Below are 72,089 nucleotides of genomic sequence, written 5' to 3'. Positions count from 1 at the left end.
TGTTCTCGGGTGAGGATTAAATAAATAAATAAATAAATAAATAAATAAATAAAATAAAAAGCAGAATTGTCTATGACATTAAATTTAAGTCATATTTCTTTTGAGTGCTATCCTAAATAGAAGTACAAATACAAATAATGTGACTATTTCTTTCATTACTTAAAAAAAAAAAACCACAAAAATCATCAGTGGTACGTAACAAAAATTTAGCATTAGTGGTCAAACTATTATTAGCTCTGTGATCAAGAGAACCAAGTTATCAAAATTAAAACATGGCATTAGAGGCCGAAGTAATTAACACATTCTTTCTACTATCTACATCTGTTGTGAGAAATAAAGATATATATAAAATCTCTATCAGTTACTATCCTCTGTCTATAGTGTTGGCTTTATTTCTTTGAAAATCTGTGTTTGGTGGAAAATTCTAGAGTTAAACATAGAGCAAGGTTTAGGTTTTATTATTCTGTTGAAATTGAAAACCATAGGAAGAGACCAGCAGAGTAGCTGATGGAATTAATACTTATGCAGTTCAGTGTTGCTTAGTGACAAATTGTGTGTGTGAGCCTTTCGCCTTCTGGAAACTATTTTCAAGGTTGGTATAAGTCTGTGGAATGTTTTATGAAATCACTAAATAGTTTTCTAGACCTATAACGAGTACTTCAAAATACCTACAATTATATTTTCTGGTTGTTAAAAATGATTAATAGTTTACAAAAATAAAATGCCAAATTATATCTTCTTTATAAAAACAGTTTGTTATTTTTTTTCTCAATTTTCTCAGAAGTTCTCCCAAGCCCTTGTACAAACAAGGAGTCTTTTTTGTAACATCCTGGCTTTCTTGATATGCAGAATATTTGAAAATAACTAAATGTTATTAAAGATATAAAGCCAATAATAAAAGTCGGCTGAATGTAATGTTCTCAATCTTACATTTTTCTCTGCTCCTAAAGCAATAGGATTTTGAGAACCTCAGCTTCTACATTAAATAGCCTTAGGGAAGAAAATACTTTCATTTTCATATATATAATTCTTTTATTTGTATTAACTGAAATATGTTCGTATGATTTCTTTAAAATGATTTTGGAGGAAATTTACAAAAGTTTCAAAATCATTCATCGTCACAAAAGGCATTCTAATGGTCAATGATTTCCTTTATGTGGGTATTGGTTTTGGTTCCTGGTTTCCTGAGACATAGCAAAGTCTTTTCTCATGTGGAAATAATGCCTGGGAAAGAACTATACTGTCCATGTGAGCAATGAGGTAATAACAGTCTAGAAAGGGTTTGGCTATAGTATCTGGGAGTCTTCCTGGTGCCAAATTTAACACAGCCCAGGAAGATCAGGTCTCCATTTACTACCATGCACACCCTCAGAATGAACTGAAGGGGGCAATATTTACCAAGAAAATTCAGCAGGGCAGTCCTTTGGAAATGAACATGGGAAGCTTGTAACATTTAAAACACAAATAGTTTTTATTTGCCAGCAGCCACTACCATTACATAAACATAGATATGCACACACACAATGCACAATGCAGAGCCACTAAAGGGCAAAATTCAAATAGCACAGATTGTATTATGGATTATACTCACAGATTATGTAATAGCAAGTTTGCTTTTGTCCACAAAAGTACACTCTTATCAGGTTTGTCTCAAATTCAGCAAAATGTTTGTGTGTGTGTGTGTGTGTGTGTGTGTGTGTGTGTGTGTGTGTGTTTTATCAAATGCAGTCTTGGAAAGTCCCTCCTATGATGAACTTTGGTTGTCTTCATACACCAAAAATGATTTCTTCTTTCAATTAGGTTAACATGAATAGGTAATATAGACAAATCCAGCTCTGTGGTACCTCTCTGTCCAAGGGCTCTTTTTCTATTTCAGGTTTCTTCTAGCTCTTAATAAGAAATATTTTTTGCAATTAAATCTTAAATTTGTGCTACAAAAAGTGTTCGCCAGTTTATGTCTAAATGGCACTTGATAAGGTTATTAGTTGAGGATAAATATATGTAAGTAAATGTAAATGTGTGTATGCATTTACCTTCATGCATGAAATATTACATCCAATAAAACAGAATAACAAACTAACACCTGCACAGCTAGGAATTTTAGTTATCCTGCCACAAACAATGCATATTATAAGTATGTACGCTCATTTTATAACAGTAGTCACACCAGCCTAGTTTGCTTGTTCCAGAAAGTTTGAGATTCTTTAACCACTCCTCTGTTTCCCCAGACAACTCAATCTTGAGCAAAAATCCCTAGTCTCCAACTTCTACTGCTGAACTATTCATTTTAGGCTCCAATGTAAAAGACAACCCTTGGGAAGATTTGGGTTTGTACTAGAGCACAGATGAGGTATTATTTGAAATACAGTTTAGGAAGATTAATATTTGTTGTGTTTTTTAAGCTGTATGTCATAAACAAATAAAAATCTATATAGACAATTCTATATAATACAATCATACAAACATAAGCTACCACCACTACAAAATAAATGAGATTAACTGCAGGTAACTCTCTCCATAGCTTAATTTCCCTATCCCTAAAATGAGAAGGTTGGACTAAATTTTCATAAACAGACCAACTTCCTCGTCTAATATAATCACTTCAGAGACCAGGAATGAAGACTTGAATGTCCAAGTTTGAAGAGCTAGACAGTCAGGGTCTAGACTAGAACCCAGGTGTGCAGAGAAGCCTGCCCTGTGCTTTCTCCACCAGCAATGCAGTGCATTGCTCCTAGAATTAATGCTGCCCCATGATATTTGCTCTCCATCTGTCAAGCCTGACTGCTCAAGGGGCATATTAATCACAAGGCGGATGCTTACTGCGCCAGACTTCAAATGCCAGTACACATGTAATGAAATGTCCTCTGTCAATCCAGGAGGAATGAAGAAAGTGCAAAGAAGGGGACAAAGCCAAGAAGCATGAGGGGAAGTAGCCTCCATGAAGGACAAGGGAAAATCACAGAGGGGGTGAGGGTGGGGCAAGGAGCTGGGGACAAGGAGCTGGGGACAGGGAGCTGGATCCCTGTATGTTTGGTAAAATCAAAACAAGAAAAGTTTCCTGTAGGTTGCCAGAAACTCACTTGCCTTCTGTCTCCCTTCATTTAATGTATGTTTTTGAGAAACTCTGACTCCCTTCCACCCTTTCTTTCTCTCTTCGTATGCCTGCTCTTCATTTCTTCTCAGCCAAACGTTCATTCATTTTTATTATTTAATTTTGCTCAATTACTAGATGTTAAAAATACATTTATACTTATTTCATATTATTTTTAAATGAGGAAACAGTTTTATAATTGGCATAGTTCTGAGTTGGGTCTGAACTGAAAATGTAAATTGTATTGTATTTTCAAAGAATATACCTTAAAATTAAGGGCCTCCTACAACTACAAATTTAGAGGTGTGTATGACATTCCAGAGACTAATTTTTTTCAACTATTTCTAAACTGACACAGTAGTCACAGTTATATAAACCATCTGCTTGTCAACTACGGGGCCCCAAGTCCAAAACATGTCCTCTCTTTCCAGCATCATTTGCCAATAAATAATTGGCCATGATGAACTTGTTGTGCCCTTGGGGTACTTCAAGTCAATTCAATACTCTTTTCTGTACATAACATATTAAAAGGAATAAAGCTGGTTGCATATTAGCAAAGTTCAAGACTATCAGATTTCTTGCGATTATTTCTATGCACTCAGTTATCAAGCATGTCTTTAATTTGAAAGACAGTGGTAAAGTATTAACCCCAGATTAAATTCAAATCTATGGATATGTGTTGCTTTGGGCTTGGGGACAATCATTTTATGATATTAAAAACAAAAGAAGACTGTCTCTAAGAGAACGCACATGTATATCAAAAAAAGCTGGTGTCCTCCAAACTTGATGCCACTATTTGCATTCATCTTTAGTTAGAGGCCTTTCCCTGCTATGCATTATAGAATTAGTTCTTCGGTTTACTGCTTCCATTGATTTTCACAACTCTAACTCTAAGACCCCTATACAAAGTAGCTTTTCTTCCTTACAGAGTGCTGTATCTGCTGTCAAGGCTGCTCTTTCCACTGCTCTGGTTAGCCAGCCTTCTCTAATTGTGCCATAATAATGAAAATAAGCAGATTTTTCATTTCCCCCCATTCATCACCATGAGTATTAAATTCCCTGTAACTAACTACTCTTTTCCAGAACACATATTGCTTTTGTCAGACATTCAAAAGAGATATTACTGCTGTGAGGTCGTTATTGATTTCTGAAGTGATCAGAAGGAATTTTCTTGATTTATCTTTTTTGTGTATTATTAAATAAGGTTAATGAATTTATGAAGCTTTCCCACAACAGAGCATGTCGGGTTACAATGACCATCTGTGAGCCTTTGGATGCAAAACGTCTATAAATAAATGGCAACCTAACAAAGCAGGCAGAAGGGTACTTTGCTCTGACTACAAAAGAGTGTTGAATAATTGCAGATTATTGTAACTGTAGTTCATGTGGGTATTTTCATGCAATTCCTCCCTGACAAATAATCGTTCTCAATAAAATTATAAACTTCATAAGTAATGACAGTATATCTTTTTCCTTTCATAGAATTCTTTGTATTCCCTTGTGATACATCTTTAAGGAATACAGCAACTATGAAAACCCTATGGAGAGAGGATGATCTAGAAAAAGGGACAGATTAATTCTGAATTAAGTTCATTTTGGTAGGTCTTTGGAAGAAAGGAAAAAAATAGAATTTGTATTTACTGAAATCTGACCACAGTGGACTGGTTGCTTGAAACTGAGTTTTGAATTATTTGTGCTAACAAAGATTTTCTACAAATGTGCCTAATAAGAAAGGGTGGAATAAACAAATTTATGTACTACAGCAGGTACTCAAGTAAGTTCATTTTGTCTATTGTCATTTCATGATAACATTGATGAGATTCCACAGAAACTTGACTCTTGTTTAGCTTGTGGTAAAACTGATTTTGTTATTCATTGTTTTGCTTAAGGTCACAGAACCTATTGACAGTGTTTTTGTTTTGTTTTGTTTTTGTTTTTTTATGTTTTTATTGATTTATTTTAGAGAGAGAGGAAGGAATAGAGAGAGAGAAACATGAATGTGAGAGAGAAACATGAATATGAGAAACACCGACGGGCTGCCTCCTGCACGCCACCTACTGGAGATCGTGCCCCTAACTTGGGCAGTTGCCCTGACTGGTAATTGGACTGTCCATGGGATGGCGCTCAATCCACTGAGACACACCGGCTGGGACCTATGGACAATGTTAAGTGAGGACTGACTTACTGTAGTCTTTAGTCAAAATATATAAATATATTGGTTTTTGTGACCTTGATTCTATCAAAGGCTTTTAAAAAATGGGAGTGTACATAAAGAAAAAGAGCACAAAGTTAAAATAAAACAAGAATTAAATAAGCAGTGCAAGTTCAAGTAGCTGAAATTGGTTCCTGTGAATTGGTACAAGAATATAAACTGTATTAATGTCATTTTCACATTCTATATACAAGTATCTCCTGCTTTCCCAAAGTACATGTCACAGCACTGTGTTTACAGATCTATATTAGTATGGTAAAAGCCTTTTTTTAATAAAGGTGAAAATCCTCTTAAGATTTCTTTTGGTTAGCCAAAAAAAAAAAAAAAAAGGTATTAATGCAAGTGGGAAGTACGCTTTGCTTTATGCCATTTCGGCTCAGGAAAGGTTCCATAGGAATGCTCCACCTTTGCAGACTGGGAGACCTGTATACTGTTGAAGTAAAGGGCAGCACACACAGACTTTAGTGTGTGTGTGTGTGTGTGTGTGTGTGTGTTAGCCAGTTACCTCTAATAAATAGGCCCTGCAGCAGTTACCACTGACTTCTTACATGCCCAGAATGAACCAGGTAAAGCTGGTATTAATATTATTACAAAGAGATTCAATACCTGGCCTATGAGACAACTAAGACCATTTTTAGCAGAATAACTCCCTCAGAAAGGAGTTATTTCCTTTCAGAAAATCTTTTTATTTCTATTGTCTTACCTACATGCATTTCACGGTTCTTAAAGTCATCTTTAAGAAAAATAAAGAATGTATAGGAGTTTCTCTTATTTAATTTGGCTATAAAAACCATTTGACAAAAAAATTTGCCAAATCCTATTCTAGATTGATTCAGAAAGAAAGAGGTAAAACTCCTTCTGTTAACCAATTAACCTGATATTTCTCTTTTATCCTTATTATCATATTCACTAACACACACACACACACACACACACAATTTTGTCTTTTAAATTTTGGAAATTTTATGCAGAAATCAAAAACCTACACAAAACACATCTAGAAATTGCCCAGACTGTCATACCGTCCTGGGTGACTTTTAGACAGCTCTTCTCTGCAACCCACTGAAACGCAACAGACCCCGACATCTTTCCATGTGCATCCCTTGGTCCCAAGCTGGGCCCGAAACCACCCATTCCCAAGGAATGTGTAGCTTCATGTTCTGCTTTATAGTCCCAGAATCTCTCCATCTAACAACAGTGGTTTACACATGAACAAAAAGGATAGTAATAAGCCGTCCATTATGGGATTAGAACTAACTTTTGCCTAAGGATGAAGACTGGGGTACTTATGTGAAAACTAGCTTTCTGAGGACTATAGAGTCTTGCCACTGAACAATGATGTATCTTGTACCATTTAATATAAAGTCAAGCGAAAACATTTTCTGGCCTCAACCATATTGATAATAATAAACTGTGGTTCAAAATGGCCCTCTTAATCTGCTAACATGCAGATTTTTCAGAAAGAAAGAGGTAAATTTTTACTGATTTTTACTTTTCTTGGAGGATATTCAGTCTGAATTTATATTTTATGCAATGCTATGTCCTTCCCTGTCATCAAAACAACTGAAGTTGCCTTTGTACAAATTCCACAGTGACTTAAAACTATGCTCATAGACATCTGCTCCTTTAGTGGGAAAGTGGCCACATTCACACATTTCTGTTGAAATAAAGGTTGTTATGTGACCTGTTGGTGAGTTGTCTGCTCTGAAAGGGAACATATGGAACATATGGACAGTTTGACACAGTGAGCAAGAGTAAGGTTTCATTTACATTGCAGGACTCACGGGAAATTAGCAGTAGGAAAACATGGCTGAGCAAAAGTTTTATTTTGAACATATCCATCATTCGTCCTTTGAATCTTAAAGTCCTTATAATAGTGATAAATATATTTTTGCTTTAAGTTACACACTAGATTAAAAGACAGAAAAGAAAAAAAACAACCACTTCTTTCCTACTGGGTGGTTTTAAGCTAACATATTATGCTGCAGGTTGGAAATACAAAAAGCATCTTATTAAATCACATCATAAATGACCCATGTAGAACAGTTTATTTTTCATTAACAAGGTGAGGAGGTGTGGGGCCAAATAAATCAAAACGAACAAGGCAATAATTGTTCCTCCCATGATATCATCTTAAATGTGGAAGTAATGAAGGAAACACAATTTAAAGAAAGAATGTTTTATTAGTGAATTCATTTTTATATTTAGAAAGAAAAACTTCTTTATGCCGCTGGGAAATAGTGAGCCTATTATTTTATGAGAAAAGTAAAATTTTAAAGAATACAAAGTTAGAGTCATGAAGCAGGTCCAGGAAATACACTATTAATTTACTTAAAATAACAGGAGTGCAAGAAAAATTTTAACTTTCAAAAATAACTTCTTAATAACTTTGTACAGTGACAGATGGTTACTAGACTTACCGTGGTGATCATATCATAAGGTATAGATAAATGTAGAACCACTATGTTGTACACCTGAAACTAATATTGTATGTCAGCTATAATTTAATAAAAAATCCTGGCAGAAAAAAAATATATGGCTTCTGATATGAACCCTAGTGCTTGCAGAATTAACATTCAGAAAGCAACATTGTCTATAATATCTTAGATTTATAATGGTATAGATTTCACAGGAATGTCATGACCATTATTATAGCATATCCTTCAGAATACACATTACTATAAATTGACAACATCTTCACAGTCAGTGAGATTCCCAGAGTTCAGATATCTCTCCCTTAAGTTTGAATAGGTGATCTCACCTAGTTAAATGATGTTGATGATACATTGATTTTTGTAATGCTATAAAGCAAGTAGGTATGAGCCCATGACTTGGCCCTCCAATAAATTTATTTTTCTAAATCTCATATTAAATAATGAGAACATAGGAGAAGCTATTGTTTTCTTGATATTAAGCAAAATGATCAGTGTCAGAACTGTGTTACAAACAGCAACCAACTCTGCCTCTCTTACCATTTGTGTTATGTTCACTTAATGAATAACATACTCTCACTTATTTGGCTTAGTAGGATTTTTTTTTCTCTCCTAGATAACAGCATATATACAAGTAGTGAAAAATTGAGCAGGTTTAAGAAATGTGATGTAGCAAATGAAAAGGGTGTAAACTTTTAAGGAATTTAGACTCAGGATTGATGAGAGCGTACACCTGGGATTACCAAACAATTTTTCCTAGTTAGAGTCAAACTGTTGATTGGCACTTACAGATTGTGTCACACCTTCGAAAGAAACCTTAAGAGTGTCTCTAGATCCTGTCAAGTCCTAATTAGAAATAAAAAAGGTTTGTGTTGGTATGTCTTTAAAGAAAAACTAGACAAAAGTTAAATACTGATAAACAGTGTCAAAGAATAGGATTTTATGCTTGGATCATGGCTCAGGCCACCATTTTGATGAGCTATATGCACAGGGTAAAATATTCCTCAGAAATGAGAAGATTCAATGATACATCTGATAAGGGGTTAATATGCAAAATGTATAAAGAGTTTATAAAACTCAACACCAAAAAAAAAACAAAAACAAACAAAAAATCCAATTTAAAAATGGGCAAAGGACCTGAATAGATAATTCTTCAAAGAAGAAATACAACTGGCTAATAGACATGAAAAGATGCTCAATATCACTACTCATCCAGTAGAGGTCTCCTTTTAGCATTTTAATATGCATGCTCCCCTTCCAAAACTATGTTTTCCTATTTGTTACATATCGTTTTCTTCTTCTTTTTCAAAAAGAAGTCTAGGAATATACATTATTTTGAGTATGTGAATACAGATTTCCATATCTATAAGCATGTGTCCATGTCAATTCATCTGTATCATGCAAAAAGGAAAAGTATATAGCTAAGAATCTGAGAATTGAACCATCTGAAAAGAGCATTGGCTTGATTAAAAAGGTAAAGGACTAGATGGATTATTCCTATGGAATAATACTATAATCTCAGTCAGACTATGCAAATAATGATCTTGTAAAATATTTTAGAAAATAAACACCGAGGCAAAGTCCATTAGAAAAATGTTTACTTTCTGAAAGCATATTTTTGTCTTAATTTGTATAGGGCATGGGTGTGGTCATCACATAGAACAGAGTTTTCAAACAGACCAGCCTATAGTTAAAAAACCCAGTGACCATGTTAACAATGCAGCTTTCCAGCTCCATTGCAAACAAGTGAATCAGAATCTCCGAGCCTGGCTCCATGGCCGATGGAGAAAAGCAGCATGATTAGTTTAATGTTCTGCTATCGCCATCTTGAGATTTTCCTGACTTTTGAGTAATGAGCTTCACACTTTTTTTTTTTTTTTAATCCTTACAGGAGGACATGCTTAGGAAGAGGAAGAGGAAGGGAGGGAGGGAGAAAGAGGGTGGGAGAAAGGGAGGGAGAGAGAAAGAAACATCAATCTCAATCCGCCTACTTCTGTATGTTCTCCGACTTCTGAATGTTCTGACTGGGACCAAACTCACAACCCAGGCATGTGCCCCGACTTGGAATTGAACCAGCAACCCTTCTGAGCACACGACGATGCTCACCAACTGAGCCACTCCTGCCAGATGGGCTTCACATTAGTATTTTGCGCTGTGCCCTACTAATTATATAAATGGTCCTAGGAATAGGCGCTCAAAATTCTGTCTTTTTTTTTTTTAATTTTTTTTTTCATCCTCACTGGAGCGCATGTTTATTGCTTTTTTTTTTTTTAGAGAGAGAGAGGAAGGGGCAGGGAGAGAGAGAGAGAGACAGGCGAGCCGGAGGGGGAGAGAGATCAATTATCTCCAGTATGCACCGTGACCTGGGATTAAACCCTCAGCCTAAGTATGTGCCCTGACCAGCAATCAAACTTGCAGCCTTTTTGCTGTAGGGTATAATGCTCCAACAAAATGAGCCACCTAGTGGTGGCAATTCTATCTGCATTTTAAACATTCACTGCATGGCCTGGCTGGTGTTGCTCAGTGGTTTAGGGTGGACCAATGCACCAAGCGGTCACCAGTTCCATTCCTGGTCAGGGCACATGCCCAGGTTGTGGACCAAATTCCAATGGGGGGGCATGCCAGAGGCAGCCAATTGATGTTCTCTCTCATTGATGTTTCTATCTCTCTCTCGCTCTCCCTTCCTCTCTCTCTCTCTCAAAAAAATCAATGAAGAAAAAAAAATGTTTAAACATTCATTGCAAGTGACTCTGATTCAGACATCTGCATACCACATATAATACACACTAAAGATTGAGAATGATTGACTCTTAAGGTAAAAAAAGCAAAGCAAAGAAATTTTACTCTGGGCTCACTTCTTATCATCTAAGGGCTAAGAAGTTAGAAGCAACAGAGAAACCATGGAAGATAGTAACCATGTCATCTCTGACTTCATAAAAGCCCTGGAGTGAAACTCAAAGACAAACACTACACTTATATTAAAGAACATTTCAAAGTTCTGAGATAGATGGAATTGTACATTTGATCAAAAGTTCTATAAAGGGGCCCTGGCGGGTTTGGCTCAGCGGTTAGAGCGTCGGCCTGCGGTCCTGAGAGACCCGGGTTCAGTTCCCACTAAGGGCATGTACCTCGGTTGCAGTTTGTCCCCGGCCCTGGTTGGTCGTGCAGGTGGCAGCCACTCGATGTGTTCCTTTCACGTCGATGTTTCTCTCTCTCTCTCTGTTCCTCTCTCTCCCTCCCACTCTACCTGAACAAAAAATGGAGGAATGTCTTCGGGTGAGGATAAAAAAAAAAAAATGTAAAAAAAAAAAAAAGTTCTATAAAGGGTATATATAGTCAGAAAAAAGAATCTAAGTTACTATAAACTTAATGTAAATACCTGACCAAATTTATTAATCAGACCAAAGATGAAATCTTCATTGCTGAATGTGTCCTGAACTCAGAAGTTTAAGGTTGACAAGATGCAAAAATACCAATGATGGAGAAAATCTGAAGGAAGTTTACAAAGACCTGGAACACTGTAAAGTTCTCAGGACAAAACAACATGGGCTTTTAAATAAATTAAGTAGAATAAGAAAGAGAATCAAACAAAATCAAAATCCAACACTGAGAATCATGTACAAAAAGCTGATGAAATTATTTATCAATCAATCAATTCTGAAGAATGAAACTTTGCCTCACCCAATCAGGGCCCACAATCTTCCCATGAGAGCACTGAATTCTAGCACAAATTTGGAGACATTCACTATGCAAGAGTAATAGCAGCCATACATTCCCAAGGCCAGATACAGGTGCGTCATAGATTTTATCTAAACTTGGAACTCTGTGCTTGTTAAAACATGAAGATGTTGCCTGGCCAGTTTGGCTCAGTGGATTGAGCATTATCCCATGGACTGAGAGGTCCTGGTTCAATTCCTGGTCAGGGCATGTGCCTGGGTTGGGGGCTTGATCCCCAGTGGGGAGCATGCAAGAGGTGGCCAATCCATGTTCTCTCTCATCAATGATTCTATCTCTCTGTCTCCCTTCCTTTCTCTCTAACATCAATGAAAACATTTTTTTTTTTTTTCAGTTTCAGCTTCATTGGTGATTACCTGGTCTTCATTCCTGATAAGTAGCATTTCTTGGTTATGTTGCAGAAGACATTTGCTCAAAGCAATCCACACCCCTCAAGAAAAGTTTGAAACTTATGACAAAATATATAATGTTAAGCGACAAAGCAAAGAGAGTAAATTATTTGTATTCTGGTTTGTTTCTTTTTCTCCGTCAAGAAAAATAACTTTCAGGCTGGGAAATCTAGAACAAACATCATTAGGAGGAAGCTGAAGTGCACGATAGATGTGAAGATAATAAGAGAGTACGTCACAGCTTTAGATTAAATCGAACCTTCAGGCCCAGATGCGTTATGTCTCAGGGTAACTAAATAACTTGCAGATGTGATAAAATAACTGCTGTGGTTCAAAAACACTGCAGAGAATAAAGAAGGCCCCCAAAGTCTAGAGATGGGCAAACGTTATTCCCCTCTTTTAAAGATGGGTGTGTGGGTGAACAGGAAAGGAAATAAATTCTAAAAATTATAAACTTAATGAAAGCCCTTGGTCAAATTCCTAAACAATGACTCAGCAACCTGCAAGTAGCGCCCTTGAATGTAAAGAACCTGTCTGAATTGTTCAACATTGAATTCCCAAGGCCCTTAACAGGGTGTGTCCTTAGTAGGCACCTAAAAAATACTTATTGAATATTCACTGACCATTTAGAAAAGAAAGCTGTGTTTGAAAGCAGAACGCCCTGGCGGGTTTGCCTCAGCGGTTCGAGAGTCCGCGGAGGATCAGTGTCTTGGGTTTGATTCCGGTCAAGGGCACGTACCTCCGTCGCGGTTTGGTCTCTAGCCCTGGTTGGGTAGTGCAGGGGGCAGCCAATCGATGTCTCTCTCACATCGATGTTTCTTTCTCTCACTCTCTCTCCCCCTCCCACTTTATCTGAAGATAAATGGAAAAATATCCTCCAGTGAGGATTAAAAAAAAAAAAAAAAAAAAAAAAAATCGGCATGGATTTACCTAGAAATAAAGTAACAACCTGCTTAACTCTCAGGCTCATTAGTGTACTAGGCAGAACAGACCAGATTATGCACTGGAGAAGCCCCCAAACCTGGTCTGAAATCAGAACGACTTACGTTTCGTTCACACTTCACGTCCTGGTGGCGGGCGGCGGGCTCGCTCTGTGCTAGCCGCGCTTCAGAATCCCAGCTGACAGAGCAGACCGGTGAGGCGCTGCCGATGACAGGCGGGAGGAGAGGAGGCTGTGCGGAAATGGCAAGCCCAATATAGCTCCCACCTGGAAGTGATGCGGGCCTCTGCCCTCCGTTCATTGGACAACAAGTCATGTGGTCAAGCCTACCGGACCAAGGAAGTATCCACCGAGCCGTACCAGGAGGAGAACCAAAAAAATCTAGTTCCAAGCACCAAAGGCTACCGTGGTTATCTGGAAAATGGAAATTGTAATAACTGTTTCTTATAATAGTATGTTATAGTTATAATATAGCTGTTTTGATAGCTATCCTGTATTTTTTACTTTTTTTTAATCCCCACCCGAGGATATTTTTCCGTTTATCCTCAGAGACAGCCAGAGAGAGGGAGGAAGAGAGAGAGAGAGAGAAACATCAATGTGAGAGTCACATCGATTGGTTGCCGCCCGTGACCCCACAACCTGGGCCGAGGGCAAACGACAACCAAGGTACGTGCCCTTGGCCAGAATCGAACCCTGGACTTTTGGTCCATGGGCTGACGCTCTAACCATTGAGCCACCGGCCAGGGCTGTCTTGTATTTTTTTATTGTTGATAGTGTTGCGCAAGTTCCCTGCTTTCTTCCCCATTCCCCCCCTCACCCAGCCCCCATCCCACCCCAGGCCTTCACGACATTATTCTCTGTGTCCACAGGCTATGCATACATGCATATACTTTCTTTAGAACGTCACAGCACTTTATTTTAATTTTTTTTTTACTTTTATACATATAATATTTCCTGATGTCCTTTGTAATAACAAAAAATTTGGTGGTAAATATAAACCTTATGATTTACATAAAACATTACCAAGGAGAACAAGGGTTAAACAAATCTGATCAAATATTTAATATTTTTGACAAAAGTTTTAAATTAGCATACATAATTCACACTGTAAAGAAGCAATATTTTTTTTCAGTGTGTATACATCTATTATTCCTTGTTTTCTCATCTATAAAATGAATTAGTTTTTAATTTAATTATTATTTTTTTTAATTTTTATTTTTTTATCCTCACCCGAGGACATTTTTTCATTTTTTGTTCAGATAGAGTGGGAAGGAGAGAGAGGAAGAGAGAGAGATAGAAATATCGATGTGAAAGGTACACATCGAGTGGCTGCCACCCACACAACCCAACCAGGGCTGGGGACAAACTGCAACCAAGATATGTGCCCTTAGCGGGAACCGAACCCAGATCTCTCTGGACTGCAGGCCGATGCTCTAACCGCTGAGCCAAACCGGCCAGGGCTATTAATTATTTTTGTTACAGATGTTTCTCCTTTTCCTTTATTGACACCCTCAGTCCGAGCCGCCCCGCCCCCCCAGCATTGTTGTCTGTGTCCATTGGTTATGTATATATACATGTAAGTTCTTTGGTTTATCGCTTCCTTCTCCCCTACCCCTCTCCTGTGAGGTTTGTCAGTTTGAACCCTACTTCTATGTCTCCGGGTCTATTTTATTCATCAGCTTATTTTGTTCATTATATTCCACAAATAAGTAAAATCATGTGATATTTGTCTTTCTGTGCTTGGCTTATTTGGCTTAGCATAATACTCTCCAGGTCCCTCCATGTCGTCTCAAAGGATAAGAAATCTTTGTTTCTTATAACTGCAGAGTATTCCATTGTGTACATGCACCAACGTTTTTTAATCCACTCATCTATTGATGGACACTTGGGTTGTTTCCACATCTTAGCTATTGTAAATAGTGCTGCTATGAACATAGGGATGTATATATTCTTTCTGATTGGTGTTTCAGGCTTCTTAGGATATATTCCTAGAAGTGGGATCACTGGGTCAAATAAAAGTTCAATTTTTAAATTTTTGAGGAAACACCATAGTATTTTCCATAGTGGCTGCACCAGTCTGCATTCCCAACAGTGTACTAGAGTCCCCTTTTCTCTACACACTCACCAGCACTTGTTGTGTGATGATTTGTTGATGGCAGCCATTCTGGCAGGTGTGAGGTGACACGTAATAGTCGTTTTAATTTGCATCTCTCTGATGGTTAGTGACGAGCATTTTTTCTTAAGTCTCTTGGCCATTTGTATGTCCTGTTTGGAGAAGTGTCTATTTAGGTCCTCTGCCCATTTTTTAATTGGATTCTTTGTCTTCCTTCATTGAGTTGTATGAGTACTCTATATATTTTGAAAATTAACCACTTATCTGATCTATTGTTGGCAATTATGACCTCCCAGAGAGTGGGTTCCCTTTCCATTTTGATGCTTCTTTCTTTTGCTGTGAAGAAGCATTTTAGTTTGATATAATCCCATTTATTAACCTTTTCCTTTGTTTCTCTTAGGGGTTAAATCAGTGAAAATTCTGCTGCGTGTGATGTCTGAAATTTTGTTGCCTACATTTTCTTATAGGATTTTTATGGATTCACGTGTCACATTTAAGTCTTTTACCCATTTTGGGTTTATTCTGGTGTATGGTGTAAATTGGTGGTCTAGTTTTATTTTTCTTGCATGTAGCTGTCCAATTTTTCCAACACCATTTATTAAAGAGGCTGTCTTTACTCCATTGTATGCTCTTGCCACCTTTGTCAAATATTAATTGAGCATAATGTCTTGGGTCCATTTCTGGGTTCTGTTTTCTCTGTTCTGTTCCACTGATGTATATGCCACTTCTGGTGCCAGTACCATGCTATTTTGATTATGGTGGCTTTGTAGTATAAGTTGGTATCCAGTATTGTGATTCCTTCCTACTTTGTTATTCTTTTGTGAGATTGATGTGGCTATTCAGGGTCTTTTTTGGTTCCATATAAACTGTTGAAGTATTTGTCCTAGTTCTGTGAAATATGTTATTGGTATTTTAATGGGGACTGTATTGAATCTATAAATTGCTTTGGGTAGTATGGACATTTTAATGATGTTAACTCTCTCAATCCATGAACAAGATATACGCTTCCACTTTTTATATCTTTCTCTATTTTTTTCCAATGTCCTGTAATTTTCTTCAAACAGGTCTTTCACTTCTTTGGTCAAGTTTATTCCTAGGTATTTTAATTTTTTTGCCACAGTGCTACATGGAATTGTTTTTTTAGTTTTTCTTTCTGAGTTCATTATTGGTATATAAGAATGCCATTGATTTCTTGATGTTAATTGTGTATCCTGCTACTTTGCCAAATTCATTTGTTTAATCTAGATTTTTGATGGAGTCTTTAGGGTTTACTATGTACAATATCATGTCATCTACACATAATGACAGTTTCACTTCTTCCTTCCCAATTTGGATCCCTTTTATTTATTTTTCTTTTTGTCTAATTGCTGTGGCTAAGACTTCCAGGACTATGTTAAATAAGGGTAGTTAAAGTGGGCATCCCTGTCTTGTTCCTTTTCTTAAGGGAAATGCTTTTAGTTGTTACCCATTGAGTATGATGTTGCCTGTAGGTTTTACATATACGGCCTTTATTATGTCGAGATATGGTCCCTCTATTCCCACATTGCTGAGTGTTTTTATCAGAAATGGGTGCTGGATTTTGTCAAATGCTTTTTCAGATCTATTAATATGATCATATGGTTTTTCTCTTTCATTTTGTTTATGTGATGTATCACATTTATTGATTTGCAAATATTCTACCAGCTTTCCATTGCTGAGATGAATTCCACTTGGTTATGGTGAATAATTTTTTTAATGTATTGCTGGATCCGATTTGTTAATATGATGTTCAGGATTTTGGCACCTATGTTTATCAGGGACATTGGCCTGTAGTTTTCTTTCTTTGAAGTGTCTATCTGGTTTTGGAATTAGAATTATGCTGACCTCATAAAATGAGTTTGGAAGTCTTCCTTCTTGGTTTTTTTTTCAAATAGTTTGAGGAGGATGGGTGTTAGATCTTCTTTGAATGTTTGGTAAAACTCTCCAGTGAAGCCATCTGGGTCTAGACTTTGTTTCCTGGGAGTTTCTTGATTACATCTTCAATTTCCTTAGTTGTTATTGGTCTGTTCAAGTTTTCTTTCTCTTCCCAGTTTAGTTTTGGGAGACCGTGTGTTTCTAGAATGTTATCCATTTTGTCTAGAGTGTGCAATTTTTTGGCGTATAATTGTTCATAATATTTTTTTTTATCCTCACCCGAGGACATTTTTTTGCATTTATCCTCAGAGCAGGAGGGAGATGGGGGCGGGGGGCGGGAATATTGATGTGAGAGAGACAACTGGTTGCCACCCACACAACCCCAACCTGAGCCAGGGACAAACTGCAACCAAGATACATGCCCCTAGCGGGAACCAAACTTGGGAGTCTCTGGTCTATGGGTCAACTCTCTAACCGCTGACCCAAACTGGCCAGGGCTGTTCATAGTACTTTTAAATGATCCTTTGTGTTTCTGTAGTGTCACTTGTTACTTCTCCTGTTTTGTTTCTGATTTTGTTTATTTGGGTCCTCTCTTTTTGTTTCTTGGTGGGTCTGGCAAAGGGTCCATCAATCTTGTTCTTTTCAAAGAATCAGCTTTGTTTCATTGATCTTTTGGTGTTTTTTTTTTTTAGTCTCTATGTCATTTATTTCTGCTCTGATCTTTACTGTTTGCTCTGAGTTTTCTTTTTGTTTACTTTTTAGTTGAGTTGTAGAGTTAGATAATCAATTAGAAATTTTTCTTGTTTCTTGAGGAAGGCCTGTAGTGTTATATGAACTTCCCTCTCAGGACTGCTTTTGCTGAGTCCCATATATTTTTTGTTGTTGTGTGTTCATTTTCATTGGTTTCCAGGACATTTTCTATTTCTTCCTTGATCTTAGTAACTCATTGTTTAATGTTATGCTATTTAGCTTCCATGTGTGAATGTTTTTGAGTGTTTTTATTGTAATTTATTTCTAGTTTCATGTCATTGTGATCTGAGAAGATGCTTGATGTGATTTCAATCTTTCTGAACTTGTAGAGACTTAGTTCATGTCCTAACATGTGCTCTATGTTTGAGAATGTTCCATGTGAACTTGAGAAGAAAATGCATTCTGCAGTTTTGGAGTGTAATTCTCTGTTGATATCTATTAAATCCATTTGGTCTACTGCTTCATTTAGAGTCTCTGTTTTCTTGTTAAGTTTTTTGTCTAGATGATCTACCCAGTGATGTCAGCGGGGTGTTGAAGTCCCCTGCTATGATTGTATTGCTATTGATATCTCCTTTGAAGTCCTCCAGAAGTTTTTTAATCCATTTTGGTATGCCTATACAGTATTGGGTGCAAATATGTTTACCAAGGTTATATTCTCCTGTTGGAATGATCCTTTCAATATTATGTAGTGGCCTCCTTTGTCTCTAGTTATGGACTTCATTTTGAAGTCTACTTTATCAGATATGAGTATTGCTACTCCAGCTTTTTTTTCCTTTTCATTTGCTTGGAAGAAAATTTTCCCTCCCTTCACTTTCAACCTATGTGAGTCTTTTTTTGTGAGTTGGGTCTCTTGCAGTGCTGGTTTGGCGCTAATATATTCCCTTAGCCTTTTTTTTTTTTTTGGTCTGGGAAGCTCTTTATTTCACCTATTTTGAATGATAGCCTTGCTGGATAGAGTAGTCTTGGATTCAGATCCTTGTTTTTCATTATCTGATTACTTCATGCCACTCCCTTCTGGCCTATAGTGTTTCTGCTGAGAAGTCAACTGATAGCCTAATGGGGGTTCCTTTGTAAGTAACCCATTGCTTATCTCTTGCTGCCTTTAGGATTCTTTGTCTTTAATTTTTGGCATTTTAATTATATGTGTCTTAATGTGGGTCTCTTTGGATTTTTCTTACTTTGGGCTCTCTGTGCTTCTTGAACTTCTATGCCTTTTTCCTTCACCAAGTCAGGAAAGTTTTCTGTCACGATTTTTTCCAATATATACTTTAACCCTGCTCATTTCCTTCTTCTTCTAAAACTCATATGATGCAGATGTTGTTATATTTCATGTTTTCTCACATTTCTCTTAAACTGTCTTCTTGTTTTTTAATTTATTTTCTTCTTGGTTCTCTGATTTGGGTGATCTTTTCTACCCTGCCTTCTAATTCTCTGATCTGATCCTTGGTTTCCTTTACTCTTCTGGTTATTCCTTCCAATGTGTTATTTCCGTTATGTCATTCTTCATTTCTGCTTGGTGGTTTTGCATTTCCAACTGGTTGATTTTCAATATTTCTATATATTTACTCACGCTGTTGAGCTTCCTCACAATCATTACTCTGAACTCTGCCTCTGATATCTTGCTTAATTCCATTTCACTTTTCTAATATTTGCAGAATTTTGTTCTTTCATTGGGGATTTATTTCTTTGTTCCACCATTTGGCTGCCTCAGTCAGTTTTGGAGCCTTCTAAATTTTCCCCATGGATGTTGGTGCTCTGCTGACGTTGGCTCCCTCTACTTGATTTGGATGAGTGTGGGAGGACCCATGTTAAACACCACTGTCAAGTCTTACTTTCCTGAGTTGATTTGCAGGCCAAGCAAAAGTTCATTTAACCTCTAGCTTTTCCCTGCAGTCTATTATTCTTAGTTACTTGATGAGCCTCTGGTTGTAGTCCTCAACTGAATGAAAAATCCCTCAGGTGTTCAGGGTAAGAGGATTTCCAGCAGGAGGGGAAATTGCTTCTCAGCAGTCTCTAGCTGTTAATGAGCCTCAATTTGCATTTCTTTGGCCTGGCCTGGTGGTGTTAAATTCCTGAGGGAGGGGCTGTTGATCCTCCATGGGTCTCTGGGAATGGATTCTTTGAGCAAGATGAGTAGTGATTCAGCACAAAACTCCTAGTATCCTTTCCTACAGCTCTCTCCTGAGGCAGGAGCCCCTAACTCTCTCCACATAGTTCCAGTCCAGTCTGCCCTCCCTCTGTGGGAGCCCAAGGTGAGTGGCTGTAGCTGTTTTCCTGTTCTAGCCCTTCAGGGAACTGACTACTCACAGCTAAAATGGCCCTTAGCTGCTGTCCATGGACTCCCAGTCTACTCCCTCATGCCTCCCGTGCCTCCTGAGTTCCTACCAGGCTTGATTCGTTGTTCTCTTTCCATCCTTGCTTATAAGAGTTCTCTCCAGCTGCTTTTCAGTTGTTTTCCTGATGATTTGTCTTTATTTTATTTGTAATTTCAGTTTGGTCCTGAGAGACGGTCTGTGTAGCTTCCATTCACTCCTCCGCCATTTTTCCTCTTTATTTTTCTAACTCTATTTGAACCTAATGCTGAGCCACCAGTGCCCAAACTGGTGAGTAATAACTTAATGCTAATTTTGATTTTGGTGGGGTTGGAAGAAGGGCAGCATTTATCTCCTTAAATTTGCAAGAATCCAAAGAGCTTTCATTCTGCCTTGAAAGAAAGATTGATTCTCTTCTCTTTCTTATGTAATGGTCACAACTGAAAAGAAAATTGTCCAGTTCCAAGTGATCCATTAGAAAATGGGCTTTTCTTCTTATTTCCACACTTAGCTTGGGCACAATTGTTTGAAGGTAGTGTGGTATTGTTGTGAGGCTAAAAGCTTTAGCTAATTGTCTAGCCTCCACTATTGCACTTGCAGCTGCCCCTTCTGAAGTCCTTTCCTTTTCCTAGATTGTTACACAAGAACATAATCCTTACCATCATGCACACACATTCCTCTATAGTTTTAAGGAATATTTTATTTTCATAGCTCTGTCCATTTCTGTCTACTCACTCCACACCTCCCTCTATTTTGCAACACTGGTCTCTCTCCCATCCCACTCTGAAATGAACTGGCTTAATCTTTTAAATGGATTATTCTTTCAGAAACAGAGGTAGAATGAGGAGGCTGTTTGACATCTTCCATTTTAACCGTTGCAATATCAATTAGTACTTTTAAAGCAAGACAGCAAAAGCCTGGCTGAATCTTTGTTAAGAAGAAGAGATATAATGGGAACAAAATACAAACTAGAGACCCAATAAAATATGTTTAATAATATTTTGAGGTAATATCTTAAATTTAGCTATTAAATTAAAATGCCAGTTGAATCAAATCTAGTAGTTGACAGAGTAAGCTTTCAATAAATGACAATGTCTATTATTACTGTCAAATTATACCTAATTATCTATATTTCTGTGTTTAGAACAGTTGTTCCCTCGTTATTTGAAGGGTTATGTAGTCAAAGTGTCTCTGCTATCTGGATTTGGGGAAATAAACACTGTGTTTGGAGAACATAGTACATGAAATCTTACATCTAAATCAACTCCTGCATTTTACACACAAGAAATCATACCATGTGAAAACTTGAACAGTCAGAAATTTTACATGGTTCCCTTTGATGAGTATTATTACTATTCAATTCTATTCCTGTTTTTTAAAATAGTTTTAATGTTATCAAAAATAAACTAGTGGATATCTATGTGTTAATCACATAGTAAACTCTCGTCAGAAATTCTAATCTGAAATTATTTGTAATAACCTATAAATTAAAAATTTTCCTGGGCTTCCTTCAGTTTTATTCAAATAATTGGAATCACTTGGCCAGCACAAGATACCAAAATCTTACATTGCTCTTTGGAGGTTTTTTCCTCTTTTTTTTTTGTTATTCCAGAGGTCTTTTACAGTTTGGGTCAGTGCACATGGAAGTATTTAGGATGGATGCGATGCATGTATCTTTCTTTGCTAAAGTACAAACTGGGTGACTGAGAAAAGGGAATTAAGAAAGGAACTGGTGAGTAACAGTATGTGCAAGAAGGGGCATTGTCAGGTAGGAAAGACTATTTTGCGGGTCAGGCAATTTATTCCTATGCCTATAAGCCCTTGCGAAGGACCCCAGTTGAAAGACAGTAGCACTACGCCAATGGAATCTTTAGGGCTTGAAGTCATTTTAGTTTATTTTGAGCTGGCATCCCTGGAGTTCTTATAGATTAATTTAAGAGAACTGTTTAGCAATAGTATATGTTCCTGCCAACCACTTAGGGCTGCTTAACTAAGTTATTATTCAAAGGATTCCATTCTGTTTTCAAAATTTATTACACTTATTAACTTCACAGAGAAACTTGAAATCAAAATTGACCTCAATTTATTATCAAACTAAAGAGTGACAAGCAATTTCAGTCTTAATAGTCTGAGAAATAAGGGTCAAGAATCTATAAACTCCAAATCCTGATCATAGCTTTCAACCCTACACCTCATATCTACTTTCTGACACTTGCTGAAAATGTTACTGACTCACTAAGTATCAGAACCAATAAATAGTGGAGAAAAATTTTTATTGAATTCCTTTTAAATGTTATTTATTTTTACCTTTTCTAGTTTGATATTAAATATAGAGGTTAAAAAAACTGTTTTTTTCCCCTCTTTATATGATTACCATTGGTTTTTCCAGGCTAAAGCCTCCTTTAATTTTACTTCATGCTATTAATACAGAATCTCACTATAAACCAAATTTCAATATAGGATTCTATAACTGTAGGAATTGGACAAGCAAATTACGTACAAGAAAACTCACTACAGCTTTATTTGAAAAATAAAAACCTGCAATCTATTAATGAAAATTTCTTAAGTACATTATAGTCTATGTATACCACAAAAGACTAAGTATCTTAAAAGTGATATAGGAGTATAGATATTAATTTGGAAAGATGCTTAATAAATGTAAAGAACATATTTCAGTATAATAAGTACTACATGATCTTATTTATGTTATTAAAATATTTTTGTGCACACATTTACATTATAAGTGCATAGATGAATTCTGGAGAGATAAATTAGAAATTGTGAGCATTGTTACTTCCTGGGGATAAGATTGCAAAGCTTATTATGAAGGGTTTTTTATTCCCACTTTTGACCTTACTCTATGGTTGAGTTTTTTGGATGACTATATATTCATTGTATAATAAAAAATTCATTTTGCTATTTCTCTATCTTCTCATGGTTAACATTAGGTATTAATATATAGTTCATAAATACTGCAAGAAAGGTAACCCTGTTTTTAAACAATCAGAAAATGTATATTTTAGTATTTGTTTTTTTTAAAAGTTGATACAGGAAGATATCCACAACATAATAAAATAAATGAGGGGGGGGGGAATAGAAAGCAGGAAAGAAAATGAATTAAAGCAAAGGGTTAGTAAACAAGAAAATCTTGTTAGGCAGTTTGCTCTAGTCCTTAGAGATGGGTTGTTGATAAGCTCTGTGCTTGCAGGTATCCAAAGAAAATGGGTAAAAGTTATCAGTTTTAAGAATCATCTAATATTATCCTTGTGATGAGACCTAAGAGCAATTTCTACTACTCTTATAAGCCATGAAAGCATCTAAGTAACAAAAAGGCAAATCAAATTGATGTGATCCCAAATCAATGAGCTTGTTTTCTGGAGTATATACATTTTAGAAAACTTTTTAAATAACTATTTTCTTAATTAAAAAAAAAATAAACAACTTTGCTTCCTGACATATGGGATCAGGGATGGATAGCTGAAGAGTTGTTCATTCTAAACCTAAACTGAAGAAATTACTTAAAAAAAAATTACTAGCTTAGGGAAGAACACTCATTGTGACTGTCTTCAGAGCAGCAAGGAAGACTCCAAGTTCCGAGAGCCTCAGTGTACTTCCCCAATTTAAAGTCATGTTGAGAGACTCCATCCTCGTTCCTGAATCCAGTTGAATTAACCCCAATTTGGAGCACTGGAAAGTGTTATTTGAAAATATTACCATTACCATTTACGAATAGGTAAACTACCTTATATTTCTTTTAAGAAAAACTTTATTTTTTATTTTTAATTGCCTTGACAAAAACAGTTCTGGTTTGACTAATCATTTTGTTGCTTAAAGTGATGAGTGTGTCCAAGGTGGATACCTGACGAGCCAACATTGCACTGTAGATACATATCTATGTTTACATGCTATTAGAACAGAAGGTACTGTATATAGGAATGTTGCTCTGATGCAACATTTGCAAAACATGCAAACTTCTGTATATGTATTTGGGAAATAAAATAGGTTTTTGTTGCTAAAAAAAATAAGAAAAGTTATAGAACTCTGTGTTATAAGAAAATGAGAAAATCTGTGTGGTCCTGGTAAAATAGTATGATACAGTATGAACTTTCTTTTCACTCAGAAATTTTGGCCTCTCCACCACTACCTCTGCTAACCCCCCTTTTTTAAAAAAAAATCAATTTCAGACCCAGCTTTTCTTTTTATCATCTAACCATGATGAAAAGCAACAGACAAATCATATTAAATAAGTGCAAAATCATATCAATAAAAAAGCTGAAACATAGTGGTACATCAGAATGTTCTTGTTTACAAGTTAGGCCTTCCTTTTTTAAATTTAATATCCTAACAAAAACATACTAAATCAGCCATTTTCTCCCAGCCCATTTGAACCCCACACCACTCATTACATTACTGTGTGTGGTTCCAGTTGCAATTTATTTAATTTTCTCCATTTCTTAGTCCCACTCTGTACTACAGTTTTCCCAGAGCTGATGGAATGGACCTTAAGAAAAATGGGAGGTTTCTTCAGAGCTCTGATTTTGTTTTTCTTTTGCCAATACCTGATGTGGAAAATTTTACTCAAGCACATTAGTATATTACACTACAAATATAGATTGAGTCTGTAAAGTTAAAACAGGCCCTGGGCACTTTCATTTTGTGAGGTTCCTGTTACAAAGAAGGGGGATAAAGAAAAAGAGAAGGAGGCGGCAGAGAAATTTTGAAATGCATTAGAAAACATGGCGTATTTTCAATATTTCTATGCATCAATTACTACTTTAAGTTTAAAAATACAATGTCTGATTTAAAATTTTTCAATTGGAGATAACATCAAAATGTATAAATTTGAAGCTCTGTGGGAATGTGAGTTCTGGGCCCAATGATGCGCCTGCCCTTTCAGACCCACTTTTATTTTTTCCATCTTTTCCATCTCCTTCCTCAACCTTATCCCTACTCTGGCTTGTCCTCTTTCTCTCCACCCCCGCCCCCCCCCCCCCAATTTGTTTTCTCTTGTTAATGCTGTTTAATTGATGGGAATGAATTCAAGAAAAATAACATCAACAGGGAATATTTTTGATGTAGATAATATTTTATGTAGTGTAGTCACTATAAAGCTAATACATGTTCATTATAGAATTTTAAGAAAATATAGAAAATTATAAAATAAATCCTAATATTGGAGAAAATAATCTTAAAGCATTATTTATAATCTCTCTAGTATGTTTATTCCAGAAAGATTGCATGTATATTTTCAAATTATTTTTTTCTTTTTAAAGAAAATTTTCCCCAGCTTTACTGAGGAATAAAAATTGTATATATTTACAGTGTACAATGTAATATTTTAATATACATATACATTGTGAGATGATTACACAAATAAGTTAATTAACAGACTTATCACATCACATACTTAATAGTTTTGTTTGTGGTGGAAGCATTAGAGATTTATACTCTAAGCAAATTTTAAGTATACATACAGTATTAACTACAGTCAGGTGTATGTTAGATCTCCAGAATTTACGCATCCTGCATAACTGAAACCTGTGGCCTTTTGCCAACTTCTCATTCCCCCACTACCACCACCACAAACAACTCCCTGCCAGCTATTGGCAACCACCATTCTACTATCTGCCTCTATGAGTTTAGTGTTTAGATTCCACATGTAAGTGAGATCATGTAGTTTTTGTCTTGCTATGTCTGGCTAATTTCACTTAGCATAGTATCCTGCAGTTTCATTCATGTTGTCAAAAGTGACAAGATTTTCTTATTTTTTAAGGCTGAAATATCCCATTGGGTATGTGTACATACACACATATATATGCAATGTGTGATAGACATCACATTTTCTTTATCTTTGATGGACACAGGTTGATTCCATATCTTGGCTACTGTGACTAATGCTGCAGTGAACGTGGGAGTATGATGGTTCTTTGAGATACTGATTTATTTCCCCTTAGATATATACCCAGAAGTGGGATTGCTCGGTCATATATATGGTAGTTCTGTTCTTTTTTTTTTGAGGACTCTCCATACAATTTCCCACAGCAACAGCACCATTTTACATCCCCACCAACAAATGGTGTGAGGGCACTAAATACACCTTTATGGAAATGATTTTATGGATTCCTCCCTAATTTCTTACATAAGAAAAGCAATTCTGGATAAAACTTATAAGTAAACAACATAAAACTATAATAGAGTAAAAATAACATTAGAGTGCTTGCTTCAGGAGCACATATACTAAAATTGGAACGATACAGAGAAAATTAGCATGGCCCCTGTGCAAGGAAGACATGCAAATTCATGAAGTGTTCCATATTTTTAGTAGATGAATGGATAAAAAAGCTGTAGTACAAATACACAATGGAGTACAATGCAGCTGTAAGAAAGAAAGATCTCTTATCCTTTGAGACGACATGGAGGGACCTGGAAAGTATTATCCTAAGCGAAACAAGCCAAGCAGAGAAAAATATCACATGATCTCACTTATTTGTGGAATATAATGAACATAACAGTCTGAGGAATAGGGTAGTTCCAGAAACGTAGAAGTTGGGTACAGACTGACAATCCCCAAAAGAGGGGATGGTGGGAGAGAGATAAACCACAGAACTTATATGCATGTATGCATGAACAATGGACATGGACAACAAAGCTGGGCCAGGGCAGGGAGGGAGAGGGAGGGGTGAATCAGTGGGGGGAAAAGGAGAAACATCTGTAACAAAAATAAGTTAATTAATTAAAAATATTAAAAAATGACATTAGATAATTTAAAAAATAAATTTGGCATTGGGAGATACTTTATAAATGAAACACAAAAACTACAAGTTATAAAAAATTGTCAGTATGGCAATACAATAACATTTTTTTAAATCTGTTTGTCAAAAGACACCAACCATAATTAAAAAATGAACACATGACAAACTGGCGGGTGTGGCTCACTGGTTGAACATCGACCCATGTACCAAGAGGTCACTGGTTTGATTCCCAGTCAGGGCACATGGCCAGATTGTGGGCCCAATTTCCAGTGGGGGGCATGCAGGAGGTGGCCAATCGATGTTCTCTCTCATCGACGTTTCTATCTCTCTCTCCCTCTCCCTTCCTCTCTCTCTAAAATCAGTAAAGAAAATCAAATTTTTTTAAAATAAGCACAAGACAAAAATCCTGGGAAAAAAAGACATATTTAACAGTTAATATGAAAGTTCAACAAGACCAAAATACAACAAAAAAACAGGCATAGAAATGAACAGTTCATGGAGAAGAAATAAAAGTGTGTTTAAACATATATAAGATGTTTAATATTAACTAATTTTTGGAGGAAAGCAAATTAAAGCTACTTTGAAATTCTAATACGCACTTATCTAATCATCAGGATCAAAAAGTTCAATAACATAAGGAAACAGGTATCTTAGAAGCTACTGGTATGAGTGTGAGTTGGTACAATATTTTGGAAGGGAAATTCAGCAATATATATATCAGACTTGAAAATGCCTGTTTTCCCCACCAGAAATTCCACTCCTAGGAATTTATCTAGTGTATTTTTTACATATGGAAAAGGATTCTGTCACATAGATATTCACTGTTGTAATAAGAGGTTCATAACAATGTAAGTGACTATGAATAGGGGTCAGTTAAATAAATTATGCTATATCCATACAAAGAAACATTATGCAGCTATTAAAATAGAAATTTATATCTAACTCACATAGAAGACAAAAATGATGGTAGATAACATGACAGATAGATACACACTTTTGCGCCTTGCTTTCTTGCTGTAATATACAATTATTTAAGTAAAGGAAAAAAAAGAGAAAATACACACACACATTTGTGTATGGAGATCATCTCAAACTGGCAACAATGGCAGCTTCTAGAAAAAGAGCCTGTGGCCGGGCTGTGGTGAGAGAGAAGGCTATTTTGTCTTTCTATATCCTTTTGCACATTTTGCATTTGCTGTTAATGGGAACGTTCTGCTTTTCAGAAATGTTTTATTAATTAATATTTAAAAGAAAAAAAATAAATTCCAAGGAGATGAATCTGTGTCTTGCTGCCAAGTGCCAGATAGGAATATGGAGACAAGTACAGACAGAGACTTTGTGTAAAATTAATTCCACATTTGGAAATTGTTTCTTCCTTGAGAAACAGTGATTGAATAAGAGTTCAGACAGGTACTTGTTACTGAAACAAGGTATTTTTCCTGTGGTTTTCTTGTCTTCCTCTCACAGCTCATTTCCTTTAGCAGCCTTTACAGGTAGCAGGTGGACGCTCTGCCCCCCAGCAGAAGCTGGCTTTACTTAAGCAAGTTAACCTGTGTGGGAGATTTGAGAGCCGGCAGCAATTTTTAAGGCTGGGAATTCCAAAGATGAAAGTGTTTATTTATAATTGAGAAACACATGTAAACCCCAAGGGTCAGCACAGCTGACTACCTTTAAACCACGCAACTACCAAGCCGGCCAAGGGACTAGAGATGCATCTTCATCAGAGCAGCCTCCTTCCTTAGACTGTGGCTTTGCCTCTCTATATGTGGGGTATCCAAGGCCCTTATTTTCCTAGTGTCACATGAGTGTTCAACTTGAATTTCACTAGAGGAGATGAGATTGAGTATGTGCAAATAAGCTACAGAGCCAGGCTTGACTTCTGTCCTTTCCCCATTTTCTGGAGACTTAATGCCTTTGAGCATCTGTGAAAGCTGGTGCCTACAGGTTTTTTCTGGCAATGTCATAACCCATTTCACTTTATTGGGAGAGTCTAGTATTAGAAGAGCCTAAAGTGGAAACTGAATTACAGCAGGTTCTAATTCTTCCTCCAGTACACTGGTGACACCTAAATTTAATTAAGACCCTAGAGCAGTGGTTCTCAACCTGTGGGTCACAACCCCTTTGGGGGTCGAATGACCCTTTCACAGGGGTCACCTAAGACCATCAGAAAACACATATTTCTGATGGCGATTCATAACAGTAGCAAAACTACAGTTATGAAGTAGCAACAAAAATAATTTTATGGTTGGGGGTCACCACAACATGAGGAACTGTGTTAAAGGGTCACAGCATTAGGAAGGTTGAGAATCACTACCCTAGCGGGTGTAGAGCAGTGGAGCATTCGTACATACAATAGTGTCTTCAACCTAACAGGGATACTGATTTCTGTCCTACATAGTGTGGTATAGTCACATAGCAAGCATCCTTTGGGCCAACGTGTGTGTGTGTGTAGATATAAATTTCTGTTATTTGTAACAGCTGCATAATGTTTCTCTGTATGGATATAGCATAATACACACACACACACACACACACACATACACACACATATACATATATATACAAAGAGGTTGCAATAGATTGTTCAGCTATGTCTACCACTCCCTTCATTGCTTGCTTCTAGGAAAAGAAACAATTCCTCTGGACATAGAGTTTTCCCCCCCGGAGTAATCAGGACCAGGCTGAGGCAATAGCTTAAATTAAGCCCACTGGCTTTCAGACCCTTTGTTTCTATTTTTGGAGCTCAAGTTATGTAACTTTCCTAGATCTGACCTTCAGATCCATGCATAAATTTTTCCCAAGCCTCTTTCTCTTCCTCTTTTTGGTTCTGAAGGGTGGCAGTGTATGCCACCCTAAAACGTGACATTTGGCATAAAAATTCTTTTGAGCACTTTAAAAACAGCAGGTATAAGAAGAGTGCTCTTTTTCTCCTAAACGCAGCAGAGAAAACAGCCCCATGAAAGATGGCCTCCTATACCAAGAGGAAGGAAACATTCTTCTTACCAGAGGTGGGGACGTGAGTCTGAGAGAATGCTGTACAAACAGACTTTGTTAAAATACTCTTATCTTCCTTTAGCCTCCCCTTATATTTTAATTACTTTTTCACCCCCTCGTGGCCCCTCTTTATTCTACCTAGTATAAAAGCATTTAGGTCTTACCACTTTTGTGGTTCTTCATTTCCTCATGAGGGTTTCCAGATCACATAAAACTTACATTAAATGAAGTCTATGTTTTTCTCCTATCAATCTCTCTTATTTTATTTTTCAATTGCAGTTGATCCACAATGCTCTATTACTTTCAGATGTACAACATAGTCATTAGAAATTAATATGTCTTACAAAGTGATCATCCCTGTAAGTCTAGTACCCACCTGATACCATGTATAGTTATTACAACGTTATTGATGATATGCCCTGTGCTGTACTTTATATCACCACGACTATTTTATTAACTGGCAATTTGTACTTCTTAATCCCTTCCACCGTTTTTACCCACCACTCCAACCCCCTTCCCATCAGACAACTATCAGTTTTTTCTGTATATCTATGAGTTTATTTCTGTCAGTTAGTTCTCAGGCCCAGCAGGAAACCCAAAGAGAGTTGAAGCTTTGCTACCTCTCCAGATTCCCCTCCCTCACATCAAAATGTAATGGCCTTATCACCCATTTCTTCAGTGTCAGATTTTTGTGAAAAAGCCATATACGCTAATGCATAGCTAAAATTCTAATATATGTGCTAATGTTATGCCTTCTTATACAGCATATTTGCATTTAAATAGAGTTGTGTGGAGATTTAATGATTTAACCCAAAGGGATTAAAATGTTTCACATTTGTACAGCACTTGGTAGATTATTTCAAAGAGCTTTTCACAAACAAGATTTCTATGAACCTCTAAGTTACCCCGAGGCAGAGAGAGTAGGCATTTTAATTTACCTGCACATCGTTGACAACTTGAGGCTCTGAGAAGTTTAGCAGCTGCATTGGAGTCACACAGTACATAGTGAGACGTCCACTGAGGTCTAGGGACTCCTGCTGTTTCAGCATTTCTACCATGTATGAGACCTCCAGAAATAGACGTCAATGTGTTATATGTGTGTGAGAATCACCAATCATGGCATGCATGTGCCCGGTGGTTCCATCTGCTTACAGGGCTCGCAGTATTCAATAGATGAAGCTAGACAACATTCTGAACCTCTGACCTGTAAGGACACAAAGGGTGGAGGGAAAATATTAAAACTTTTAGTCAAACAATGGATGAAACCACTTGACTGGTTGATAGAATATCACAAAAATTTTCTTTAAATTTTAATGAATAAACTGCACCAGAATTATCTAGGGATGGGGTTGGAGGTTAAAAATGCAGATATATGAGCCATCACTCCTCTTTATTAAATCAGAAATAGAAACTCTGATGCACAAGACTTCTTGAAAAACTGTAAGTTATTCCTTCTTCCCGAGTATAGATGTATGCCATCTTCATCCTAAAATTCTCCAATGTTTACCATGGTCACAGACAAACTTCTTTGGCATGCCTCTCAAAACTTCCTAGAGTTGTATCCCAGCCAGAATCCCCCATTTAGTTCCTTACTACCCCTCTTCACTTTGATCCCTGTGTATCTTCTTCAGGTTTCTCCCTCGGGGCCTTTCCAGTACTTTCAATGCCTAATGAGATAAACATAATATTTTTTTGATCAGCTGAGATTTCCTCCTTCCTCTGAACTCACAATAGCATTTTGTTTTGCTGTTTTAAAAAGTTTACCCATTATTTTTAAATTATACAGTTCAGTGGTATTAAGCACATTGACATTATGCGATCATCACCACCATCTATCTCCAGAACTCTTTCCGTCTTGCAAAACAGAAAGTCTGTATCCATTCAACAATAATGCCCCATTCCCCCCACTCCCCAGCTCCTGGCAACCACCATTCTACTTTCTGTCTCAATGAGTTTGACCACTTTAGGTACCTCATATAAGTGGAATCATTTACTATATGCTTATTTCCCTGAGTATAATGTCCTCAAGCTTAACCCATGGTATAGCATGGGTCAGAATTCCCTTCCTTTATATTAAATTTTTTTTCAATTATTTTAATATTATATTAGTTTCAGGTATACAACTAGTGAGTAGATATTTATATACCTTATGAAGTATTCACCTCAATAAATCTAGTACCCATCTGACACCATAAACAGTTATTGTCTATATTTCCTATACTGTACTTTACATCCCATGACTATTTTTATAACTGGCAATTTGTACTTTAACCCCCTTTACCTCTTTACTCATCCCACCAACTCCATTCTCATGTGGTGACTATCAATTTGGTCTTTGTATCTATGAGTTTTTTTCATTTGTTTGCTTATTTTTAGAGTTCATATATAAGCAAAATAATACAGGTTTTGTCTTTCTCTGTCTGACTTATTTCCCTTAGCATAATGTCCTCTAGGCTCATCCATGTTGTCCCAAATGGTAAGATTTCATTCTTTTTCATGAATGAGTAATATATAATGGCATATATGTACCATATCTTCTTTATTCATTTGTTTATTTATAGACACTTGGGTTGCTTCCATATTTTGGCTATTGTAAATAATGCAATGAATACAAGAGTGCATATATCTTTTCAAATTAGTGTTTTGAATTTCTTCAAATAAATAACCAGAAGTCGATTGATGGGTCATATGTTAATACTATTTTTAATTTTTTGAGGAACCTCCATACCGCTCTCCACAGTGGCTGCCCAATTTGCATTCCCACTAGCAGTGTAGGAGGGTTCGCTTTTCTCCACATCCTGGCCAACACTTGTTGTTTGATTTATTGATGGTAGCCATCTGACTGGTATGAGGTAATATTTCCTTGTGGGTTTGATTTGCATAGCCTTGATGACTAATAATGCTGAACATCTTTTCATATGTCTATTGACCATCTGTATGTCCTTTTAAAGAAATCTCTGTTCAGGTCAAACTTTTTAGTTTGACATAGTCTCATTTGTTCATTTTTTCTTTTGTTTCCCTTGCCCACGGAGACATTTCCAAAATAAAATATTGCTAGGAGTGATGTCAAAGTGATGGCTTATTTCCTTGAGTATATGTCCTCAAGCTTAACTCATGCTGTATGTTTTCTTCTAGGAGTTTTATGGTTTGGGGTCTTACGTTTAAGTCTTTAATCCATTTTAAATTTATTTTTCTACATGGTACAAGAAAGTGACCAGGTTTCTTTCTTTCTTTTTTTTTTTTTTTTTTGCATGTATCTGCCCAGTTTTCCCAAGGCCATTATTTAAAGAGACTGTCTTTACCTCACTTAATAATTCTTGCCTCCTGTTTCATAGATTAGTTGACCATATAGGCACAGGTTTATTTCTGGGCTTTCTATTCTGTTCCACTATTCTATGTGTCTGTTTTTATGCCAGTACCATAATGTTTTCATTGCTATAGCCTTGTAGTATAGTTTGGTCTCAGGCAATGTGATACCTCCAATTTTTTTCTTCTTTCTCAATATTGCTTTGGCCTTTTGGGGTCTTTTGTAACTCTATATAAATTTTAGGATTATTTTTTCTAGTTCTGTGAAAAATGCTGTTGGTATTTTGATAAAGATTGCATTGAATCTGTAGATTGCTTTGGGTAGTATAGGCATTTTTTTAAACAATGTTAATTATTTATATCCATGAGCACAGTAGCCTTCCATAACATCCTTGTCAATGTTCTGGCTTTTGACAAATACATATAATCCTATATTTACCACAATCAAGATATTGAAGTTCTATCCCTCAGTAATTCTCTTAGACCTCTTTACAGGAAACACCTTCTCCCCTCTTCCAGACACTAGCTTATCAGTATTCTGTTTCTATGGTTTTTCTTATTAAGAATGCTATAAAAATAAACTCACAGTGTATGTAGTCTTGAGTCTGGCTTCATACACTTGGCATACTGCATTTGATATACATTCATATACATTTTGTGATTCACTAGCTTATTCTATTTACTTGCTGAATATTATTTCATTGTGTGAATATCCGATTTGTTAACATATTCACCAGTTGAAGGACATTTGGATTATTTCCACTTTTTGGATATTATGAATATAGCCACTCTAAACATTTTACATACAGATTATTGTGTAAACCTAAGTTTTTATTTCTCTAGGATAAATGGTACTATAAGTTTTACTTTTATAAAATGTAAGTATAAGTCTTACTTTTATGAAAAATTGCCAAACTACTTCTCTGTTTTTGCATTCTTACAGTAATTGAGAGTTCCAATTGCTCTATATCCTTGTCAGTATTTGGTATTGTCTGTTTTTGTTTGTTGTTGTTTGTTTTTCATTTTAGGCATTCTAACAGTTGTATATTGGTATCTCATTTGTGGCTTTAACTTGTATTTCCTTAATGACTAATGATGTTGAATATCTTTTCATGTGCCTATTTGTCATCCATACATCTACTTTGGTATAGTATCTATTCAAGTATTTGTCCACATTTTTATTGGGTAGTTTATTTTCTTGAGTTTTGAAAGTGCCTTAAATATTGTGGATACATATCCTTTATTAGATAAATGTCTTGAAAATATTTTTCCAAGTCTGTAGCTTGTATTTTCTTTTTCTCAGTTTCTTTCAAAGAGCAGTTGTTTTGAAATTTCCATGAAGTTTAATTTATCGGTTTTTTTTTTAATTTTTTTTATGGACTGTGCTTTTGGTGTCATATCAATGAAATCTTTGCTCAAACCAAGGCCATAAGTATTTTCCCTTGTTTTCTTCTGGAAGTTTTATAGTTTCCAGTTTTACATTCTAGCTCATGATCCATTTTGAGTTATTTTTGTGCATGAGTCAAGGTTCCTTTAGTTGAAAAAACTGGGCTTTCTTCATTGAATTGTCTTTGCAACTTTGTTGGAAATCAATTGACCATATATGTGTAGTTTTATTTCTGGACTATATATTTTGCTCCATTAATTTGTGTATAAACTATTTTTTTATATAACTTTATGGCATTATAAAAAATCACTTTCTACCTAGCATCAAAGTTAGTTTAATATGCTTGTCTTTGCTCTTTATTAAATTACAAACTAAGAGAAAGCTCTGGGTCTGATACATTTTTGCATCTTTGAAATTGCTTAGCCCAAAGGTTTACACAGAGGAGATAAGCAAAGTATGTTAAATATATGGTTTCAAATCACATTTTTGTCTGTGTAGCTACCATCATAGTTTTGTTTGCTGAAGACAAACTGAAGTTGTCAGGTTGGATAGAAAAAAGATTATAATGCTCTTTCCTTTTATTCCTATAAGGATATATGTGCCTTTACATGAAATAAAGATAAATTGACTTATTCAGAGCCTCCAGATTCACATAGCATCTTTTTTGTTGAAGGGAATAAAAGAGGGCTTACTAGAAGAAATTCATGGAGATTTTTTATCTATAAGATATTTTCAAGTGAAAGTAAACCCATACTGGAAATAGAGAAAAATAGCATAAAAATGTTAAATGTGTAAAGGTTCTTGATTCATGTGTGTATGTATGAAAAACGAATAGTATTAACTGTTGCAGAGTAGTGCTAAACATTTGAGGCTTTCAAATTCTGAATTAATGTATTTAGAGAATGAGACAAATTGTGCCTTTACTGTCAGGACCACCTAGACAGAAGGCTTTAGCTTCTAGTATTATCTGCTAGAAGCTGCTTTAATCATGTATAGCAGGTTAAAGAGCAAATGGCCTTTTCAGGAACGAGGGGAGAACTAATGCACAAATAATGTCAACCACAGTTGTTACTTCACAGAAGAATTTCTATTACTCAGTGTCTCAATATGATAAATCTTATTACCACTCTTGCTCTTCTATGCTTTTGTGAACATTTGCTGAGACATACATAGAAATATTTTGTTCTGGGAAAGGTTACCTCATGCTAACAGTGTATTCGCATTGTAAAAATGATTTAGATTGTCCACACAGCACCAAATCAACTGTCAGTTTCATGCAAGAAAGTTAGGTAAGTCTAAAGCTTATAATCAAGGAGTTAAAAGGAGAACATTTTTCTGAAATCTTTGAATATAATGTAATATGCATATGACTTATGATATTTCATCTCTCCAATTTCTTTTGATTCCAGCTTATCGTATTCTTTGTTGTTTTGAAGTCTTTTTGTCTCCTCTCTCCTCAGCTGCCAGTCATGAGAATGAAAAGTACATGCTTTCCAAAAGCTCTTGACATCACAATCCTGTACCCAAGAATAACACCAATGGGGGCTTCATAACATCAACATAACAAAAATTTACAAAGGTTAAAATAAAAATGTTATTACTAAATATATGTACACCTCTCTTTTTATAATGGAAAATTTTTTAAATAAAGTATAAGAATGAAGCCCCATGCTTTACAATTATACAACTCTTAAAAATCATCTATTTCTCACCTACTGTTATTTTTCTTTTACTGCTAGAGTATTTTAAATCAAAATCTAGACATCATATTATTTCTTTCATAAATATTTCAATATGTCTAACAAAAAAAATTTTTTTTCTTAATTTATTTTTGTTACAGATGTTCCTCCTTTTTCCCCCACTGATTTCCCCCTCCTCCTCCCTTTTCACCCTCTCCCCAGCTTTGTTGTCCCTGTCCATTGTTCATGCACACATGCATATAAGTTCTGTGGTTTATCTCTCCCCCCCACCTCCTCTTCTGGGGATAGTCAGTCTGTACCCCACTTCCACATCTCTGGGACTACCCCATTCCTCAGACTGTTATGTTCATTATATTCCACAAATAAGTGAGATCATATGATACTTGTCTTTCTCTGTTTGGCTTGTTTTACTTAGGATGACATTTTCCAGGTCCCACCATGTCTTCTCAAAGGATAAGAGATCTTTCTTTCTTACAGCTGCATAGTACTCCATTGTGTATATGTACCACCACTTTTTATCCATTCGTCTACTGATGGACACTTGGGCTGTTTCCAGATCTTAGCTATTGTAAATAGTGCTGCTACAAACATGGGGGTACATATATTCTTTCTGATTGGTGTTTCAGGCTTCTTAGGGTATATTCCTAGAAGTGGGATCACTGGGTCAAATGGAAGTTCAATTTTTAATTTTTTGTGCTTTTTTTTAAAAAATTTTTTGAGGTAACACCATATTGTTTTCCATAGTGGCTGCATCAGCCTGCATTCCCACCAGCAGTGTACTAGAGTCCCCTTTTCTCCACACCCTTGCCAACACTTGCTGTTTGATGATTTGTTGATGGCAGCCATTCTGATAGGTGTGAGGTGATATCTCATTGTTGTTTTAATTTGCATCTCTCTGATGATTAGTGATGTTAAGCATTTCTTCATATGTCTCTTAGCCATTTGTATATACTGTTTGGAGAGGTGTCTATTCAGTTCCTGTGCCCATTTTTTAATTGGGTTCTTTGTCTTTCTTTTGTTGAGTTGTATGAGCACTCTCTATATATTGGAAATTAACCCCTTATCTGATATATCATTGGCAATTATGTTCTCCCATACAGTGGGTAGCCTTTCCATTTTGATGACTGTATCTTTTGCTGTGCAGAAGCTTTTGAGTTTGACGCAGTCCCATGTGTTCATCTTCTCCTCTGTTTCTGTTGCCTTAGGTGATGTGTCAGTAAAAATTCTGCTGCGTATGATGTCTGGTATTTTGTTGCCTACATTTTCTTCTAGGATTTTTATGGATTCATGAGTAAGAATTTTTTTTAATCCTCACCCGAGGACATTTTTCCATTTTTTGTTTAGATAGAGTAGGAGAGAGAGAGAGAGAGAGAGAGAGAGAGAGAGACACATCAACATGAAAGGGACACATCGAGGGGCTGCCTTCCACATGCACAACCCAACCAGGGCTGGGGACAAACTGCAACTGAGGTACATGCCCTTAGTGGGAACTGAACCCAGGTGTCTCTGGACCACAGGTTGATGTTCTAACCACTGAGCCAAACCAGCCAGGGCACAGAGAAGAATTTTTAAAAATATAATCACATACATTATCATACCTAATAAAAGGAGCAATAATTTTATAACAGCCAATATCCAACCCATGCTCCAACCTTCCCAATTGTATCAAAATATCTCTTTATAGTTAATTTATTTAAATCTGAATCCAAATAAGTCCCACACTCATATTTAAATGATTTATTAAATTTCTTTTAATCCATGACACTTTCTCTTTCTACTCTCTTTAACTACCCTCCTCCCATGTTTATTTCTTTTAAACCAGGTCATTTGTTCTGTAGAATTGTTCACATTATATTTGATTGATTGATATTTTTGCAGATTTAACTTAGTATATATGGTTAGATCTATAATTTTGATTAGATTCAGACTTTCAGGCTTCATTTCTTTTTTTTTTTAATTGTTAACATTATTATAGATGTCCCCAATTATGCCCTACCCTATATAGGTTTCATTTAGCAAAAACACATAAATGGTTCTATGTGATTTTTATTTTATCACATCAGGAGATACATAATGTCTGATTTTCCTACCTTTAGTTATATTAATATTGATAAAAGTTTCAGCTTCATCCATTACAAAATTGCGATCAGCCATTTACCTAATAGTTTTAGCAGCCATTGATGACTGATATATAGATCAGTTCTTGTATTAAGGTTTACAGAATTTAGATTTTCTAAATCTTTTTTGTTGTTGTTGTTGTTGTTAATCCTCACCTGAGGATATTTTTTCCATTTTTTTTTTTTTTAGAGAGAGTGAAAGAACAAGGGAGAGGGGAGAGAGAGAAACATTTATGTAAGAGAGACACGTTGATTGGGTGCCTCCTGCATAGTCAGGATCAAACCTGCAACCCAGGCACATGCCCTTGACTAGGAATAGAACCCGAGACCCTCTGGTGCTGGGTCCAATGCTCTAACCACTGAGCCCGCCTGCTAGGGCAATATTTTCTAATTTTTATATTCCTTATTATTTTTAGTTAAATTTATTTTATATATATGATACTATGTTTAGTATATAACATTTTTCCAAATATTTTTATGATACTTTTATCTTTGTCAGAAAACTAAAGACTGTTATTCAAAATAATGGGAATAATTTTATAGTAGGAAAAAAGGAAGAGACAAGTAGATTTTCCATTGTTCTTTACCAAAAAAGAGCAACAACATGAGCCTGATGCATTTCCCCAGAGCATATAACTACGCTATCAAGAAGAATGACAACCATCTAGGACACAAGTATATAAAAACGTGTAATATTAGCAAACTGTATGAGAATACAATGATATAATGCAATATTAAACACTTAAACAAATATTTGTTTGTTAAAATTTTGATTAATTTTAATTAGTGTAAATTCCCACTATAATATACTTGCATGAAGATTTTTTCTATTTTGTTCAGCAGTGGATTGCAAGACCTAAAAAGATGCTTGGCACATCATAAACTCTTGGTAAATATTTATTGAATCAATATTGAATTAATGAGTGAGATAATTTCAAGAAGTGAGTAGTAACAGTGATTACATCAGAGGAGGAGAGAATAAAGAGGAAAATCTCCTCTGATTATTTGTGGCAATTGTTCATTGCAATGAGACAAGAATTCACATTAGGAATGTGTGTGTGCCACCATATGTAAAGTTTAATGGCTTAAATTAATTACTTATTTCCCTTGCTAATAAAACATAAACATCTCTGGGTCAAAGAATCAGTGCCATAATATATTTCTCCTGTTAATAGCCTCTAGTCCTATTTCTCCAGACTGGAACAATTTCAAATTAAGTGTCTTCCATGCTTGTCAAATGGGTGGATGAAAACTTTATTACTTTACTAAGCTTCCTGATAAAAGAGGTATCCATGTTTTCTCTATAGAAAAATGTTTTAAGATTTCTTACCTAAAGTTATCTTGTTATTTAATTAACTATACTTTTACCTGGAAGGGGATAAATGTATTCAAAAGTACTTCTGAAATTTATAAGAAATCTAGAACACTAATCTGAAATAATCCTATGATGCCATATATATATTTCATAAAGAAAGAAAAATGCTCTTGATTTAGAGATGCTGGTCTGGTGATTCTCCTCCCAACTCAGACAACTCCTCCTCTCTTCTTCTATGCCTCCTCTTCTTTCCACTTCTTACATATAAGGTATAATGTGCATTATTTCTCCTTCACGAGCTCGTAGATTCTTACAATGTAACAAAGAGTTACTTAAATTTATGTCACCCACACACCCTCACATATTCACACAAACTAAATCACCAGTTCTGACCTTTTTCCTGTGTCTGGACCTGCATTTTTAGTTGCACAATATCTCAAATATGTCTAAAACCAAGTTCCAAACAGAATTCCAAAACAGTTCCATTATGTGCCATTGAATTTATTATTTCTTTCAATGATTTCATTTTCTCAGTCTCTCTCAAGCTTAAAACCATATTATCACCTTTATCTCCTCAATTGGCTTTGCCATCCACCTGTGATTAATCACAAAATCCCATAGGTTTGACTTCCATAATCTCTGGAATTGGTCTCTTCTGTTCCATTCTCATGATCCCATCTCCCATTATCTCTCAGCAGAACTATCATAATTGCCTCTTAATTGGTCTTCAAACTTTCTCTACTCTAATTTTGTCTCCTGCTACAGATTAATCTTCCTAATGCACAACTCTAAATGCATCACTTTCTAGTCACAAAACCCAGTAGCTCCCCATTACTTAGAGGATTAAATATAAATTATTGTATTTGGCATTTATGACCTTTGTCTGAATCTTCCATAACATGCACTAATTTCCAGCTAAAGTGAGTTATTTCCCATTTCCGAAATAAACTCCAATTTTTTGCCTCTGTTTATTTGACTGTGATTCTCTCCACCTGAAATGTCCCCTTTCCAGGGCCCCCTTCCCATCCTTGGCCATAAAAATACCCTTGTCCCTCAGATACCACACAAATACCACAGCCTTCTAGGAGACTCTTACTCATGCTTTTATCATATTGCAGCCTCTCTCTTTTCTGAGTATCTATAACATTTTATTAATGCTTCTCACAGAACAATTATCACACATGAATTTATATTGTGACTATTTGTATACTTCCTGGCTCTCCCCTTTAGTAAAAAAGCCAAGTTTAAATCTATTCACATTATTTAATTCCTCACTGACAAAATACGGCACAGTATTCCATAAAGCCTCATAAGTATATGTTCCATTAACTTTAAGGGCTCTTTGGTAATAGGACAGTAATTCTAAAAAATCAGCTACACTCTTTCTATGTTGACTGAAATAGCCATGTTAATATCGTACTGTGCTGACATCAGCCAGGTGTCACCTGGGTGGTATTGACTCAGAGAAGGACATCGAGTCATAATGTATGGCAATGTTGGCCATGAAAACTTAAAAGACAGAATCCAAGTTTTCTGCTTCCTTTATGCACATCACATAGACAATAAAAGATCATATTTTGACTAATACATTCTTCCTAAATTAATGATTTATATAAACCACAATATTTGTATTCCAAATCCCTCCAATAACAACAAAGAATTCACTATTTTGAAATCAGCTGGTCGAAATCTTCAAATCCCCACGTTTGTATTTTAACCCTCTAAGGAGAAATAATGACAGTTATAACAAAACAAACGAAATTCTTATCAATAACTTCTGGGCAGTAAGCATGCAGAAGCCCACGTCTCTGACATTTCTGGCTACTGCTTCTTTGCCTATGCTCTCCTGCTGCCTGTGAACCCGTGTTCACAATGGAGGCCAAGAGTGCAGGCACGCCTCTCAGGAAAGACCAGGCTGTGTTTTGTCTCCTGTGTTTCATAAAGCAAATAAGTACTTTAGACATTTTAGATTTTCAAAAGCAGTTCACACTAAAAATGTTTTTCAGTAAGAGAGTTAAAAAGATACTACACATTACAGTCTCTTTGAATTCAAGATACACTGACTCAATAATGCAAACTATAAAAAGCTCTAATTCAGAGCTTCCCACCATTCCCAATTCCATGCAACAGAGTTGGAGTAGTAGGAAACCATAAAAATATTTAAAATCTCTGCAGTTGTCTGGTGCCACCAAGTGAGGAAATGTTATTGGATAAAGCATTATTTGTGATGACTATCAGAATGGATATTATATGAATACTCTTGATGTACTAAAAAATGACGTACCTCTTCTACAGAACTGCAGGTCTGTGGTAAGAAGGTTGAGCTCTCTCTTCCCACATGGACATCTTAGAAAAGAAGGGATCTTTGGGTTAAATAAATATTAATGAAATATAACATAAAAGAATAGAGCAGGAAAAATTCTGTTCTATTGTCTCAGAATTTATTTTCCTATCTGGCTTCATCCCTAATTAGTTAGATGTACATTGACAAAACACTTAGCTTCTGTGGGCCTCAGTTTCTTCTAAAACAGTACAAGGAAGTTGAACTACCTGATCATTGTGGGCCCTTCCTGCCTTCTTTCTCCAAGGGAGAAACAGAGACAATGACCTTGTAAATTAGAAATATAATTTCAGATAATGATGAGTGCTGTGTAGAAAATAAAACTAAAAGAGTGACAAGAGTGGGGGGTGACATTACACTGAAACTAGGCATATGAAAATGTGCAGAAGAGTGTGCTAGGCAGAGAGATCAGAAAATGTAAAAGCTTCAAGGCAGGAAAAAGGCCACTGATGCTGGGGTAGTGATAAGAAATGACATTGTGGAGGTAAGTCTATGGTAAAGAGCTCAGGTCTGAGTTTACGTCCATTGACAAAGGGAAGCCATTGGTGAATTTGTTGCCAAAAAGTGAGATAATCTGATTTACACTCTAAGACCACTACCTGCAGTAGTGTGGGGTATAGACTGTAGGGAAGCAAGAATAGAAGCAGGAAAGGCAGAAGGGCTAGGATAGTGATATGGACTAGGGCTTCAACCATGCGACAATGGTAAAAAACGTTAGACTTAAAAACATGTTTAGGAGAGAGAAAAAGACTTGCTAATGCATTGGAGGTGGGTGTGAGGGAAAAAAAAGGGCTAAGGTTTCATCTATAGATTCAGCTTAATATATGGGGTTGGCTGTTGGTAATTTGCAACAGTTCAGTTGTACATGTGGCTTGATTTCAGTGAAAATGTCATGGTTGCAAATGGACATTTGGGAGACCTCAGTTTATAGATGGCACTTAAAAGTATGATACGGGATAAAATCTTCAATGCTCTCACATTCACCTTTTTATTACCTAGCTACAGAAAACTGGATCAGAAATATTGAATAATTCTTATCAAATTACTTGCCATGGTATTTTGAAGTTCTTTGTCACGATTTAATGAAGTGATGCAGCTGGGGAGAAGCTATGAAATGGGCCGCTGACAATACATACTTTTAGTTGTAGCTTAATTTAAGGCTTCACTATAGTACTTTCTAACTATGCAGTATTTTCTAGGCATATCACCTAATGCTGCTCTTTATCAGACTGAAAAGAATGACACAAGATTTATTATCTAAATTTACTTTGATTGTATCCCATTACCATTTAGTTTCTGATCTAACCAAAGCCAATTGATTTCCAATTAAGAGCAGCTTTGGAAAAAAGAAAATTGCAGAAACTAGAAACATAATCTTTTATTGTTAAAAATAAGTTCTTTCTCTTTTGTAATAGAATCTAATGTTTCACCTTTATTTCCCCTTTTTCATTAGGATTTTAAGATAAACACTAAAGTCTGCTTCACATAAATGGTATGAAAGACAAAAGGCTTATTTCTTTAATAGAAAAGAGTCCTTATTAATCAATAAGTAAATAAATAATAATGCATGTCTCAAACAAGAAAAGGTGGGGCAAAGAATAGAATCAGGAAGTTCACACAATAAAAGATACATAGCTTTAATTTACACACTGGTTTCTTTCAAACGTTTCGTACTTTAGAATAATAAATTCTAATTTGAGAAATCTGCCACATAATTCTGTACATCACTGGTGTTTCATTTTGCTTTTCTTAGCTACCTAAACTATTTTTCTAAGTCTCCTTTGTTCTTTTATTTGAACTCTGGTTTTAATCCTTATTAGAAAACCCCCTTCCTTTCTAAGCAGAAGGAAAGTGAGAAAATGGAGGTAAGAGATTTTATTGGTCCTAATTATCAACCACCAATTCTGAGTTCTCTTCCTCCATTGACCTCTTTTGATACATTTTCTAAATCTTCTTTTTCATAACTCTTATTTTGCCAGTTCCCAATTGACTTACTTTTTAAATTTTTTCCCCTGTATATATCATACAGGCCCTTCAGTGCCTCTCTACATATTAAAAATGTCTAAGCTTTTCTTGAAATTACCTAAAGGTAATACTTAAGATTACTATTGAACATTAATTAATATAAAAGCATCTCTTAAAAGATCAAATAGAAGAGTTTTTGAGAATTCATACCAAGGAAAAAATGTTGAAAATGACATTTTAATAATGAAAACTGGGAGCTGAATCTATATTGATGTTGCTTTTAGCATATAACAGGAAAATTGCTCTTAGAATAAGAGCATCTCTTTCAAGAATCCCTTAAACTTCTCCTAAATATCCAGAAGATACACTTTGGAATCTTAGGAGCTAAGAACTAAATTATTTTTTCCTCCAAAAAACTTAATCAGGGTGAGCCTGCCAGTCAGACCAAAGTCTAGTTTGAAGAGGAAGCTGAGGCAGTTTGTTGGTAAAGGGCAAGAATTTAATGAAACAATTCTTCCTCCTCTTCACAAAGGCACTAGAGGTTGTTTTTTGTGTTTTTGTTTTTTTGTCTTTTAGAGTTAAATTCTCCTTTGATGCAGCTCTACTCTTAACTCTTATATTATCAGATCTAGCTTTGGCTATTTCCAACTTTTTACCTATAATGGTGACTAATATATGTTATCATTGGCTTACCAACAGGATTCAACACTCTAGAATAGACAGAGCACCCCATGGACAGAGAGAGATACATGGTAATGACAAAAGGCTTGACCAACAGCTGCTGCAGTATCAGGTCCAAGGATGGTCCTCCTGTGAACAGAACAGGAAAATATGTTGAACCACATATTGTTGTTCTTTTACACCACAGTAACCAACATCTAACACCTCATCCACACTCAGTTGGCCCCTCCCTTGTTGGCTGCGGTGCAGCTCTGACTAGAGTCAAAATCCTGAATTGGATGTCTCACATATGCAGTAGAGGCAGCTGGACACTGCTATCCTAGGGTGGGTACTACACCTTTGAAGCAGAAGCCACCTTCCCATCAACCCAGCATTTACCTAACCGACAAATCCATACACTGGCAGCTAGACTGCAATTCTTGCAGATGCTGTTTTCCTAAAATAAAACAGAGACAGTTTGGCTTTAAAACCGACCATGTCTTGTCCTCTGAAACTCAGAGCACAGACTCCGTGCTGAATTGGGTTTTCTGCTTGACAACAAAGATTTTTCCATTAAACTCCCAACCTTTTGTCCCTTAGTCTTTTTTCTTTTTCCTTTCAGGGTCATAAAGAAATTAGTAAAAGAATTAGCAGGATTGATAATTACTGGTAAAAGAAAAATAAACTTTGTGAAATATAGTTTTAAGAGGCATGTCTTAATATAACAAACTTAAAAGCAGCAAAAGCAGTACTTTTTTTAGTTTGAAAAGAAATTATTTTTGAAGGAACTATATTAAATTAAGTCTCTTACCAACCTACTCTCAGATAATAACCCATCAGAAAAACAGCTTTACAAAAAAAAAAAAAGAGAGAATTTTGATGAAGTATGTGGGCTGAGAAGTCTTGGATAAAATACAAAATGTATCCATTTGATGCAAAATAGAAATAACCATTAATTTCAGCTATTTTAAAAAATCAAAAGCCAACTTCCATCAAAGTGTATTCTCCTGCAAAGAAGCAAAAATGAACTTTTTAAAAATACACAAGAAATTAAAGAGACAAATCTTATTTCAATCAAAGCGAGAATTTTATTATAACTTTGCGGATATTATGCACTTCTGTACCCCAAACTTTATATTCTTAAAAAGATACTAATTTGAAATTTGTCCCAGTTTCACATACACACAGCACATAAGAATATAGACAACTTACATATTCAAATTCTAAGATACTACTTGAAAATTGAGTCTAAAACTCTGAATTTTCAGAGAATTAGTAATAGTAAGTAATGGATTGGATCTTTCAATCAGTAAAATCTATAGGATTTCATATGGTGCCCCAGGTTCTTAGACCTTTGGCAATCACTTCTTTTGCTCACCCAAACTATTTCCATCACAGTGGCTTTAATCTCATGATTTTTGTGGGTCAGGATTTCAAAAGAAGCTCCGCTGTGCTTTTCTGGGTCAAAGTCTCTTATGAGGTTGCAGCCAGATGGCAGTGGCTTGGTCATCTTCCAGGTTTCTTTAATCACATGTAATGTGTCTGATCTGGGAAGACTCAAACAGGTGGGCACTGAAATAGCTGGGCTCCTTGGGCATCTTTCTCCATCTCTTTATATTCTCCCCACATGATCTCTTCTTCAGCATGGCAGCTTCAGGGTGGCCAGGTTTCTCACATATTCAATGAATACTCCCAAGGTGTGTGTTCTGAGAAAGAATCTGCATCAGCTTTTATGACCTTGACTTCTACCATCTTTATTGATAGAATCAGTTAAATATTTCTACTCAGGTTCAAGGGGAAAAGAACATAGATGTCACTACTTGATAGGGGAAAGTTAATACCATATTGTAAGAATGTGGCATGGATTGAATATTGATGAGTCCACACCAACAAAAATCTGGTTGAGACCCACACTGTTTTTTCCTATACAATATGTAGAACAGTAATAAGATTTTTAAAAATAGCCTCACACGACAGCTTTCAATGTTTAATTGTATCCTTATTATTTAGAGTTCTTATGTTCCTTTATTTATTTTTTGGTTCAAATGCTTATCAGATACTTATTGGATAACTCACTGTAATAATCAGTGTATAAGGGGTGAAGATGAAGATGTAGACATAAAGACTGAACACTTGCCCTCACTGAACACAGTGTATATATACACACTCAGAATTGTGTTTTTAAATAGTTTGTGTGTGAGGTAAATCTTCAAAATGAGCAGCATATTTAAATTTTAAAACAGGAACTCACAAAAAATTAAGTATTATATGACTAATAAAAAAGAAAACTGGATAGCACCACTTTGAGTTCAAAGAAACGTAATAAAAAATAGAAAGACCCATTTCTTTGTGATTTAGAAAGTTTGAAATAATACAAAAGTTTTAAAGAGAAAAAAAAAGAAGTTTTTACACCATGGCAGCAGTATTACAAAAGATACTTAGCTCAGTTCTCTAAGAGAACTTATTGGAACAACATATTCATTTGATTATGTGAATGTAAACCTAATCTGTAGGGTGTGTGTGTGTGTGTGTGTGTGTGTGTGTGTATGTGTATGTTTGCTCATTATCTTAGAACATTTTTTTGAAGTCCAAAACAACACTGAAGACATTATTAGAAAATGGCATTTATTGCATAGAGAAGTTATAATTATATGCCAACTTAAAACCTCAGCTAATTATTATAATAAATATATATGTATGTATATGTGTATATATATGTACATATATATTTTTTAATCTGAGGCCAAGGCGTCTTTTGGGTTTGACATTCTGATGTATAATCTGCACAAAACAAAGGCATAAAATATAGATACAAATGTTTATAGAGACTTTAAATTTTTTTTCTAGTTCCCCAACTTCTCCTATGTTTTGATTCATTTTACAGAATGTCTCACGAAAAGTTGTTTCTGCTTAAGCTCCAGTGAAAGGGCAGCAAAGCATGGCTGCCTATGTCCGGCAATGCAGTGGTATTTCATTTATGATGTCTTTGCAAATACACTCAATTCTCATTATTCATGGATTCTGTATTTTAAAATTTGCCTACTCATAACAATCTGTTTGTAACCCCCAAAATTAATACTTATAGCATTTTCACAGTCTTTCATGGACATGAACAAAGTGGCAAACATTTTTAACAGGACGTGCACATTCCCCGCTGAGGAACCAGGTGACACTCTGCTCTCCTGTTTCAAATCTCATACTGTAAACAAGTATCTTTTTGGGGGATCTATTTAGTGCCATGTTTTCTTTTGCATTTTTGTGGCGAGTTTTTTGGTGATTTTGTTTAAAATACCTCCAAGTTAATGCTGTAGTGTTCCTGGGCACAGGGAAGCTGTGTTTTACCATACAGGAGAAAGCATATGTATTGGGTAATCTTTTTTTAAGCATGAGTTATAGTGCTGTTGGCCATGACTTCAGTGTTAATGAATCCACAAATATACTAACTAAAATATCTTGAAACAGAAACACATAAAACAAAGCCATGCATTGATCAGTTGACAAAAAGTTGTTAACAGGGGCATATAGGAACCTAACCCTATATTTCTCATAGGAGCAAAGATTCAATATTCACTAATTCTGTTTTTGTGGCAAGATGATAGAACATAAGTACTATAAGTAATAAGAATTGACTGCACAAACAAGCATACTACAAATACCAGTATGAGTATTGAGCTTTTCTTTCCTTTGTATATCTTACAGTCTCAAATGACAATTTTAGCTTTTGATTCTTTCTCAATGTAGACAAACTGTATTTTATGGTGTCACTTTTAACATAGTATGAGAAAAAAATAATTACAGATCATACTATCTGTGGTTTTTATGCCTATCAACCAGACTTCCATTGCGCTACTCCTCTGTCAAGAATAATTTTTGCAAAAATAGTCATAAATTAGGCCCACTAGAGTCAGGTTATAGTCAACCCTCACAGAAATGACAGAGGTGGCAAAACCATATTCACGCTGGCTAGAAAATGAGCAGTAATGTGATAAAGAAGTATGGTAGGAATAAAACTTTTAAATCATCCTTGAAATTTATGGTCCGTAATGTTTCACTAGCATTAGAATTCAATGGCAGTCCTTCAGAAATACTTCTGGCAACTATCATCTCTTCCAAAGGTGTGAGCAGGACTTGACAGGGGATGAAAAGTTTGTTATATGTTAAGGTGTTGATGGGATAGAGGCTGAAGAGTTGCCTCAAGGGGAGAATTAAAGCTCTTGAATTATCCTTTACTTTGATCAATTCTCTATTTTCCTCTTTCCCATGAGGCTATGGGATGATCAGAACAAAAGCCAAGGTACAGTGCAGATATTTAGCATGCATTTAATTTTCACACTCTCCTCAACATTTCCCAGCCTTCTTGTAGTTAAGCAGGGTCATGTAACTAGTTCTGGCCAATGATGTTTGAGCAGAAGTGAGGTACAAGCAGGTGTCTCCACCACTTCCCCTGCACCCTCTTCCCCTGCCACAGCAAACCCTAGAATTTTATGACAGTGATGGTGCCACAAGAGGACAGAACCTCTGTCATCCTGGGTCAATGAACAAGGAGCAAACTTCCATCCATCTTGATGAATAATTATCATGACAAACAAATCTATTGTTTTGTTAAACCATTTTGACTTTGGGATTACTTTATTACATTATGGTTACATTTTCAATGTTCCTCTTTATTCGTTTTATACTGAATGCACATATAAGATGTTCTGAGTCAGACAGATACCTTAGTAAATTCCTCACAGTAATAATAAGTGCACTTGGCCCTGTATCACTGAGCCCTTAGAGTGGCACAATGAAAGTCATGCTAATAGTCCTATGTGAGTGGCCAGACACCCTTAGGAGAGATGAGAAAAAATGATTTTTCTATCTTCATCCCATTTTATAAATAAAGTCTCTCCAGGTGCCAGACAGTCCTGCAAGTCTTAGCTTTTAAGACCCACCAAACTAGAGAGATCTTCAAATTTCAGAGCTTCTTTCCTTTTTAACATATAAATCCCTACTGAGGTAGCCCTCTGGTCTTCCAGGTACCTTGGGGCTTAACCTAGGGACATAGGGAAGGCTCTAACCAGTTGGTCTTAGAAGATGAGAGTTTTATTATCCTTTCAATCCAGAGAAATTAACTAGGCAAGTGACTACAGAACTAATTTTCAAGGTATGTTCAGATGCTTTTTACATTCTATGAGAAACAAAAACAAACCTTCTCTAACTTATAACACTTAAGTTTCTGTGACCCAGGAGGCTAGAGCACTAGCCTAGGAACACTGAGAAATCCATAGAAGTTTTCCTTCTCCACACTTACTATGGTCTAGCCTCACCTAAATAATAAAAGTTAGGAGCCAGAAGTATATGGCCAACTAATTGTGTACTTAAATGAGAATGGAATAGATGAACTGCAAAGGTAGCTTGCATATATGCTTTTGAGGACTAAGAGTGTAAGGCCAAGGATTTGGCACTGTATTCATTCAAAACTGTTACAATGATTTTGGAAACCTTGTTATCCAAAGGTGTCTATATATCAACCTAAATTTTCTAACATGTGTCCAATATATTCAAATGTGAGAGGGGCTCAAAGCAGTAGTAAGTCTGTATGTAGTGAGGAAAAGAAACTTCCTTGGTATAAATTTCAAAACAGTCATAGTCTCTAGAAGAGGCTGGGAACTCTGACTCCTTGAATTCTGAAACAATCTTAGAATGGTAACTTAAAGTTATGTAACTACATGTACCTGGCCAGAATATGCCTTAGGGGGACAAACATCTCTCCAGGCTTGGCTTCTGCTGACACCTTTACCATACTTTTCTCTAGTGATGATCTGTAGCAATTGTGCTTCAAACTGACTGTAAATTGTAGTTGATATCTAAAAGACCAAGAGGAACTTCAGATTTTTCCCTTGAAAGGCTGAAGTAAAGCTGTAAGACTGAGGTTATGTTATTAGTCATTAAGTGAGATTGAAATATCCTCTGTAAAACCTTTATAAATGTAAAGTCTAATCCAGGTTTTAAGGGAGATCTAAGATTCTCTTAAGGAACCACAGTTTTATGAAGGTAAGTCTTTCGTGCAGTGTGTGCCAAAGATTCCTCCTTCTGTAAACAGAAATCCTAGTAGGACACAAAGTAAAATATGAACTTTGACCATGGCTTTAGTCTTTTCTTCTTAAATTTAGTTCAACATAGTCACAAGCATCTGCCTTTACTTTATTATTATTATTTTTTTTTGTATTCCTCACCTAAGGTCTCCTCCCTCATGACCCAACCAGGGACAGTAACAAACCCCAACCATAGTACTATAGGGCCCAGAATCGAACCTGTGTCTCATTTGGTCCGCAGGCCAACACTCTAACTGCTGAGCCAAACCAACCAGGGCACAAGGGTGTGCCTTTAAAGCCCTAACATTTCATTTGAAATTGGACTTGCTGATGAAAATAATAAAAATGTTTCTTTCCCATAAAATCCACATCCTCAAAAATTGAGGTAAATAAACAGGAACTGTATTCTTTATATCAATTATCCATATCATTATGGCATTTCACATATTTGTTTTTTCCTCACCTGTAATTCAGTTTGACATCTGGGAAGGACTATCCGAAACATGCATATATAATTTTCCAGCTCCTAGTAGTGTGTAATTAAAGTATTTGTAGGCATTGTGAATTTAATTGAAATGTAAACAATATTCTTGTGGATGATAAGCACATACTAATTTCCATATAAAAAATTTTTAAGTAAATAAGAAGGATCTTTCCTTGTGAGTCTTCCTTCTGACAGAGCCTGTTTCAATGGCTTAACAATTTGTCTCATAATTATATTATCAGGATAGGATTGGCTCAGAATAGTAGTATTTATATTAGTCTTGATAAAGATCCAAATGCTAAATGATATGTTGAAAACTGAATAGGAGGCAAACTGAAATAGAAGACAAAAACAGAAATGAATGGAAGTTGGAGGGTGTAGAGGCACAAAAGTGAGAAATTGTTTACAAGAGAAATACTTATTTTGATGGGGCGGGGGGAGATGAGTGATGCTTCCCCACCCAACGTAGTAATTAAGCACTTCCGTGGCATGGGCTAGACAAGAATTTAATGTCCCTTGGCCTGGGGCAGCGGTGCTCTCGGCCGACAGCCGCCAAGGGCCGCAACCCAACCGGCTACCATCACACCCACCGAATTTAAACGTCCATAAGTCCGAGCGCAGCGGCCACAGCAACCAACGCAGCCATGAGGGGGGCAGGCGCCCCGCGTCCGCACCCCACACCCCGGAGTGCTGTAGGCTCCCGCTCTGCCCGGAGTTCACCCCAAGTGCCTCGGGCCGAGCTCACCCTTCTGCTCGCGCACGCACATGCGGACACACACACATTCTCGCACACGGACGCCGGGGCAGGCACACACACACACACACACACACACGCGGACACACATTCTCGCACACGGACGCCGGGGCACACACACACACACACACACACACGCGGACACACATTCTCGCACACGGACGCCGGGGCACACACACACACACACACACACACACACACACACGCGGACACACATTCTCGCACACGGACGCCGGGGCAGGCACGCGCACACACACACACGCGGACACACATTCTCGCACACGGACGCCGGGGCAGGCACGCGCACACACACACACGCGGACACACATTCTCGCACACGACTCCGGGGCAGGCACGCACAGTCCTTGCCCCCCAACCAGCCCAGAGCCGGAGGTCCCGAGTGGGCAGCGTCTGGCGGGGCTGAGCCCCTGACACGGGGACACACCTGGGGACCTGGGAACTTGTGCCTGGACTAGGAATGACAGGGTGACCTTTACTCGTCGTCTCCTTTTGAGCCCCCAAACCGCGGGATCGACCAGGGATCCCACGGGGAGAATTGCTTCTGAGGAGGAAAAATGGCGGCGGAGTGAACGGAAGCTCCCCGGACCGTCTCAGGACCAAATCGGAATTACGTATAAAATAAAGACAAATCGTGGGGGAAACAACTGAAAAGCAGCTGGAGAGGACCGTATAACCAGTTACGGAAGTACATCGCCAAATGCAGCCTGGGAGGAACGGCGGCAGGGCGGGCTGGGGCACATTGCGCAGAGGGCTGTACGAGTTCGAGCGCTTCCGCTGAGAAAGCGGGGTTCTAAAAAGCACAAATCAGCTACACCACTCACCTTGGGCTCCAGCACAGGGACAGCGGACTGGACTGGAACGCTGTGGACAGAGTCTGGGGCTCCTGGCTCAGGAGAGCTGCAAAGGCCACCACACCAGGAGCAGATCGCTGGGTCACAGGACAGTGGCTTCTTACCCAAAGAGCCCCTTCCCAGAATCCCAGGAGGCTCCTCCCTCAGAATTCACCACCACCAGGCCCGTCAGAGAAATGCATATTGAGGCTCTTTAACATCTAGACTCTGAGCAAGCAAATGCCCTACCCACTGGAAATCCTCTTATACCTGCTGGATTTTTCATTTGGCTAAAGGCTACAAATCCAGGCTCATCAAGTAACTAAGACTAATAATCCTAAACTAGAGGATACCTGAACCTTTCCTGCACTTGCAAATCTACCCAGGAAAGTAAGACTTGACAGTGGTGTTTAACATGGGTCCTCTCACACTCATCCCAACCCAGTAGAGGAAGCCACAGTAGTGGAACACCAACACCCACAGGGAAAATTTGGCAGGCTCCAAAACCCACTAAGACAATCAAAATGGTGAAACAAAGAAACAAATACCAAATGAATGAACAAGAGACCTCTACTGAAGATAAGATAAATGAAATGCAGTTAAGCAAGATTACAGAGGTAGAGTTCAGAATAATAATCATGAGGAAGCTCAACAGCATGAGTAAAGAGCTCAACAGCATGAGTAAAGATATACAAACTTTGAAAACCAACCAATTGGAAATGAAGAAAGACATAGCAGAAATAAAGAACACATTGGAAGGAATAACCAGCAAAGTAGAGGAAGCTGAGGATCAAATCAGTGACTTAGAAGACAGGGTACAAAAGACCACCCAATCAGATAACCAAAGGAAAAAATAATATAAAAACAGGAAGACAACTTAAGAGAACTGTGGGACAATATGAAATGTAACATCTGCATCATAGGAATTCCAAAAGAAGAAGAAAATGAGCAAGGGTTAGAGAATATATTTGAAGAAATCGTGACAAAAAACTTCCCTAACTTGGTAAAGGAAAAAGAAACAAAATTTCAAGATGCACAGAGAGCCCCAAGTAAGAGAAACCCAAAGAGGTCCACACCAAGACACATAATTAAAATGCCAAAAATTAAAGACAAAGAGAGAATCCTAAAGGCAGCAAGAGATAAGCAACAGGTTACCTAGAAAGAAACCCACATAAGGCTATTAGCTGACTTCTCAACAGAAACACTACAGGCCAGAAGGGAATGGCATGAAGTAATCAAGGTCATGAAAAACAAGGATTTGAATCCAAGTCTACTCTATCCAGCAAGGCTATCATTCAAAATAGAAGGTGAAATAAAGAGCTTCCCAGACAAAAAAAAATAAAGGCTAATGGACTATATTAGCACCAAACTAGCACTGCAAGAAATGTTCAAAGGACTGCTGTAATAAGCAGAGTAAATAGGAAGAGAAATATAACCACACTAAACAAAAATGGCAATAAATATGTACATCTCAATAATAACCTTAAATGTAAATGGATTAAATGTTCTGATCAAAAGACACAGAGTAGCTGATTGAATAAGAAAGTGAAGGGGTGGAAAAAATTTTTCCAAGCAAATGGAAAGGAGAAAAAAAAAAAAAAAAAAAAGCTGGGGTAGCAATACTCATTTGATAAAATAGACTTCAAAATGAAGGCCATAACTAGAGACAAAGAAGGCCACTACATAATATTGAAATGATCTATCCAACAGGAGGAAATAACTTTGGTAAACATATATACACTCAGCATAGGAGCACCAAAATACATTGAAAAAAACTTCTGGTGGACTTCAAAGGAGAAATCAACAGCAATACAAGCATAGCAGAGGACTTCAAAATCCAGCTGATATCATTGGATAGATCCTTCAGACAAAAAACTAACAAGGAAACAAAGACTCTAAATGATGCAATAGATCAAATGGATTTAATAGATATCTGCAGAGAATTACACTCCCAAACTGCAGAATGCATATTCTTCTCAAGTGCACGTGGGACATTCTCAAACATAGTGCACATGTTAGGACACAAACTAAGTCTCTACAAGTTCAAGAAGATTGAAATCATATCAAGCATCTTCTCAGATAACAATGGCATGAAACTAGAAATCAATTACACAAAAACATTCAAATACATGGAGGCTAAATAGCATGTTATTTAACAACAAATGGGTTACCAAGGAGATCAAGGAAGAAATTTAAAACTTCTTGGAAACCAGTGAAAATGAATACACAACAACAAAAAATATATGGGACACAGTGAAAGCATTCCTGAGAGGGAAATTCATGGTACTACAGGCCTCCCTCAAAAAACAAGAAAAATTTCTAATTGACTTTTTAACCCTACAACTTAAAGAACTAGAAAGTAAACAAAAAGAAAAACCCAGAGCAAGTAGAAGGAAAGAAATAGTAAGGTCAGAGCAGGAATAAACGACATAGAGACTTAAAAAAAAAGTAAAAGATCAATGAAACAAAGAGCTGGTTCTTTGAAAAGATAAACAAGATTGATGGACCCTTTGCTAGACTCACCAAGAAACAAAAAGAGAGGACCCAAATAAACAAAATCAGAAACGAAACAGGAGAAGTAACAAGTGACATCATAGAAATACAAAGGATTATTAAAAATACTATGAATAATTATATGCCAACAAATTGGACAATCTAAGCAAAATGGACCAATTTCTAGAAACACACAGTTCCAGCGACACACAGCCCCAGTGGCATTCCTCTGATATGGCTCTCTCACTGCTATGCCCCAGCTACTCTGACTTTGCTATTTCTTGAATCCTGCAGGGAAAGTCCTGCCTGACAAACACACTTCCCCCAGATATCTCAAGCTATTACTTAAATACTGACTTCTCAATGAGGTCTACCTTGATGACCCTATTTAAAATTACAATTTACCTATTATCCCTCTTTCCCAGTTAAATTTTTTTCTCATAGTACTCCAACTTCTAAGATACTACGTAATTTGTTTATTTTTCTCTTTTTTAAATTATCTCTCTATATCCCTGTAGGATATAAACTTAACAAAGACAGGGATTTTGCTCTGTTTTATTCACTGATGTATATTAAGTTCCTACTAGGTGCTCAGTAAATATTTGTTAATTGAATAAGTGCTTAGGACATAGTGTTGTTTTAAGATTATATTCAATAGTTTAATGGTGCTACTAAATATTCTTGCTTAGATATTTCTAAACTTTCCTATTTATAAAATGTTATTAGTCCTCCCCATATTCTCAAGTAAAAGAAAGAAACATAACAGGACACTATGTAACAATTGTTTAAAAAATATTACAATGAGAAATATTTTTAGCTTCATTAATATGCTTTCTTGCTCAGCCTTTAAAACATACATAGTTCTATTAGATACATTTTAGCTAATCCTTTGCAGTACCTACTGTTAACTGAACATCCTGAAGAGATCAAACCTCTATAGAAACACTAAAAACAAGTACACACACACAATCAGGAAAAACAGCCGGTTTTAAGATGAAGTGGGTGAGGAGGATCAGCAACAACATTAATTGGTGAGAAACATACTGAGATCTAAATAATGTTTCCACCTCAGTTAACACATTAACAGTTTAGTTAACTGCATGATATCTAGGAAAATAAAGACATTAATACCTCCTTGCACTATGGTAAAACATACATTATAGATAATGTGTGACAGTCCCAAAATTCAGCACTTATTTCTCAATAAACATTAGTTGATTTAGAATATTAAAACCAGGTATACTGCACTTTAGAGTTTAATATTACAATTCTTCCATGTTTTTAATTTTTATTTTCTCTGACTATAACAATAAAATATTAACTTAATCTCTGCAGTAAATTTTCCTCTTGAGAAGGTATGTGCAGATTATTATATACACACCAATATACTGTCAGTCTCGTTTAGAACTCAGTCTTCTGAATGTCTAAATCTGATTCTAGTCACTGCACACACGCAGTCCTTATATCTGTGCAGGTCCCTCCTGAAATGTAGCCTGAAATGGCCCATTCATCTCTCTCTACCGTATCCTAAGTGTAATTACAATCCTTCATTAAATTTCAAGTAATAGTCTCCTTTCTCTAGGAGACTTTCAATGGACTCATAAAATCAAAATCCATTCACTTTCTTATTCAGTCTTTTGAAATGATTATGATATATATGTGTGCGCACACAGACATATATACACACACAAATATTAAAAGGTTAAAAAAGCTGACATATCTGCCCAAATTATCCTTGAGGGCAACTCAAAAATATATAAAATATATTTATATATTTCTATGACCGTAGGCATTGAATGAAAACTTTAACAAATGTGGCAGAAAATTGTTTCTAAATCTACTAATCTTTGCTTCCATTCCTTTTTAACAATCATTTTTGTTTCTCATAGGTTATATTTTAACAGCTAAATTTTAGCCTTTTTAAGTTTTCATAAAATTATTTTAGTTTGTTGCTTGTGAAGTTTTTCACATTTGCAAATTGATGATTGATTTGACTCCAGGGCATTGAGGTCCAAATTTTTGTCTTAATGAAAATTTCTTCTAACAATGTGATATTTTGGAGTCTATCATCATTACTTACAAACTATACAAAAGAGGTTGTCATAACAACCAGAGCTTAGTGGCTTAGTGTTCCAGACTTTCAGATTTAATTTTTATACCTGAGTAATATCATCTCTCTGTGTTGTTTTAAACCACCTGTGAAATAAATGAAATGTTTACCTTTAGCATTAAAAAGGAATGCTTACAGAATTTCCTGTAAGTAAACATATCTGTACAATTCATATATATGTATGTCTCTCTCTATAAATATATGTTTATGTGTTACATCCATAATATATATGCATCTTTGTGGTTATTTATGTATGACCCAACTCATTCCCTAATATCTATGACCTTAAATTCTGTCTTTCCTGCAAGACCCAAATTCAACAAAATTGTCTCAGATATACTAGATTCCCAGCTCTCCAATACTCTCATAGGTCTTTTTGAGCTTCATGTCTAGCACTTAATCCCATCTTAATTTGTATCTGATTTACATGTAAGCATCTATCTTAATCCTAGGTTTCTGCACTCCTGGAATATGGGAAATATCATCTTACTTTTCTCAGTGTTTCTCTCAAAGACCATTACAATACTTTAAAACAGAGGACTAAAATATATATTGAGTGAAATGAAGATATCTTTGTAAAGCAACTCCTTGGGCAGAGCACATAGAGTTCTGCTTTCATGGAGTACTGACACCCTATGTATATATGTGAATGGGACTGCCTTCACCTTTGGAGTTCACTCACCTTATTAAATATTAAAATGAGCTCTCTATAGAGTACTGCCTCTTACTGTCATTTGATTAACTGTACTATAAAGTTATTTTATAATGCCAGAGGAAATGCTAAGTATTCAAGACATCAAAAGACTTTAACATAGGTCTTAGAATGTAGAGGTCTTAAGATTTTAAGACCAGAATTAAATTAACTGGAGAGAGAGAGAGAGAGAGAGAAGCAAAATACTTTTCACATTGGCTTGCCTCTTGAAGATATTTCCATTCTCATTTCCTTTTGAAGTCATAATGTAAGATCCAGTTATGGTATTTTGCACATGTCAGTGTAATGGAATTACTAAAGAAGCTAATAAAGTGCACAAATATAACAAGCACATCACCGAAACAAAACAATTAGGGACAACAGGAAGCATTCTTTTCCTGCATTTCATTTTCAAATATCTTATACTAAATAGTCTACTCTTCTACTTTTAATGTTCTAACCCTGATCGAACCCTCAGTTTCTCATTCTTAAACTACCTCTTCCTGGTTATTCTTCTTTCCCAAATTCTCTTCTTACTAGGCCATCAGGCAGGTAGTCACAAATTAATATTGCTCTTGTCACCCACATGCTCACAATTATAATGGGCTGCAGCCCACCATCAATCCTAGCCTTTAAGTTGTCCTATCAGCCCTCCCCCCTCCCCCTACCACAACTTTTGCTGGGCCACACATCTCTATCTAGTCTCATTTTAGGGCACTCAGTTAACCCGAAGGCCTCTTCATACTTCATGAAATTTTACTTATTTCTATATCTTCAACTATGTTCTACTCTTCTCTATACTGGGAATGATCTTAATTGACTGTTTACCAGAGACTGTGCTAGGTACTAGGGACACAAAAATGTAAATATGCAACAATTGCCTTTAAGGATACTTCATTCTTTAATCTTTCCTTGTCAGTCATTTTTTGTCTTTTCTTTACATGCTACTTAAGATACTCCTGAGAAAAAAATTTTCTGATTCGCTTCACGTGATGCTGCTTATTATTTTACTTCATATTTTATAGCTATTCAACTGTATTATTTTGTCTGTAAGTTCTTAGGTCAGATTTTTCTCTGGGAAATGTTTTAAAAATGCTAGAACTGATACTAATATTAATATTTCTTAAAATAATACCACTTAATAGGTACATCCAAGAAATCTTATGCTTTGAAACTTATATACAAAAATTATGTACCCAATGAAATTCTAAAAGAGCCTAATCCATGGTGAAAATTATCAGAGCAGCTGTTTCTGAAAGGTAGAGACAAGGTTTGACTGGGAAAGGGCAAGAGGGAATTTTCCACAGTTAATGTCAAGTTCTGTATTTTAATAGGAATTTGTATTATACAGGTGTATGTATTTACCAAAACTCATCAAATAGTCACTAAGATTTTGTCCATTTCACTGTATGAAATTTAACCTTTTTACGTCTTTGTTTTGTATTTATTTCATAACTGTTTTATGTCTTTCCTTCCATTCCTTTATTACATTTCTGGCAAATCTATCCTTCCTTAGATATCTTGTAATTTCAAAGATCATTGTGCCTTTTTTCTTGTTTAATCAGCTATTGTTTCAAATTCTCAGCACCAACTCCTGTTGTAAGTTTTGAGTTTTTAATTCAAGGTTTTTTGTTTTTTTTTTCTTCAGTATTTTCAAATGTTAAAGATATTTAATTCACACTGAATTGTATGAAGAATTCTTCTGCTCCAAGGATGGTGTTTTGAGGGCAGGGTAGAATTTTCATCAGCTGAAATAAAATGCTGTAAATCTAAATTTCTGTTTTCTTCTTTTCACAACTTTGTGTGAATGTCACCTGTCATATGCTATTCACTTTGAAATATTATTTTCCTGTACTAGTAGTATAATTATATGGAGCCAGAGTGAGAGTTTGGGGAGGTTAACTAGGTTTTTTAGTTCAAAGACACTATTTTCTTATGATATGGTGAAATATTACTGTTTCATTAACCACTGTGTTAATGGGAGACAGTTTGATGTGTCTTCTAATGTTGTGACTCTTTGTTTTTGCAGGAACTTTAATTTCCCCTTCTTGCTTCCTTTTCTTATTTTACCAGCAAGCCTCCAAGGTGCAACTCCTTGATATTTGCATTTATTCAGAAGTGCTGCCATTAGGTTCTGCTCATTTTCAAGTCACAGTAGCAGTTCTCCAATCTACCAGACCTCAAGCTAATTCTCAATATTTTCCCATTCTGAGTGTTTTTGAGTGATTTTGTGTGTATCTCAACATCCCTGATCCCCCTACCTCTAGCCCTCATTCATATACCCTCTGTTTCCACTCCATCTCTGCTTAAGTCTCCTTTTGGGTATAGGCTCTAGACATAATTTTGCTGGTCTGAAAGCTTATTTTCCTATTTAAAGGTAACTTACAATCTGTTTTTTAGTCTTTTGGATTCCTAACCCAATTCCAGTGTGTGTGTGTGTGTGTGTGTGTCTGTAGGCTTCCCTACATCAATAACTAATTCTGGTATACCAGCAGGTTAGATTGTCTGAGAATTCAACTCAATTCTGACACCATCTACCCATACATAGCATCAGATTCCACAAAGAGCTCAGTCCATAAAGGGCTCAGTCCCGTAAGACTGCCCTCTACTTCAGATGCCAATTGCAAGCCCAGGTTGTTACCTGTGCTTCTGACACACTGGCTACAAATTGGAAGTTCCAATGAACCCTTTTAATATAGGGTGCCAATTACAAGTGTAGGTTATTGCTTTTACTTTTGGCCAACTGGCTATAAATCAGAAGTACCCATGAACCCCTCTTTGGGTTTGACTAATATTCTAGAATTAGAAACCTGTTTACTCACTAGATCACTGTTCTGGTTCCCCAACCTGGAAGCTCTCTGAAGCCCCTCCCTTTGGGGTTTTTACAGAGGCTTCATAAGTATGACTCATTAATATATTGGCCATTAGTGATTAAGTCAACTTCTATCCCTTCTCCCCTCCCCAGGAAGTTCCAGTCCTCTATTCAAGATTGTATCCCTTGGAAACCAGCTCCCATTCTTTGGTGTTTTCTAAAAGTCACCTTTATGAACATAAACCTAGTTGTGGTGGAAAGTGGCTTGTTATGAGTCACAAGACACCCATTTCACCTTGATGGCTTTAAAGACTTTTCAGGAACTATGAGGACAAGAGACCAAATATTATAGTGAAAGATGTTCCCATAACTCTTTATTTCCATGAGATGAACCAAGAACTGTTGAAGAAATATTTTTGGTCATCTGATTGACAATATATGTATTTCTTATAAATCACATCATACTTTGTCACATTAAGGGCATAGATTATGGGTGAATTTGCTTTCCCTACCAATCAGTAAGATTTTGGGGGGATATGTGGGGAATTTAATTTAGAAGGTGCCTCAGTCCATGTAGACTGCTGTACCGAATACTATAGACTGGGTGGCTTATAAACAACAGACATTTCTCACAGTTACAGAGGCTGGGAAGTCCAAGATCAAGTTGATGGCAGAGTTAGTGTCTGGTGAGGAAGCTCTCAGGCGTCTCTTTAATAAGGCTACTAATCCTATTCATGGGGGCTCCAATATCATGATCTAGTTACTCCCCATAGGTTCCACCTGCAAATACCATCACATTGGGGATTAGGTTTCAACATAATTTTTTTGGGGGGGACTCAAACATTCAGTACATAATCTTTTTTTCATGATTATTGTGAAATATTTAAACTTCTCTTTCTAAAATCCAGACAATTCATATTAAATCTTATAATGGCAAATACTGCAAGCCAGAGTCTTGAAGTAAACTCACACTACTGTGTGCATCAGGAAGCATTTTTGGTACTGTAATTGAAAGCAATGTCTTCAAAAGCTTAGACTATTGGGGAAAAGGCTGCATTTGAGGATTTCAGATGATCTTTTTCTTTAATTAAGCAATAAAATAATGATACCCAGATTACAGTTTCAATTCTGCTACACTGAGTGTATACAACCCACTTCATCAATTTGTGGCCATGAGAAAATTCATGGCTCCCCGAACAGGTACATATATAGAGAGAAGCAACTCCATGAGTAGTCTGGTAGCTAAAAAGGAAAACTATAACCATTGAAACATCAGTAATTATGACCTTCTATGTCCAAATTATGAAATAATGATACTTTCATATGGTTCAACTTAATATCTACCCTGTCTGAGAAAAGTGTGATGGATTTTGGTAGTTAACATGAGAGCTTAAGCATGAATAGAGATTGCATGCTATGCAGCTTATAGATAAAGCAGAATTATATTGAGCAAAGTTCTTAGAATGTAACATATGGGGAATTTTTTTTGATAATATTAATCTCAGAAGGTCAGGGTTAAGATGTAAGCATAATAAATTTATTAATTTATAGTAACTGATCATCTCCTGTTACTGGGCATCAGGAGAGAATTTCATAGACTGGTTCCTCATATACTTGGAAATGCTATCAAACCCATTTGGTATTCATCTATTTAAATATATCTCTTGAAAGCCTAATAATTATGAAGCATGGTACTAGGTTGTGGAATCCAGCAAAGAAAACAGAGAAAGATTGTTCTCAAGAATATAGAACTCTCCTAAAATCCACAATATCAATTGTGATAGTTGCCTTTTGTCAGATCTGGGAAAACTGGGAGGAGGCAGTAATTTTAGTAGGAATAATCTGAAAAACTCAAGTATGAGATGACTTTGTGCAGAAATGAGAGTTGTACTGCTTTCCAATGCACAATGTACAATGAAAGTGCCTGGACAAGGGAAAAAGTGTGTTTTGGCTTGATTCTGTGTTCACCTGGAAGAAAATGATTTTTCTAATTTTCACACAGGTGTCCAATGGATAAGTGGGGTCCATCAAAATGAGAGATAATGCCCAGCTGGTGTGGCTCACTGGTTGCACTTCAACCCATGCGCAAGGAGATTGCCGGTTCGATTCCCAGTCAGGGCACATGCCCAAGTTGTGGGCCAAATCCCCAATGGGGGTCATGCAGGAGGCAACCAACTGATGTTCTCTCTCATTGATGTTTCTATCTCTCTCACCCTCTCCCTTCCTCTCTCTCTAAAATCAATAAATAAAAAATATTAAAAAACAAAAACAAAATGAAAGATAAGGAGGAAAGGCCTAGTAGGTAGCAATGCAAAACTGCAGCTCAAAAAAACACTTGAAAAGCCTCCTCACACTTGAGTAGTGCTGAAGAGAGATCTTTCCTTACTACTCTGAGTCAGCTTTTGTGTAGCACCCAGATTTGTAGTTGTATATACAATTAATTTTAATTTGGAAGAGTACACAGAAGATCATTAAATTGACACAGAATTCTACAACTGAAGAATCAGAGATATGGAGAAGTTAAGTAATCCTTTTCAAGGTCATATGGAGTACCCCAATATTTCAATGAGGGTAGGCCAAATTTTACTCCATTAAATAATCCTCAAACCCCAAGGGCTTAAAACAATGAGAATTTCTTGCTCACTTTATACATTTGACAAAGGGCTGTACTCACTAGCATCTCAGAGACCAAGGCTGACAGAAGTTACATCCCTGCTGTAGGACGAAGGGAACTTGGTAAATGGCACAGTCTTTTAAAGCTTCCATGAAGTAAAACATTATTTCTGCTCATATTTTCATTTGTCAGAGCAGTGGGAACAGAGTTCAGTTCTGCCATGCATCTAGAGTAGAAACTATCATGTTCATGTTTTTTAAAAGCCCTAATGACTAGTGTGCCAGATTAGAGAAGGACCCAAATAGCTTATACCCACATTCAAATATGAGTTCAAGAACCCTCTAAAATCAACTATAAATTATAATTATATAATCACTAAAAAATCTTCACTGTATCAATGCAGATATATGGAAAGTGGCTGTATTCCTTCTGGTCTATAGAATTTCCATAGCTATGGGAACAAAACATTTTATAATAGATGAATTTATTTTAAAAAGTGTTGATGTGGCCAGAGTATAAATTATGTAAAACCTTTCATTGCTTACTAGGGAAATTATTTTCTATTGAAAATAAACACAGATAAAAAGCATAACACTATTTCTACTCTTCTATAATTAGCTTATTCTTAAGTTCTAAAGACCTGTGATATGGTCTTTATTTATTGGATATACTAAAATAAAGGCTTATTACATTTTGACATTTGAGTTTATCTTTTCATTATACCATACAGAATAGTTGTAGCACATATTGTCGTTTGCACACCCAGTAACAACATTCTTCTCCCTTTCTATTAGAATCTTGATTTGTTTCAGTGTTCATTCTTCCACATAAGACTTGGGAGAAAATCCTAACTGCTCAAATTTAATCACACTGGCACCTGCCATTCCCCTTGCTAGTGTTACATTTAGAAATGGATATATAACTCTTATGGACAATAAATGGAGAAGGAGTCTTCAGGTGGATTTCTGGGAAACTTTTCTTCATTCTTAAAAATAACTTGAGACAGAAATTTTTCTTTCTGGATATTGTCAAGTCTAAATGGGAGACCTGGAACTGTAGCAGCTCTCTTAAGGCAAAGAAATATTTAGAAACAACAGGCTGAGTTATTCCTCCGGCCACATCAACACTTAAAAAAAAAATTCATCTATTATAAAATGTTTTGTTCCCATAGCTATTGAAATTCTAGAGACCAGGAGGAATATAGCCACTTTCCATATATCTGCATTTAAGATAGGCCCTTAAATTCACTGAGCCATCTTTTGTTATGTAAAACAATACATTCCTTAATTCTTTAAGCCAGTGCTTCTTAAATAATGGTCTGAAACAAGATCAGTAACCACTGTCAGTATATAAATTAACACACACTTTCTTTCATCAAGGAAGGTTGTCTACAAATACAGATGGACTAATTTATTTGGTTGGAGAACCTAAGTCAGCAAGTTACCTGGGAAAAAAAATCATACATATTCATAAAACGTTGAAACATACACCATTTTGATGTATAGACTAGATCTGGGGTTTGCTCTTTTTAGGTAATTTTATCACTCCTGGCTTCAATTCAATAATCATTCAATAACTGTCCATTGACCGCTTACTAAATTATACATGCAAGACACATGAATAAATAAAAGCCTCTCTGGTCTCAGAAAGATTACAAGCTGGTATGGGAAGATATATAAGGAAATCAGTAATTATAGTATGTGCTGAGGTAATCATAAAGCTGTTTCCTGGGTGTTGTTGACTTCTGTAGTGTTTGGGATAATGGGGAGGAAATCAGCAGGGAAAGCTTTACAGAAAAGGTAGCACTTGAGCTAAGTTATGGAGGTGGTACAGAAAACTCTTGGAGCTGTGTAACCATGCTAAGGAACTGAAATTTTACTTATGTTGACAGCTTATTATACGATGACTTATATTTTAGTAGTTAATCCAGGCATCTGTACATTGGTATTGTTGAAGTATCTGCTGGACACCTGGTTAGAAATGTAGCTAGAGTAATTGAAAATACCAATTTAAAACTGCAGAATGGCTTTGGGATTAATTTGAACAATTTCCACCATGTCTATTTTAGCATGAATTACTTTTTTATAGGGTGGGGAATATATATACATATATATATACATATATATATATATTACAAAATTAATATTCTGTAGTTTTAAAAAATTCAAGCCAACACAAAAAATTTATAGTGGAGTTACATGCTAATATGAAATTGTGATGGTTAATTTTGTGCGTCAAATCAGCTGGGCCACAGTGTCAATATTTGGTCAAACATTACTACGGATATTTCTATGAAGGTGTTTTCTTTATAATGTGGGTGAGCTTCATCCAGTCAGTTGAAGACCTTAAAAAAACAAACAAAAAACTCCCCTAGAAGAGGGAATTCTTCCAACAGATGTTTGGGACTTGAACTGCAAATGTTCAGTATTTCCCCCATCAGATTTTGGACTGTCAAACCACACTTGCCTGAGCTAATTCCTCAGACTTAATCTATGCACATCAGGTTGGTTATTTCTTTGGAGAACTCCAATAAAAAACCTAACATTTGTCTACCCTGTCACTCAATACACTTAAAAAGACAGTTTACTGAAGCCTTTTTTTTTTTTTTCCATTTTTTGTTCAGATAGAGTGGGAGCGAGAGGAAGAGAAACATCAATGTGAAAGGGACACATTGAGTGGCTGCCACCCACACGACCAACAAGGGCCGGGGACAAACTGCAACTGAGGTACATGCCCTTAGCGGGAACCGAACCCGGGTCTCTCTGGACCGCAGGCCAACATTCTAACCGCTGAGCCAAACCGGCCACGGCTGGCTTACTGAAGCCTTTTAATGGGAATGGGGCAATCCACCATTCCTATTGCAGGACAGGCAAAGGTTTTGTTCTCATATACATCAGTTCCTTGAATGTTGTTTTGTTGTAACATTCATAAGAAAATATTCTTGGCCAGGACCACCGTCTGTGTGATTTGCACATTCCTCCCATTTCCTTTTTTCTGGGTAGGGCTCTGACTTTCTCCTACATCCCAAAGATGTGTCAGTTGGAGTGAGGGTGTGTGTCATAATGTAATTTCCTTGCACCCTGAGGTGCTCAAATAGGCTCCAGCCACCAGCAATCCTCAACTGGAAAAAGCAGGTTGAAAAATTATCTTACATGCTTCTACCAATTTTCCTTAAATATATGTATAGCTCATGTTTATTTGAATGTTTAGTATTAGAAGTGTTTTGGATCTTTTTAAGTTTGACTTTTTTTTTTTAATCAGAAATATGACATAGGAACTTAACTCTTGTTTAATGGTTTTGGTTTCCTTGTGAATTGTTTTGCTTCAAGTCGAAGAACTAACCTATTGGCAATATTCAGTGAGGACTTACTGTATAAATCCAAATACTTTAATTTAGAAAAATTTAATAAATCAGATGTTTTCTACCTATACCTTGCTGTCCAATTTTTGATTCTTTAAGTATTTTAAACCCCCAAAAAATTCATTTAGAATTTGCCAGAAAGCAAAATGTTTTTATATAGCTTGTTCTCAAAATAATGCAAGGTAGGCTTTATCCCGAGACAGCTTAATTTGTAATTTAAGGGCAAAGATTTTAACCAAGAATTCAGAATCATTTTATGAACCCTAAACCTTCTCTTGTTTCTACTTTTCTCAAAAGGTAGGAAAACTCACTGAACACAAGATGACATCTGTTTCATCAATGGGTAATCAAAAAACAATGACACACAAGTACAGGGAATGGTTGGACAGTCATTTAGATTAAATTACATCCATTATTTAAATAGTTGCCAGGTGGTTATTAAAAAGTCTAAAATAAGCCCTCAGAAAAACTGAGAGAAAAATAAAAAATGTAAGGTTCTAATAAATCAGTAGTTGAACACTAGGGACATACAGGAAATTCAATGTTACCGTAAGAACTGATGGAGGTAGCCACTGTGTTCCCTGAAGGGGTGCATAGGACCATCCAGAGCAATTTTTCAAGAATCCAGAAATACAAACTTTAATGTAAATATTCTAGTTTTAAATATTGGTTTAAAACCAGTACAGCAGGCGCCCCTCCCCCACCCACTCTACTGCAGTCTGGAGGCTAAACAGACCACCAGTTTACCACCTGTGCTTTACAGTGTTCTTCTAACACCAGTGGTATTCTAAAAGTGACCAGATTGAGACCAAATTATTTAGTAGCTAACTACTTTTTCCTTGCCTTAATGCAAAGCCCTAGGAATTAGGGCACTACACCAAGTTGCAAGCAGCATTTCATTATTCATGTAAATTTGATTCACTGATAAAATTCTGTATCAGAACCATCTTTTAACCCATTTCTACTAGTTCAAGCACCAGAATAAATAGGTAATTATTTCCTATATTCTACCTTACATGCTATTCCATTCCATTCCAAATATTGTACTTCTATTCAGTCTAAACAAGATTAACATTGGTCAGTGGCACATTTATTAAGACAAAAATTTCAGTTTTAGGGAATAGGTCTAGAGGAAAATATGATGCTCTTGAATTTAATCTGTATTAACACTGGTTTTCCTACTAATTATCACTCAGTGAGAAAAACCAATTTACTCCTTTAAAGTAACGGGAAAGACTAAAAGTAAAATTTTTCTTCCCCTTTGAATAAAAAAGAAACTAGTATAGAACTAAAGTGAAGTTTGCATTTATAACATAAATTACCAACAAGGTTGTAACCTAGCAATAAAAAATTAAATCTCAGAATCTAAGACCAAAAAACAATCTAAATCATATATTTTGATCAATAAACTAATATAGGAATAATACCCAAATGAAGAAGTACACACATGCTCAATTATGACATTTTTTGTATTTCAGAGAAGAGGCATTAAGGACTCATGCCATAAGTTTATTTACAAACACATCTAGTATGTTGAGTTAAACAGTTTGATCCATTTTTCAAAGCAACTGCACCTCTTAAAATGCTCCTCTTCATATCTGCAAATAAAAACACACAAAAAATGGTACTGAAAAATCCCATTCATTTAACAGAAATCATGTAGTTTTACTAATGTACTGTCCGTCCACCAGTTTGTGATTGGTACATCAGAAAGCGTTTACAGTGTCATGACTTGATTCATACTGATTTGCTTCATCATATGTACCAAAATCTGTCCTTATTAATGGCTTGGATAAATCATTTCCCCTCTAAACTATGACAAAGTCTTCATTTTCCAAAGTATACTTTGGAATTCGTTCCAATTATCCCACAGAGCTCCTTATAGTGTCATTTTGAGGGTACTTCTGCTTATAATTAAGTTCGATAAACCTTTTCTTCTCACATGGGGAATTGGCTAACCTCCTAGAATACACTGACCTCAAGATAGACTAATAATCAATTTACTAGAACTTTCCTGGTTAAAAAATGTGAGCTCTAAAAATTCTGGTTCACCATCACTAGCTATGAAATGTTGAGCAACTTAACATTTTTTATGTCTCAGATCAGGTTTATATTACCCACTTCACAGGCTTGCTAGGGAATCCACATAAGATTAATGTAAAGTGTACCTGACAAACAGTAGTACTAAATAAACCCTGGATTTCAGGTAAAGAAACACTTGTTTCTAGGTTTATCAACCCGTCTCCACCAATGCCCTGTATACACCTAACTTCAGGAATCAAACCTATGCACAAAAATGTATTACATAGTGGAAGGCAGGGAGGAAGGGAGGGAGGGGGAAAAGGGGGCATTCATGTGAGACACTTAAATTGGTTGCCCCCCCCCAGGACCCCAACCAGGGCTAGGGATGGAACCTGCAACCCAAGTATGTACCCTTGATCAGAAATCAAACCCTAGCCTCTTTGGTCTGAAGGGCCGGTCTAACTGCTGAGCCAAACCAGCCAGGGCATATTTGTAATCTTTTGGGGAAGAAGGAACGGAGAACGAAGGAATAAATAAGAGAGAAAGCACTGCTTTGGGAAGAGCAGAAATCCATTAATTAATTACCTGTTTCATGGATTAACTAAAACATCCTCATTTTTTAAGCAGTTGGTGTCTTACTATAAAGAAAGGGGCAGCAAATCCAGATCCAAAGTACAAAGTCATCATGGCTAGTAAGCGCCACTTGTTCTCCACTGAAAATGGCAAATTCTGGTGGGAAAAGAAAACAAGCAACAAAAACAAAACTTCAAATTATTTGATTTTAGAACGATCAACAATAAGTACACAGAGAATGAATTTTTTTTAACATAATCAGATTATTCATGCCATATATCATAGCACCTTCTTCACACATCATCTTTCAAATCCTATGACTTTCATTATACATAACACTAGACTAGAGAGTAAAATACACACACACACACACACACACACACACACACACACACACACGAGGGCGGGCTTTACTGAGCACCAGGAAGTGGTCTTAAGAACTCAGGTGCAAAATAGTGAACTTCCTCTTTTATTTTAGAAAATGGGAAACACTCTCAAGAAGTAATTTTAGAAACCGAATGCACTGTTCTAGTTAACATTTGTTAAAAACCAGACACTTATTAAAGAAGGCACACGTCAATGTTAACGGCACTAAGTGATTTTTTTCTTAACCAGGCCGCCCTCAAAGCCGTTTCTCAGGCCTTTACTCCTGAGCCTCGCATAATCCTCGGAGGCGGTTACTAACTACCCTATTTAAGCTACTTATACTTGAGGCTAAACCCAAGCTCAACCAAGGAGGGTTAATACTTATAATTTAGCAACTAGTTAGAGAAGATTCGACCCGCAACCACAGGCTCTCAGGACGTCGTCATTAGTTTCCAAGGACTTTCACTCCGAGTCCGCTGACCTCTAGTTCGGCTTTAAGACACACCACCTGCCGACAAGGTCTCCAGGACCTGCCCCGGTGCTGGAGGGGAGGTAGGGCCTCCACCTCTACCCACTCATTCCTTTCCTCCACTTCCGCGCGCACCAGGGTCCCGAGCTTTCTCGCTGGCCCACGGGGTAAGTGGCACGGTAGTCGGCGACCCAGACCAAATTCGGGATTTCCACCTCCCTTTCCACGGCCCACAGGCGGCCTTGCCAGTTCAGCGAGTCGCAGCCAAGGGCCCCCCGCCCCAACGAACCCGGGCCCTTCACACACTAACCTTCCCTGGGCCCTCCTCATAGTGGCTCCTGCGGACCACAGAGGTTGTGAACCTCCGAATGCTCTGTCCCAACATTTTGCTGTTGGAAGCCCTGGGAAAGGCGCAGAAGCCGAAAGAAGAAATGGCGCTATCCCACCAAGTCCTTTTTTCACGACCTTGTCCCCCTAGGTTCAGAACCTAAAGGGATGACGGGAAATGGGGAGGAGCTCTCCGAAATCGCGACTTAGTGGCGGGCGCCGTGTATTGTGGGAAGTGTAGTTCTGAACACTACTGCTCCTTGTTGACCTCGAAGAATTTTGGGAAATGTAGTCCTGCACCAGGCTCAGGGAAGACCAAAACCTACATTGTTTCCTAGGAACAGGGATTGATTCATTTAGACATGAGTTCTTCTTGGCAGGATTCTTGGAGTTTGTTTTCTAGAACGATTTTTACTAAATTTAGTGAAGCAGTTTCACCACTGTGCTCCAGTTATGGACCAGGGAAATAAACCTCTTCATTTTCTTTTTTATGACTATATAGTATTAGGTGCCTGTGATTTGCAGTAGGCTGCCAGTATTGAGAGAAATGTGTGCTATGATCTTATCTAAAGAAACAAAACATAGACTCAAGTAGCCAATACAAAGGATGTCAGAGGGAACTGAGTAGAGTGCTAAGAAAAGGATTCCTGAAGATTAAAAGGTCTGGGCCAGCAGAGATCACATCCACAGTGCAAGGCCAATGTAGAGCAAAAGGCTTTATTGCATACCCCTGGGTGCATGTCCACTGAGCTGAAAAGGGGTTAGCCTCAAATCACAGTTAGGGTGTAGGTTATACACTTTACTTTTAGCTTCCCCAAGTTCCTGCTGACATACTCTGCCTGGCCCCTTGTTCATTTTGCAGTTGGACTGGTCTGGTATCTCGTCCTGCATCTGCTGGGTGTTGCATTGACTTGCTCATAACCCTATAATCCTCACTCAACAGAAGGTTGAGCAAAGGTCATGCAAGAAATGCATTTTTCACAGTTTCCGTCTTTTGCTAGCTTTTACCTTTACCCTTTAAAACGTTACTAACCCTAATTGATGAACAAAATAGACCCAGAACCATAGAAGTAGAGTACAGACTGACAAACCTCAGAAGGAGGAGAGGGAAGAGATAAACCACAGAACTTATATGCATGTATGCTTAACCAATGGACATAGACAACAACGCTGGGAAAGGAGAATGGGAGGTGGAGGATCGGGAGGAGGGTGTCAATGGGAAAAAAAAGAAACATCTGTAACAAAAATAAATTAACAAAAAAATATAAAAAATAAAATAAAACATTACTAACCCTTTCAAAGGTAAGGGCACTGAATAAACAGAACAGAAGTACTGACAGAGGACGGGGAAAATTCAAGGCCACTATGAGTATAGCATGCTTGGAATGTGGACTAGAAAAACAGCTTCTGATATCCAGAGCTAACCTGGGCAGGAATTAGTGTTCTCCTGCTGAATGTAAACTGTTTCATAGAAAATCAACATCAGGCAAAAATTACTCTGTGTCAGATCAAGAAAAGAATAAAATCACTGTATTGTCGTATCTGAACATAGACAAAACATAAACATTGTTCAAGTCACAAAAATGACTAAATATATGACTTGTGCTACATTACCAATTACAACCTTAATCTTGAACTAGTCCTTCTTCTCCTTAAGTAGACTTAGTAAGACAGCCAAAGC

General features: G+C 36.5%; 1 protein-coding gene and 2 non-coding genes across 3 annotated transcripts; 1 reads left to right on the top strand and 2 right to left on the bottom strand.

Annotated features, from left to right (window-relative positions):
• The first annotated feature begins 26,080 nt into the window (after positions 1-26,080).
• LOC118642933 lies at positions 26,081-26,187 on the top strand. Its single transcript, XR_004961842.1, has one exon. It is a non-coding gene; the product is annotated as a U6 spliceosomal RNA (small nuclear RNA).
• A 41,952-nt stretch (positions 26,188-68,139) lies between these two features.
• LOC118642243 (cytochrome c oxidase subunit 7C, mitochondrial) lies at positions 68,140-70,582 on the bottom strand. The gene is made up of 3 exons (XM_036279903.1): positions 70,392-70,582; positions 69,259-69,402; positions 68,140-68,249 (listed from the first exon to the last, which is right to left on the bottom strand). Exons 1-2 carry the CDS (start codon positions 70,464-70,466, stop codon positions 69,286-69,288), a joined length of 192 nt encoding a protein of 63 aa, XP_036135796.1. The 5' UTR covers positions 70,467-70,582; the 3' UTR covers positions 68,140-68,249; positions 69,259-69,285.
• LOC118643019 lies at positions 68,354-68,416 on the bottom strand. The gene has a single exon (XR_004961914.1). It is a non-coding gene; the product is annotated as a small nucleolar RNA Z39 (small nucleolar RNA).
• Positions 70,583-72,089: the final 1,507 nt, after the last annotated feature.

This window comes from Molossus molossus, unplaced genomic scaffold (assembly GCF_014108415.1).
Source record: "Molossus molossus isolate mMolMol1 unplaced genomic scaffold, mMolMol1.p scaffold_m16_p_3, whole genome shotgun sequence".
NCBI classification, from domain to species: domain Eukaryota; kingdom Metazoa; phylum Chordata; class Mammalia; order Chiroptera; family Molossidae; genus Molossus; species Molossus molossus.
Note: the sequence above shows the minus strand (reverse complement) of the source record. Positions and strands in the feature narration are given on the sequence as shown.

Coding starts and splice junctions, on each gene's coding strand:
- LOC118642243 (XM_036279903.1), bottom strand. CDS start 70,466: ATGTTGGGACAGAGCATTCGGAGGTTCACAACCTCTGTGGTCCGCAGG. Junction 69,403..70,391: donor ATGAGGAGGGCCCAGGGAAG/GTTAGTGTGTGA, acceptor TTTTCCCACCAG/AATTTGCCATTTTCAGTGGA.